General features: G+C 37.2%; 2 protein-coding genes across 2 annotated transcripts; both read left to right on the top strand.

Annotated features, from left to right (window-relative positions):
- Positions 1 to 9,366: 9,366 nt before the first annotated feature.
- LOC140141436 (cytochrome P450 2J5-like) lies at positions 9,367 to 12,656 on the top strand. Its single transcript, XM_072163292.1, has 2 exons — positions 9,367 to 9,811; positions 12,195 to 12,656. The coding sequence occupies exons 1-2, from the start codon at positions 9,448 to 9,450 to the stop codon at positions 12,644 to 12,646; spliced, it is 816 nt and encodes a 271-aa protein (XP_072019393.1). The 5' UTR covers positions 9,367 to 9,447; the 3' UTR covers positions 12,647 to 12,656.
- A 4,148-nt stretch (positions 12,657 to 16,804) lies between these two features.
- LOC140140632 (cytochrome P450 2U1-like) lies at positions 16,805 to 49,050 on the top strand. The gene is made up of 4 exons (XM_072162388.1): positions 16,805 to 17,228; positions 24,251 to 24,439; positions 46,729 to 47,673; positions 48,372 to 49,050. Exons 1-4 carry the CDS (start codon positions 16,805 to 16,807, stop codon positions 48,551 to 48,553), a joined length of 1,740 nt encoding a protein of 579 aa, XP_072018489.1. The 3' UTR covers positions 48,554 to 49,050.
- The last annotated feature ends 3,057 nt before the right edge of the window (positions 49,051 to 52,107 follow it).

Genomic DNA, 52,107 nt, shown 5'->3' on the forward strand with positions numbered 1-52,107 from the left:
AGAAGATGTTCCGCGATATTTATCACACAAAATTAAAGAACTGTTCTTAGTTTAATACATTAAAGATTACATATCAAACTGATCATCTGGACATACTGTTTTGAGTTGGCTACAGTATCACGTCTCATCCGATACGCATCGTCAGGCCTGTTAAGGACATTTACCTAATTTGCATATAAACAAAAGAAGATGTGCCAAAAAGTTATTGTTATTAACAAGATGTCCTGTAAGATTAATAAAACATGCAATCTTATCTAGACTCGCTTGCCAGTCCTATATACGCCGTACCTATGTATATTAAGGACTGGCTTACGCCATTTTGGATGTCAATGGGAAATACACACTTAGAAACTTGAAAAAAAACTTTATAATTTCATCAATGTATATAAAAGTGGTACCAACCTTATTGTGCTTGCTAATTTAAGACTCGGTTGAAACAAAATTAAGGATCGAATGCATTTTAGTGTCCACAAAGACAAAATTATCGTAAAGTTCTGTCGAAATCTGCACCCTTGCGAAGGGTTCAGAATTCGAATCGGGAATAAAAATATCCGATCTTTGCGATCAAAAACACAAAATTACAATTTTAAACATACTATTGGCAAAAGACATTATTACGAAACAATATAGAATAGAAAAATTCGACGTCAATTTCTCAAAATATTGAAGAAATATGCTCACTAGACATTGAAAAACGCGTGGGAAACTGTAAGTGCATAATCCCCACTAATCTTATCTTGTTTTACGTTTGTTTTGGACACTATGATGTCAAAATGATGTCATCGTCAAGTGTCCGATATTATCTACATGTGCAGGTAATACCGACCTATGTGTAATCTCTATGGTGAAAATCAAAAAGTTCAGAAAATAATTCTTTTGTGCTAAAAATATTTCTGTTTTTTAAAGATCTCGGATGATCCCGAAATGAGCCGAAAAATTTGGCTCTATAAATTGATTGTACCCACCAAGTTTCACGCCCAAATGACAGCTTTTAGTGATTACCCCTGGTTGACCTCGGAATGACTTTCCAAAAATTCGGCTCTGTATGCTACAAAGATGGTGAGAAGCACGGCTCGGCCGAAAATATGTAGGGTTGAAGGTTATTAGTAACTTGAAATCAGGTGACCCCTGGATGACATCGGGTGACCCTGAAATGACTTTCCAAAAATTTGGCTCTAAAATGAGTGTACCTGCCAAGTTTCATGCTCATACGAAAGTTTGGAGTAATTTGACATCAGATGACCTCCGGATGACCCTGAGATGACCTTCCAAAAATTGGCTCTAAATGTTAACTGTACCAAGTTTCATGCCCATGCAACAGTTTTTATTATTTTGACCTCGGATAACCCCTGGTTGACTTCGGATGACCCTGAAATGACATTACAAAAATTTGGCTCTAAATGTTGACTGTACCACCAAGTTTCATGCCCATACGACAGTTTTTAATAATTTAACCTCAGATGACCCCTGGGTGACCTCGGCTGACCTCGAATTGACCTTCCAAAACCAAAACATTTGGCTTTAAATGTTGACTGTATCCACCAAGTGTCATGCCAATGTGACAGTTGTTAGTAATTTGATCTCACATGACCCCTGGGTGACCTCGGATGGTCCCGAAATGACCTTTCAAAAATTTGACTCTAAATGTTGACTGTACCCACCAAGGTTCATGCCTATACGACAGTTTTGAGTAATTTGACCCCAGATGACCCCTGGTTGACCTCGGATGACTCCAACATGACCTTCCAAAATTTGACTCTAAGGGTTGACTGTACCCACCAAATTTCATGCCCATATACGAAAGTTAATAGTAACTTGATCTCAGATGACCCTTGGATGACATCGGATGACCCTGAAATGACCTTCCGAAATTTGGCTCTAAATGCTGACTGTACCCACCAAGTTTCATGCCCACACGACAGTTTTTAGTAATTTGACCTCAGATAAACCCTGGGTGAACTCGGATGACCCTGAAATGACCTTCCAAAAATTTGGCTCTAAATGTTGACTGTACCCATCATACGATAGTTTTTAATGATTAGACATCAGATGATCCCTGAGTGACCTCGGTTGACTCCGAAATGATATTCCAAAGCTAAAAATTTGACTCTAAATGTTGACTGTACCCACCTAGTTCCATGCCCATACTAATGTTTTAGTAACTTGACCTCAGATGACCCCTGGGTGACCCCGGATTACCCCCAAAATGACCTTCCAAGATTTAACTCTCAATGTTGACTGTACTTACCAAGTTTCATGCCCATACGACAGTGTATAGTTATTTGACCTCAGATGACCCATGGTTGACCGAAATGACCTTTCCAAATTTTGGCTCTAAATGTTGACTATAATTACCAAGTTTCATGCCCATACGACAGTTTTTAGTCATTTGACCTCTGATGACCCCTTGTTCACCTCGGATGACTCCAAAATGACTATCCAAAAATTTGGCTCTAAAAATGACTGCACCCACCAAGTTTCATGCCCATACGAAAGTTTTTAGTAAATTGACCTCTGATGACCTCCGGATGACCCTGAAATTACCTTCCAAAAATTGGCTGTAAATGTTAAATGTACCCATCAAGTTTCATGCCCATAAGACAGTTTTTAATAAGTTGACCTCAGATGACCCCTGGGTGACCTCGGATGACCTTGAAATGACCTTCCAAAACCCAAAAATTGGCTCTAAATGTTGACTGTACCCACCAAGTTTCATGCCAATGTGACAGTTTTTAGTAATTTGATCTCATTTGAACCTGGGTGACCTCGGATGGTCCGGAAATGACTGTACCCACCAAGGTTCATGCCTTTACGACAGTGTTTAGTAATTTGAACCCAGATGACCTTTGGGTGACCTCGGATGACTCCAAAATGACCTTCCAAAATTTGACTCTAAAATGTTGACTGTACACACCATGCCCATGCCCAAATTACAGCTTTTAGTGATTACCCATGGTTGACCTCGGAATGACTTTTCAAAAATTCGGCTCTGTATGCTACAAAGATCTAAATTGGTGAGAAGAACCGCTCGGCCGAAAATGTGTAGGTTGAAGGTTTTGTATTTCTTGAAAGAATCAGTGTGGGCAAAAAAAAAGGACTACATTGGAAATAAGTTATTATTTATTTATGACTTTCATGGGTAATTCTGCTTTAACAACATTTTGTTTGGAATTGTATTAAATCTTTTTATTTTTAAGGAATGTTTTATAATGTACTTTTTAAGATGTATAAAATGTTGCGCAATATAGTTATCTTTTTCATGTTGTTAATCAATCAATCAAATATCAAATATCAAATATTAATTATTAACTATTAATATTAAATAGAGAAGGAAAAGCTCTATTATTGAATTGATTTGCACGTGAATTACCGGTAATACAAAATGACTGATGCAGTTTCCAAAACAATGCATAAGTTTGCGAGATGCTTGTTGATTGCACAATTCAAATGATGTTGATTTTTTTTTTCAATTTCGTATTGGAGAGAATTCTATTAATTGCACTATTGCAATGTGAAAGCAGCAATACCGTTGATTTTTGGAACCCTTAAATTATACCTCAGAAACCCTTTTAAATTGTTCTTGCAAATACCTGGCATAAACGGAGCCGGAGAATTTCAAAATTAATTTCAAAATTTAACGACATGTAATGAAAACAATAAGATACAAAAGCTATCGTACCCTTCTTTTGCCCAAATCTCATCATCATTATCATTACCATGGCTAATGCATTTTAGTTTTCATAAAGAAGATGAGAATAATTTATCGATTAAGCAAGTTAATTTGTTTTTTTCATCGTTAATATCAGCAAAACCAGTATAAAATTGTTTTTAAATAAAAATAAAAATAAAAATTATAGTTTTTGAGAACCATATGTCCACAATAATTTCAGCATAATCGTGAATACAGTATAACCATGATAACTAGTAGGCCTAACTTTATTTGCTTGATAATATCACAAAATATAATCACAGCTGGCAAGATAGAAAACACTTCAGGAATCTAAAAGTATCCTCTATAACATTTTCGATATTTTATAATTGCGTATATAAGTACTCGACGTGTTGCTTTTATGCAAAGGTGTAGATCCCGGAAGATGGGGTGGGGGTAAATCCCCCCAATATTTTGCCAGGGGGGGTGGCCCATACAATCACACCACCCTACTTCCCCCCATGTTGACGCCTGTATGTGGGTTTCTGACCAAATTAACCTCATATTTGGCCAATTGGCCATTTTAACCCCAAAAAATGCAAATCTTGCGCTTTTATTCCACTTTCACACCACATTTCGCCAGTTTAGCTTTAATATGACAAACTTTTTGGCTCACTTCACGCCTCACGCGCATTAACACCATAAACTAATTCTCTCGCCAAAAGGTGCTGGATTCACTCTACTTCTAGAATTCTTTTTCCAACCCCATTCCCCAATGTCAAAAAGACAAAAATATAACTTAAAGCGATTCTGATGAAAATCGCACAACATTTACACTTTTAACCAGCAACACATATAATTATAGAAATGCGAAGAAAAATGTTGTTAAATAGAAATGAGTATCACAGCATTTCTATGCGTTGACGAAGGTCTATGCATTTTCAAACTCTATGATTTTTTTTATTACAGCCCTAATAATGACAGTTGAATTTTGGGTATTTTTCTCGTCTCCCTGGTTTGTGAAAGTATAGGCACCAGGACCGGATTTACCATAGGGCCAGATGGGCACGGGCCCAGGGCTCCCAAATTTTTAGAGCCCCCAAAATTGCCCTGTGTAGTGTGCATCTTCCATTTTAGCCGAAAAACACCACGATTTGGGCCAAAATAGGGTACAAAAATTACAAAATCTGTCTTGTTATATCTATAGCAATATTGAGCTTCAATTTGGGCTAAAATAGTCTTATATTGAAATTTTTTCGCGCGATCCGCGCGCAAATGTCCTTGTAGAATCTAAAAGGTTGACCCACTTGAGTGCCCATGACACATGAATCCCCCGCGGTGCTTTTGGGGGCCTCCAAATTTTGGCCTGGCCCAGGGCCCACAAAAAGGTGAACCCGGTCCTGATAGGCACATTAGAATTAGGTGTCCATGTATGAGTGACCATCTTATCAAGACCTTCTTTTGTATGAATAATTAAATGTAACCCAACTCTCGTTTTCTTCAAATATGGATAGATGTAACGTCCCCGTACAGGATTTTATTGGGTGCTGACATTTGAAAAAATAGAACACAAATTAACACAAACTAGTACAAAACAGAAATGTTTTGTAGATTCCTAACCAGAGCGATCTTAGGGACCGTTTACAAACACTTTTTAGTGGGGTGGGGGTGGGGCTGGGGGTCGTTGGGGGGGCTTAAAGTTTCGACCCTCCCAGCAAGGGGGGCTGAAAAATTGACCACAAATTTTCCGGGGAAAATTGAGTTTATATACTTTTCTATGGATTTGACCAATAATTTTCATGTCAAAAATAAAAAAAGGGGGGGGGCTGGAATTGTTGAGATGAGGGGGGGGGCGAATTTTAAAAAAAATATATATTAGATGTTTCTCAGTTGATGTCATTTAGGGTATGGTTTTTGCATGTGCTACGCCATTTAGGGTAGGATTTTGCATGTGTTTCGCCATAAAGGGTTGCAATTTGGTTATGTGAAAATTTTCCATTAAGGGTGCATTTCAGAGATGGTCGGACACGGCACCTTTGTTCCATAACCATTAAGGTATAGGATATTTTTTGTTTTTGCTATAGCCCCCCGAATGAAATGTATTTAATTATGTTTGTACTCACTCAGGTAGCATTGTGTGTGAATTTTACTACTAAATTCATGCAATTTAACTTTATCTCTTAGGCTAAGTTTCGCCGGCCTAGTGGTTAGCATGCGAGGGGTCTCGGGTTCGAATCCCACCCAGAGCAAACAACTTCTTCCTTTGTTTTCTCTCTTTATTCCTTCCTTCTTTCCCTTCAAGTCGCCAAAAAGACCTTGGGGATTTAGGGTTTAAGTAAGACCCTCCCCTAAGCTTTTTGAAACATCACAGGCTGTTTAGCCTATAATTATGACTATGAATATCAACTTGTTTATGTACATGCATCCGATGGATTGTTCGAGCAAGGTACTGTTTACGACATGTTCTGGAGTGAATATTGTAATTTAAGAGACTAGCAATTACCATTTCTTTAGTACACTTTGATTTACAGACTTGTACGTCTGAACGTTATAGTGTCGAAACGAGATACAATTGTACAAAATATAGGCCTACATTTTGATATTAGGCATAGGCTAAACAGGCTGAAAAAAGGGGTGCTGTTTCAGAAAGCTTATGGGAGGGTCTTATGTTAAGCGGCTCATCCTCCTGAACATTTTGACACCTTTTAAATAAAAAAGTGGTTGAAAATGAGATGGTGGGGCCAAAAAATGACGTAGAAGGTGATTTGTTTTGACCCCCTCTCTATTTTAAATATTATCGCAATTTGTTTATATTGTTTGATGGTTTTTAATGATATTTACATAGTTTGGGGACCAGTGGACCAATTTATGCAATTTTTATCAAAATTGTATCTTTAATTTTGAGTTGAAGCTCCAATTTAGGATATGAGGGCGCTGTTCAGCCTAAAAGCTGTTTCGCATACACCCCTATTAAAATTGTGTTCTTTTTTAGGAAATTATGCATCGCTAAAGCCATCACTACGTCGCCAACGGCCTCCTAGCTATGGGACATAGATAGATGGATAGATAGATTGATTTTACGTCATCAAACATTCGTTAGAAGTTAAATATTACTGCAAAAATAGATACGATTAGAATAAATAACGACGACATGTTACATCGAATATTCTATTTCGAATATTCGGAGTCGGCGTGGCCTTTAACTCTCTTCACGCGGGTGTCGACATGTTTCAAAAATTTCTTAAAAATTACAAAATTTCAGAAATGTAAATTTTCCTGACAATATTTGGAATCAACATGAAAATTGCATTAAAATGAGTAAAAACAAGCCTAGTATTTTGATTCAGTAGTTTTTAAGATAGTTCTTCTTGATATTTTGAGAAAATATTTCAAAACTTGAACTTTTTCCGTTGAAACATAAGGATAGCAAGCAGAGCATCAAGGGATATATAATTAATATAGGGGATTAGCAATGATTAGTGAAGTCATTTTTATTTGTTGCATATTTTAAAGTGTGTCAACACCATCAAAGCTTTATTTATGTAGTTAATTTACCAATTCTGAGTATAAAAACAGAAGATTTGTAAGGATTTCATCAAGTTTCATGTTTGTACCGCGTTCTCTGTCGTTGCTATGGAAGACAGAGACAAACAATGCAAAAGGGGCATTCATGGTACGGTATTGCTACATCTTGTCTAATACGGACCTACCACAGCTTAAAACTGAAACTACAATTAATTGTACTATATTTCTTTTCTAAAACAGACATTCGCGACATTTGTATTTTGCATACAGGTTTTTGTATAAAGTGTTAAATGGCTACTTATAGATTTATTACTGAATATCATAGACCTTTTCAGTCCAACCAGGCCCCCATTTCAAATTACAAATTTAGGTTTCTCTTAATCAAGGGATTAAAAAGTGGAACAGATCTGGTCTGCAATCATAACACTCTTGTGCTGGGAGGACACAGTAGGGTATATAACCATAAGTATATAATGCCCTATTGTGTTAACATAGTTATTATCGGATATCTGTCACCGCGGGCGGTAGTTGACGCCTGTCGTAGAGAAGACTGTCGTAGGTGGCATACTTTCATTTCACCTTATAATGACACCCCGAGTTCTACGGCCACGAGGCCTAGGCCAACAAATCATTCGCGTATATTTGGGGGGGGGGGCTTTGTTTGTTTGATTGAAACATAAACGATGCATGATGATTGAGATGATTTGATTATGAATTAGAAACAGATCATGAAAATCTATTTTTTAGCTTACTAACAATTGTACTAATTTATGCATTTATGGTAGACGATATGAATCACCTCAAGATTCTACTGTACATACTATAACGATTCCTTTGTTTGGAGACAAGCTCCATTGCTTAATACTTGTTGCATTATACGCTTTCTTTGAGTACATTTGGGCATAACTTTGAGTATTGAAAAAATGAATTGGAATATCATCGAAATGATTTTGAGAAACAGAGAATGAATAAAATTAAAGTTTCGGTTACATGAGAAAGAATAATTAAATTGTAATCAATATTTTGGTACATTTCTATTCCAATTCATTTCAGTACTGCAAAGCGCCTAAAGAAACTTATCACAGTATTTACATGGTCACTCATTACAAATCGCCATGACTGAAATTAACAATAATGATTTTGTACACAAGTAAACTTGAATACAGGCGGCAAGTGGCATAATGGTCGGAGAGAGCTGGCAAAACCGTTCGGCCGTATGGCATTTTCCATACACTCGGTTAGTTTTGTGGGGTTCATTATCGAACCCCAACGGTTTTAGCTTGTATTTATGTTATTTATTAACATAGACCTATTTGTTTGTGATATTTCAAGCGTTTTAAAATTTCAAAATAATCCCATTCAATTACATGGTTGACGATGTAAATTTACTGAATTTATGCTTGAATAATACTCTGCATATAGGTAGTAGGAATTGCCTCAATCACAAAAAAAAAGTGCGTTGATCCCAATGGTTGATTAATTGTCTCTTAGTTATTGACATGGGCTGGGTAAAAGGTATTGAAGTTAACAATGACATGTTTAAAAATATTGTTCATACATTTTTCGTCAGAATTTTAATGAATATCATTGTAAATATGCTGTAAGACATTATAGTATGATAGACCTTTGTCCATGCTGATAAAGAAGCCTTGAAGTTGAAATGTTGTTTTAATTTTTTTTCCAAGGGTTGAACGTCCCGCTGAAAATTCTAATAGAAAATAAAAATAAAGCAATATTATTGCCCTGTGCACTTCTCATCAAAATAGCAAAATTCGCCTTTTATCAAGTTATTGTCCCATTCAATAGGATTTTGACTATGCTAGCGGAATTAATACTACATCGCTGAGAGATAGCAATAAGTCGACTAATGAGATAGAATTCCTTTTGTTGCGTTGTGAAAAGCGAGCTACCTTATTGATCAAATACCAAAACATCAGCGACGGAGTTTAAATTCAGCTTATTTTGTATTTTAAAAACTCAGCAGCGTCTGACGGTGTATCTTGAAATCGGCGTGATTAGCTGCAGGGTTCGTTTACAGCCTGAAAAAAAAAAGATAACCAATTTCATATTATAAAATCGTACATTATGGCTTTAATATTTACATACCTTTAATGTTTAATGTTGTATACACTGCACAGGTCGCGAAAGTACATGTACTTTTGCGTAGGTGTAATAATAGTAGGTCATGTATATCATAGCACCACGTAGCACTCATAGTTAACACATACCAATTTGTATGAAACTTGATCAAGTTTCGGTCAAAAGTGTTCAAAATGGCACTTAATAGTACTTTAATCGATTGGTTGAATGTTAAGTCAATAGTATTGCTTGTGTTGGTGATTCTTATGGTTGCGTGGTGGTTGCAAAGACCACGCAATTTGCCACCAGGACCATGGCGTTTCCCAATTGTGGGTTTCTTTCCACAATTGATGTGGTATATGTACAAAGGAGAAGAATTGCATATGATAGTGACACGACTTGGACACAAATATGGAAAGATTTACAGCTTTGATTTATTCGGACTGGTTGTTGTGGTTATCAACGACTTCTCTATTATGCAAGAAGGCTTGAATGACCCTGCGTTGAACAACAAGGGATACAACAACACTCTAGAATCCGAAATCTTCGGTAGTTACTGTAAGTTTATAGAGCATGTTAGTGTTACTATTCGCTGTAGAAGTGATGATGTAACAGGAAAATACCATAGCATTAGGTGAAAACAATTTTTGAATATATCGCCCCGCACAAGTACATTCACGCGGTACCTGCATTGAACCACAGATGTCAAAGAACACGGATAAAAACCGGGATCGTAATTCTATAGAATATCATTTCATGCTGATCACCCGCAATGTAATATTAGCATAATTGAAAAGAGCTGTATTGCATTCAATCTATGATTGCAGACATACACAGGTGATGAGTGTAACAGGTTTGTAGTGCAGGGCGATATATTCAAAAATTATTTTCACCTATTACTACGGCGGTTTGTACCTCATAAATATTTATCAGGTGATTTCAACTACTAACATGCGTGCGAGCAGGGATATGGTGCGAGTAATCGCGTAAAACCACACGGTTCCCTATGGTATCGCGATACTTTTAGCGGAAACTATTCCACACCGACAATTCGGTGGATACGGCTATATACCCTGTCGAAGTTACGCAAAAATCCAATTAACTACCATAGCAATAGAGGAATACCATTTTTGAATATACCGCCCTGCACTACAATCAGATTGCACTAATCACCTGTGTATGTCTGCAAACATAGATTGAAAATAATACCGCTCTTTTCAAAAATATATACTATTTACAGGTGCGAGTGATCTGCTTTTCTTTGACATCTATGGTTCAATGCATAGGTATTGCGTGAACGTCGCAGTGCTGGGCGATCTGTTAAAAAATGGTATTCCTCTATTGCTATGGTAATCAATCCTGTTACATCATCACTTCCACATCGTTATTTTGTCAAAATCAAATAATACACAAATTTGACATAGTATGAAACAATTACGGCCATGGTGGTAGGTTTAAATAGTACAAAATGTGGCATGCATGTACATTGTACATTGTGAATAGAATTGTGCTCCGAACAGCATCTAGTGCACTGTACGAAGTAAGGTTGGAACTATTTTTAAATGATTAAAAAACATGTTTAGCCTAAGTTTCCACATCCCACCAGGTGTCATATCTCAAAAATTAGACTTTTTTTGTTGAAGCCTATGGCTAGCAAACAAAGCATTAAACAATGGGCTGGGCAATACTCGCGTACCAAATCCCAATGTACATGTAGCTTAACTCCGGCAAATTCATAATGCAAAAACAAACATAACTAGACTTAGCTGTGGTCTAAGACCACGAACACAGCCGTGTTGTGGTGACCCCTTAATGACCTTTGACCCCAGAATATATGAAAACGCCCATAGACATTGGCTAATGTCAATGCATGGGTGCACGTGGCACCACTTTGCTATGTTATTTGTGGCAGAAAGGGCATTTTGAAGGTTTTTCGTCTCAGACCGGAAGTGACCCCTTAATGACCTTTGACCCCAAATGAAAAAATACCACATGTACAATAAGTAAACACAATTCACGTGTGAATATACCATCACTTTCCAATGTTTTTCTTAGCAAATAACAAATTTTGAAGGTTTTTCGTTTTATACCGGAAGTGACCCCTTAATGACCTTTGATTCCAAATTTGTGAGGACCCCATAGACACTGGGTAATAACAATGCATGTGTGCAAGTAGCGTCACTGTCATACGTAATTTGTGGGAGAAGAAGCATTTTAAAGGAATTTCGTTTTATACCGGAAGTAGCCCCTTAATGACCTTTGCCCCTAAATAAAAAATACCACATATGCACAGAGTAACTACAATTTATTTGTAAATATACCGTTACTGTCCTATGTTTTTCTTAGCAAATAAAAATTTTTGAAGGTTTTTCGTTTTATACCGGAAGTGACCCCTTATTGACCTTTGACCCCAAATCTGTGAGGACCCCATAGACACTGGATAATAACAATGCATGTGTGCAAGTGGTGTCACTCTCCTACGTAATCTGTGAGAGAAGAAGCATTTTGAGTTGAAATCACGTTTTTGACCCCTATGACCCCTGCTTGACCTTTGACCCCACGAGTTTCATAGGACATATAGGGGCATGGTCAATGATGGTTGTGACCAAGTTAGGTCAAAATCGGTACAAGCATGTAAGTGCTAGAGCAAATGTAGTGGTCGGCAGAAGAAAAAGAAAGAAGAAAGAAAGAAGAAAGAACCTGTAAGAAAAAAGACACAGCCGTGACGTTAGTCACGGCTGTGTAAAAACGTCAATAACAACATCAATATTTCCGTTTTATGTCAGTGAGCTTCAGTACCTATTACATGATATGTTATCTTACCAACTTGCCAACGCCCAATAAATAGGTAAGTTGTCTCCACATTAAATGACATAATAGCAAGTCGAATTGTCTAGAATAACTATCAAATGTTTGTCTTTTGTTTTTGTCTTTTTAACAGGGCATTCTTACAAACACAACGCCGAACTAAGGAAATTTCTTCTCGCCGCTTTTCGAGGTTTTGGTATCGGGAGACGTAGCTTTGAAGCCGATATTGTACAAGAATGTAAGGCTCTGGTGGATGAGTTAAACGCCAAAGAGGGAAAACCGTGTAATCCACATCATTATGTTACAAACACAGTCTCCAATGTTCTTTTAAAGATCTTGTTTGGGAAGCGTCATAAGTACGACGATGATGAATTTTGCCATCTGCTCGATCTTAATCACAGATCTATAGAACTTCTTGGAGCTGGAGGTTGGTCTCTTCTGCTTCCGTATTATTTTCCAAGCAAAGACAGCAAGGAATTGTTAAAGGTTCAAAAGATATACACGCCTTTCTCGACAAACTTATTGATGAACACCGCGAACACTTCGAAGCCGAAAACCCTGTTGATTTCATTGATCTATGTTTGAAGGAAATGGATGAAAAGCCAACACCAAATGACCCTTACTCGTACCTGCACAAACGCAATATCAAAGGTGTATTGAATATCTTGTTTATGACAGGAGGTGATCTAGTGTCTACTAACTTAGAATGGTGTTGCTTATACATGATGGCACATCCAGAAATCCAGCAGAAGATTCATGAAGAAATAGATTCAGTTGTTGGCCGCAATCGGCTTCCGCTGCTTTCTGATCGAAACAACCTGCCATACACCAGAGCTACTCTGTTGGAGATTCAACGCCATGTAACACTTTTGCCAATCAGTGATTTGCACGCGGCTGGTAACGAGACATCACTCTCTGGGTACCGTATTCCTAAAGGTGCTTTGATCGTTGCAAACCTTTACGCCGTGATGAGAGACCCGATTGCGTTTCCAGAACCAGACCAGTTCAAACCTGAAAGGTTCATTGATGAAAATGGAGAGTATGTTGAAAAAAGGGAAGTCATTCCTTTCGCAGTTGGTAAGTAAAGTATTGTCGAATATAAATTTACGAATGCAAGTAACTCGAACATATTGACTCTTCGTATACCCATCATAGATACACCCGTGTCAGCTTTCTTAATTATAACAATGAGCCTCAACTCCACTGTCATGCATATATTTGCTTTAAGGTGAGACGGAACGGTGCCTGTTGTGCTCAAATGTTGAGAAGAAATTGACAAAGACAAACACTTCGGCTTCAGCCAGTATGACACTTCTCGCACGATAATTTCCCGTACCATACCTCCGCTTCACCTAATAACTTAAAATATTTTCCGCCATATCCGATGTGCATGGTTTTTCCTTGGAGTGGGAAATAGCGTAAACTGTGGCGTATTATTTAGCATCACGTGATAACTGCAATATATATTTAAATACAATTTATATAAGATCATTAACCTGCAGAATCATATTAACCTGCAGAAACAAATTAATTATTGTATAATCTGGTCAACCAGAAAAACTCACTTTTTGTCTTGATGGAATCACCGACGTTGCGGCCAAAACCTTTGGCCTTCAGCTGGGTTGATGATTTAGGGTAATCCAAAGTTAATCGATGAGGAAGTTGCTTGAAGACCATGTGACAGATCAACTCTAACGCCCCCGCTCCTGCTGAGGGAAGATATTTCGGCTTATACCCATACTGCTTCCTTAACTCCCCGTTCAAACCAACGGGGTCCAAAATAACAACGTCGTCAATGTCAAAACTTTGACCACTGCCCTCAAGATGTTTATAGACAGCTGAATCGTTGCCAGTTGAACTTCCGGGTTGATGTTGGGACATGCGACTCTGTAAGGGTTGGCCGGTTTTTCCAATGTAATGTTCGTGGCACACCTGCTCTTCTGTGCACTTGACACCGTACACTACACCACTTATGCGGCCCTCGGATGACACTAAATCATTCACCCATCTGAAGGCCAAAGGATTTGGCCGCAACGTCGGTGATTCCATCTAGCCAAAAAGTGAGTTTTTCTGGTTGACCAGATTTAATTATACAACAATTCGTCAAATCCCAGATGACTGAAAGTATACACAGTGTTCTGCAGAAACAAACTCTCAATCAAAACTACCAAAACTTGCCAACTATGGCCTGAAGGCTCCGACTCACCTTTAAATGTTTTTATAGTGTTTTTATATATTTTTTTGTAATGTCTTTGATTTTTATGGAAATAAAATATGAATATGAATATGAATATGAATATGAATATGAATATGAATATGAATAAATGACACCTTTTCGTTCGATAGTTTGATTATCGCAAATATCAATGATTATTTTTCGCAGGTCGTCGCATATGTCCAGGGAGAATATTGCCAAAATGGAGCTGTTTGTCTTTTTACTCATCTCCTTCATCGATTTTCTCTTGTCAAACCAGACAATGTGCCACGTGTAAACTTTGAAGGAACATACGGGGTTACTTTCACACCAAAGCCATTCACGACTATATTTCTTCCCAGAAACTGAGTTACCGAGCAACAATAAAAACAAACTGCAAAATGACTTTTGTTTAATTCAAAATCAACGTGATGAAGATGCTGATCATGCCTAAACCAAAATGGTACTAAGAGACCGGTCAATATTCACGCAAGGTGGGAGTGGGAGTTATAATGGGAATCCGAATATCGATGGGGTCTTGATGGGGAATCTGAATTTTTACTTGCACCATGAGGGAGAATGTTGGTTTCAAATGGTAAAAAGGGGGAGTGGGGATAAGGGGGACCCACAAAAAGTTTAAACTCGGATGCGAGGAGGGAAAGCAAAATTTTTTGTAGATTAAAAAAAAACCAAAAAAAAACCGCGTTCTACGGGCGGACGGACCTTTTAAGTAGGGGCATTTTTTGTTAGCAGGTGACTCTTTAAATAAAATGCATATTTTCCCATTGGTTTTCTCGCATTTTTTAAAGTCAAAATCATGAAATCTACTTTTGTCCAAAACAGCCGATTTTACATGCGCTATGCATACAACAATTTCCATCAAACTTAATCCACTTTTAGCAAATAAAACTGCTGAATTGGCATATATACAGCGGAAAATCTGGGTTGGTTTGGCCCGAAGAACGGGATTTTAGAGGCAAAATTTTTGATTGAGTAAACCATTATCAATATTTACCATATTATAAATTTTAAACATGTTTGTCTTGTAGAATGGACCGGTCTTAAACCCTTGTCATAATTAACATCACATCAAAGGGTACTCAAGGGAAACACCACCTGTTTCCTCTCTTCAATTGGTGCTTCGCGTCTCTGCTATATATTGATTCCACGCGTATGTCGTTCCAGAAAGACTTAACTCACTTTTTGACCATTTTGAGATTTTGGTACCAAGATCACCAGCACCCACTGATTCTTAATCATAAAGCTTTAACCCAATCAAACCTCATATTGCAGATATACCACATCTCAATATTGCAGTTAGCCAGAAAGCATCAACTCTGAGTTAAGGCTTTCTGGCCCGAACTCAATTTGGTCAAACACTGAGATAAGTCTTTCTGGCCTGTACATTTATATATTGCTAGACATACACAATGAATAAAGGGGACGGCCCAAAACGACATGAGGACGCGTCACGTACCATGCACCGTGCTGAAAAAGCGCTATCACATTTGTAGGCCTATTTAGTAATAGACATGATATCCCATATAATACCCATATGTGACCCGATACAGCAAAAGGTACCTTAAGTCGGGAGCTACATATGCCTTATTTTGCTAGTAACAAATGCATTCTAAACCAATCATTAATCCTATTGTTGTAGAAAGAAGTAAGGTGAAGCAGGAAAGACTCAAAGACAACTAAAAAAAGCCAAGGTACAACTTTCTCAACAGAGAAATAAAACGGAAGTGTAAAGAGTGCAACGAAGTATGGCTTCAAAATCTGTGCAAAGATGTGGAGCATGCAAATGATGCAAAGAAAACCAAAGAGGTTTACACTACCATCAAGACCATCATTGGATCAAAATCTACTCGTATGAGAGGTGTAAAGGACAAAGGTGGCGAGGTGCTCACCGATGACAAGAAAATAAAGGACAGATGGAAAGAAAACTATGAAGAGCTGTATAATCAACCCATCCCATCCGATACAAGTATCTTACAGTCTCTACCAAGTACTTCAACAGAAGACATAGAGCCCCACATTCTCAAATCTGAAGTGGAACTGGCCATCAAACGCCTCAAGGGAAATAAAGCAGCAGGAGAAGATGGTATATCAGCGGAAGAAATCAAGGCAGCAGGAGAAGCTGGATGTAATGCTCTTCTAAAACTCTGTAACAAGATATGGGAGTCTGAAGTAATTCCTGAGGACTGGGGAAGGCAATCATTGTCCCCATATTTAAGAAAAAGGATAAAATGGACTGTGGAAATTACAGAGGTATCAGCCTCCTGAGCTTGGCAGGGAAAGTATTTTGCTCGATCATCCAATCTAGAATCCAGAAGAAAACTGAAGAGATCCTCTCAGAATCTCAAGCAGGATTTAGAGCAGGCAGGAGTACAGTAGACCAATTGTTTTCGCTACGACAACTGGCTGAAAAATGCACGGAGATAGGGAAACCACTATACTGCTGCTACATCGACTATCAAAAAGCTTTTGATACTGTTTGGCAAGAAGGTCTTTGGAAGGCTATGGACCACCTAGGCTACTCTAGAAAAATGGTTAGACTTCTCCAAGCCTTATATAACACCTCTAAAAGTGCAGTAAGAGTGAATGAAGAGCTGACAAACTGGTTCACCACTCAAACAGGAGTCAGACAGGGATGCATTCTCTCCCCCCAGCTGTTTAACATCTTGCTGGAACTGGTCCTACGCCTAGCTATTGAAGATGTCGGCATTGGAATTACAATTCAAGGACAGCTCATCAACAACCTGAGATTTGCCGATGATATTGTTTTACTGGCCGACTCTGAAATTAACCTCCAAACTCTAGTCGACAAAGTACACAATGAAAGCATGAGGTTTGGTCTGACCATAAACATCGCTAAAACCGAAGTCCAGGTGATTGGTAGAGAAACAGCAAAAGCCACCATATCCATTGGAAATTCCACCCTTGAGCAGGTGGAATCATTCATCTATCTAGGTGGAGTGATCACTGAAAAGGCAAGCAGCGAGAAGGACATCAAAAGGAGAATTGGCTTGGCCATGGGCATCATGCAAAAACTCAACCCCATCTGGAAATCCAAAGAAATATCCACCATAACAAAATTGGAATTGTACAAAGTACTGGTGCTTTCTATAGCAACCTATGCCTCTGAAGCCTGGACAATCAAAAAACGTGATGAGCAGCGACTTCTGGTATTTGAAATGGCTTGTCTCAGAAAAATCCTGGGTGTTACTAGAAGGGACAGGATTAGGAACACCTCAATCAGAGACACCCTTGATTACCAGTGCACTGTAATGAACAAGATCCGTGCAAAACAGCTGTCCTGAACCTCGTTGACTTGTAGATGATTTGAAATGACCGCCACTTCAGATTGTCATTATTGTTTGATATTTTCTGCCAACATTGGGGAAAAAGAAACACTTGTAGCAGCCGACATAAGGTACCTTTCGCTGTAACGGGTCACATATTAGCAATACATGCTTTATGGTATATGTCAGAGTATAAACGAGGTTGTTATATAATTCAGACCAGTTCATGGCGCTGTTACGGATATTAGATGATACAAGACCTCGTGATAGTAGGCCCCTATAGTAAAACATCCCAAGAACCTTTTTTAATCTGAATCAGTAGGACCGGTTTCGTTCCACAGATATATGGGATCTCGTCAGCTGCAGGGGAAACGGAAAATGCGGAGTAAACAGTATATAACGTTATGCTAAAAAAGTTGTTAATTCTGTGATAAATGTACAGTCTGGTATATAAGTGATACAATGTAACTTTATAGCGGACACACAATTTTCTACAGAATCGGTGACAAATATTAGCATGTGCTATTCTCATCATGGTATGATGAGTGCAACCTGCTTGTAGTGCAGGGGTGATATATACAAAAAATATTTAAACCTATTGCTATTGTAGTTAATCATGTTACAACATCACTTCTACATTCCTAAAGTGAGTTTAAAGGGAGTAATATTCCAAACCACAATAGCTCTAAGCCATTGTGTGTATCCAAGGCCACACCATTTTTGTATACGCGATATAGTGGAGTGGCTGTTCCTTTTACCGTTTGTCTTCCCATGTTAATCCAGATAACAAAATGTTAATTTAAAGTCTCATTGCAAATGAATTTTTATTTTTACTTTTCGGATTTGGCTTTGAGCAATGGTGACACACACCATATTTACAGAAAAAATGAAAATTCTATCCCAGACACCGTCAAAATGTCAAAGTTTGTATTTTTTGTATTATATTAAGGGGGTACTACACCCCTCGATAAATTTGTGTCTATTTTTGCATTTTTCTCAAAAACTAATAACACAGTGGTAACAAAAGTTATGTATATTATAGGGGCAAGGAATCCAATTACTACACTGGAATTTCAGTGACCCAAGACAAGAGGTTTGTTATTTATGATCAGAAATATGGTACCGCTAGGATGTACCTCGTTTCCTATCATATATACTGAACCGCTAGTCTTGAGTCACTGAAATTTCAGTGCAGTAATTGGATTCCTTGCCCCAATAATATACATAACTTTTGTTACCAGTGTGTAATTATTTTTGAGAAAAATGCAAAAATAGTCACAAATTTACCACATGGGTGTAGTAGCCCCTTAAAGTAATTCATTGCAGATTCTTTCATTAAATATTGAAAAAAAAAACCCAAAATTACTCATGCCTAATTTACATAATAATATCATGAATACATAATTAGCTGTAATTAGCTAATTTGCATAATTAATTACTTTTTTGTGTATTTTTTGTTATCAATTGAAAGAACTTTGTATACATATGTGTGTGAAAAAAACCGCACCCTGATATCATGTACGGTTTTCTATTGGCATCAATTTTGCATATTAATTAGCTGAACTTTTTTCAGCTTTAATTTGTCTGCAGATTGGCCGCAATTGCTAAAATAGTATATTTGGTTAATTTATTATAATTATTCAATGATAGGAGAAAAAGAGGGCGCAATGAGGGGCCTCTTTTTTGGGACACCCTGTATATCACCTCAAAAATAAGATTAAAATATATTTAATCAACTGTTCAGAAATAGTTTATCTATGAATATTCTCAATCATCCAGGTAGTTGAATAAAGTTAGATTAGGTTATAAATCTTTGCAACTGGACTTACTGTTAGAAATAGGAGAAAAAGAGGGACACCCTGTACCTACTATAAGAAAATGAAAAGTTGATATTTCCGAGTTCCGACTGATTTTGCTTGATCCCATCACATATATTGAAATATTGAAAGTTAGTAGTGGTAACATTGAATATGGATAAATTAATGATTAATTATCGATAAATGATAATTGATTATCGATAATCAATAATCAATTATCGATTATCAATTTCCCCCTCACCCCCAGAAGGAAATCATCCTTAGCGATTCCTTGATTATCATTTGCGTGTTTGGGTTTAACTGAACGTTGGTAACCATGATAACTGATTGATCATTGATTATCGGTTATCGACGATCTCCAATTATATCTCCTCCCCCACCGCACCAACTCAAACACTACTTAACAATGGCATCTACTAGCGTGGTGGGAAAAGCTTCTCCATTATGAAGTTGAGATGGGGTGGGCAGGCCGTGGGCTATTACAGAAATTAACGGCACCTACCCTAAAGAAGACATGGGATTCCCAAAAAGTTTGAGTTTTCCCATGTCTTCTTTAGGGGTAAAAAGCCGTCCTCAGCAATTGCGAGCACCAACATGCGAGGGGGGTATACACCGCCCCCCACACACACACTTTTGAACATGAGAGTCCGTGATCATTATTTTAAAAATCCAATTAAATATTCATAGCTGATTGATCATTGATTATCGGTTATCGACTATCGATTAACACCATCTCAAACGCTGCTTACCAGCGTGCTAAGGTAAGACTGTGATGAAATCCGTAGCCATGATACTCTATGTACTACTGCTGGCTATGATCTTTCCCTTGTTTTTTCTTATTTCATTTGTCTTATGATTTACGAGGTCAGATCTGTCAAAAAGATTCAGATTTTCCCATGTCTTCTTTAGGAGGAGAACTAAAAATATCTGGATGCGCCCATTGCAGTTCACGAATCTGCGTACTGAAAAGGCCATAGCGTGGAGACCGCGGTGCTGAGTGTCTTGGACGGCCTTCTTAACAACACTGGTGTGGAAAAAGTTTTTCTCGTGGCCCTCCTTGACCTCAGCGCCGCGTTCGATACGCTCGACCATTCTATTCTCATTGAGCGGCTGGCGACCACTTTCGGTGTCCAAGGAGTTGTACTTTTAAGTACTTAAAAGTGGTTCACTTCATACGTGACTGAGAGGTTTCAATCTGTTAATATTAATGGAGTGGTTTCGGACACATTTCCATTACAGTACGGAGTCCCTCAAGGTTCCGTACTTGGGCCGGTTTTATTCACTCTTTATTCTCAGCCTTTATCAGTAATTATTACCATGCACAAATGTAATTTCCACAAGTACGCCGACGACACGGAAGTCTCGTAATCTGACTCTCCCATGAATTTTGAGCTCACCATAATCTTCTATTCAAAAAATATGTATTAGTTCCATCTTGAGTTGGATGAATAGTAACAAACATATGTTAAACACTGACAAGACTGAGATCTTAACCGTTGGTACATCCTCTCGCATAAAACAAGTTGACAGAGAAGAAGATGATACCTTCCAGGTTTTGAATTCTGACATATCTTTCCAACAATCTGTTAAATACCTCGGTGTTCGGCTGGACCAAACGCTGTCCATGTCTTACCATATAAGAGATGTATGTCACTCTCTATTTTTATCCTTGAGACAACTTGGCACAATCCGTCCATATTTGTCTGAGAGAGCGACGTCGTGTCTTGTTAACTCTCTTATCACGTCTCGCCTTGATTTCTGTAATTCCGCTTTGGCTGGTCCTTCTGATCAAATTCTCCGCCTCCAGAGGATCCAAAACTCTGCCGCCCGACTCATTGTTAAAAAACGTAAAAATGATCATATCACCCCAGTATAACCTCCTCTTCCCTGTCCCAAGTGTCTCCTCTATCCCCCTCCTCGCCTCTCCCTACATTCGAACATTATTCTACTCCACTCTTGACCTTCCCTTTCCACTTCCAATGCTCTCTCCCATCTGTTTCTCTTTCTCCCTCCCCTTAACTTCTCCACACACTCTTTCCCCTCTCTCTTCTCTCTCTATTCTCAATTTTTTTCGAGTAAAAATTACTTCAATTAAGGGCTGGGGTATGAACGTTTGGACAGTATTTATTTTGGGACATTAGAGCACATCAGACATATCAAATTGCATTCTGAATACGAAGAATGTCATTCTGATATCAAATAATTTTGATTTTTTGAAATTCACAATTTAATGCACATTTTATGGCAAATCATTAAAATTGATATTTTGATATTTAACAGTACTTGAAGTAAACTTTATAAATCTGATGATTTATACTTAAAGTGTATGTAGGTGGGATGAAAAGCCGACGATCAATTGAACATTTTGACCTTTCGCATTGAAGATATGGATTTTTTCCCCCAAAACACCAGAATAAATTAGGTCTTTTTGGGAAAAAATCCATATCTTCAATATAAAAGGTCAACATTTTCAATCAATTGATCGTCGGCTTTTCCTCCCTGCTACATACACTTCAAGAATATATCATTAGATTTATATAATTTACTTCGAGGACTTTATATATCAAAAATTTGAAAAATATCAAATTTTTATAATTTGTCATAAAATTTGTATTATATTGTGATTTTCAAAAATGAAAATTATTTGATATCAGAAAGACATGCTTCGTATTCAGAATGCAATTCGATAGGTCTGAGGTGCTCTCATGTCCCACAAAAATACTGTCGAAACGCAATAAACGCTCATTTTAGATCCCTTAAAGTAACTAGCTTATATTAAAAGTTATATAGGCCTAGCATTGTATCGATCCTCCTACATGCGATAAGGACATGAATCGATGTTGTTTATATCACTTGATAGTCGCCCCTTATGTAATGTCGAATGTAAATATTTCGATGGTATATATTGTTTCACAGCAAAAATAGCCAAGCCACGTCTTTGTAGATTGGCATGCTCGATTTCTCTGCTCGTAAATATTGCACTGCGAAATTTAAACATTTCTTTTGTACACTTTTCATAACTTCAAACACAGTGATTATCTTCTTCACACAATAGTATATAAGAAACTGAAATGAAAATCGAATCGATAATCAACAATGAAAAAAAAAGAAGAAAAAAAACCCCCCAAAAAAACAAACAAACAAACAAACAAACAAACAGATAATGATCTATTTTTAGCTTACTAACAATTGTACTAATTTATGCCTTTCTACTGATTCTACTGTACAGACTATAACAAAGTATGGCACACTAGATCGAATCCTTTGTTTGGAGACATGCTCCATTGCTTAATACTTGTTGAATTATACGCTTTCTTTCAGTACATTTGGGCATAACCTTGAGTGTTGAAAAAATGAATTGGAATTTCGTCTAAATGATTTTGCGAAACAGTTAATCGAACTGGAAATGAATTAAATTAAACTTTCTGCTACATGGGAAAGAAAAATTGAATTGGAATCAATATTTTTGGTGCTCTTCTATTCCAATTCAATTCAGTACTGTTAAGCGCCAAAAGAAACTTGTCACATTTTTTTACATGGTCACTCATTAAAATTCGCAATGACTGAAATTAACAATATTTGATTTTGTTACCAAGTAAACTTGAATAATACTCTGGACATAGGTAGTAGCAATTGCCTCAATCACAAAAAAAATATGCATCAACATCCCAATGGTTGATTAATTGTCTCTTAGTTATAAACATGGGCTGAGTAAAAGGTATTGAAGTTAACAATGACATGTGTAAAAATTTTGTTCATACATTTTTCTTCAGAATTTAATGAATATCATTGTAAATATGCAGGAAGACATTATAGTACAATAAAGCTGATAAAGAAGCCATGAAGTTGAAATTTCGATTTTATTTATTGACTGGATCAACAGTACTTCTAAGATGCAACCCTCCAGTTTTGCATTAGATTTCTCATCGATTAACATAAATGTAGACGGAGAAAGATGGGCACATCCCTCCTAATTTTTTGTCCAAGGGTTTAACGTCCCCTCTGAAAATCCTAATAGAAAAGAAAAATAAAGCAATAATTGCCCTGTGTATTTACCTTTTTTGTCTAAAAAACGCAGTGTTTTAGGCTAATTTTTGGTAAAATTGCCAAATTTTGCCCGCTTGGCGCGCGCGCTTTTCATCAAAATAGCAAAATTAGCTTTTTATCAAGTTATTGTCCCAATCAATAGGATTTTGACTATGCTAGCTGAATTAATACTACATCGCTGAGAGCTAGCGATTGGTCGACCAATACAATCAGATAGAATTCCTTTTGTTGCATTGTGAAAAGCGAGCTACCAGTGGTTAAATACCAAAACGTCAGCGACGGAGTATAAATTCAGCTTATTTTGGAAGTGGAGCTAACTGCGGCTAGCGTTGTAATTGCAGTGAATAAGTATAAATTCAGCTTCTTTTGTATTAAACTCAGCAGCGTCTGACGGTGCATCTTGAAATCCACGTGGTTAGCGACAGGGTTCGTTTACAGCCTGAAAAAAAAACCAATTTCATATAATAAAACCGTACATTATGGCTTTAATATTAACGTAATTTTAATGTTGGTAATATTGTATACGCTGTACAGGTCGCGAAAGTACATGTACTTTTGCGCAGGTGTCATTAATGATATCACCACGTAGCATAGTTGACACATACAGTTTTGAATGAAACTTGATCAAGATTTCGGGCAAAAGTGTTCAAAATGGTACTTAATAGTAGCTTAATCGATTGGTTGAATGTTAAGTCAATCATATTGCTTGTGTTGGTGGTTGTTATGGTTACGTGGTGGATACAAAAACCACGCAATTTGCCACCGGGACCATGGCGTTTCCCAATCGTAGGTTTCCTCCCTCAATTGTTGTGGTATATGTACAAAGGAGAAGAATTGCATATGATAGTGACACGACTTGGACACAAATATGGAAAGATTTACAGCTTTGATTTATTCGGACTGGTTGTTGTGGTTATTAACGACTTCTCTATTATGCAAGAAGGCTTGAATGACCCTGCGCTGAGCAATAAGGGATACAACAACGCCTTAGAAGCCGAAATCTTCGGTAGTCACGGTAAGTGCGTAGAGCATGTTACTATTCGCCGTAAAAGTGATGATGTAACAGGATTAGGTTAGCAACTGTTTTAAACTGTTGTGATTTGGAACATTTCAAACTTATTCATTGCATTTCCCAGTACACAGCCAACTCCACGGCCCAGTGCACAGAGAAATCATGGTTGGGCGCGCTATGGTTTTCCTATGGAACATCTGGCATGACACTTTCATATTCGTCCAAATAACAACTTAACATAAATAAAATTAAAGGCAACAGTGTATTTGTGAATTTAGAATATCTCTTCTTCCTGATTCTGCAAAAAAAAAAAAAATATTTAAAACACACGTCATTCTTTCAAATGCTACTTTGCTCAATAAGCCCAAGTCCAACACCTGAAAATCCCGACCAATTATAGATCATAACTAGAGACAATGAGAAAATGTCAATCAAGCGAGGTTACAGGCAAAAATAATAACTATGAACTGTCAGTCAAATGTACGTCTTTGAATTTTTCATAAAAAGTAATTTAAAACACCGTCATCAGTCGATTTTGTATCACATGCTTCTCAGCATCTGGGAAGCTGATCGGGGCGCCAAATGGGCGAGTGTGTAAACACCCAAAGCCAGAGGCTCGTGCAGTAGTTTACCCAGGATTTTTGTGTGAGAGGGCAAAGCCAAATTTTCGATCCTCATTTTTGTCCAACTTTTAGTCATTTTAAAGACACTTTACTCTCTCAAAAAAGAGAGAGGAAAACAGCAGTATTGAGTAAGTTGAAGCCCCATTCAACTAACTACTCTCTACATGTAAAAGAGTGAAAAACTCACTCCCGAAAAGAGTGATTCACTTATAAGACCACTCAAAAAAGAGTGAAATGTGTTTTTTTAACTTTAAAACCACTCAAAAAAGAGTGAAAACCACTCTTTAAGAGTAAATTTTAACTCTTTTAAGGAGTTGAATGAAAGACAATTCTAAAAATGTGTTGTCCTTCATTTAACTCCTTGAACGAGTTGAAATTTACTCTTTTAGAGTAGTTTTAACTCTTGTTTGAGTGGTTTTAAAGTTTAAAAAACACATTTCACTCAATTTTGAGTGGTTTTATAAGTGAATCACTCTTTGGGGAGTGAGTTTTTCACTCTTTTTACATTTAGAGAGTAGACCTACTTAAGTTCTCTATTTAATTACAGATATCACAATTTCGTGTTAAATGTCCTATATTTTGTCTCAAATTATACAGCTTTCGGCTTAAACCACCAACAGGCTATATAATAGCACATCTATGCTCACTAACATAAAAAACTGAATTGTGATGACTATGAGCAAATCGCTGAATAGGCCTTTAAGAGGGAATATTATGAAACTATCATTATAACTCATGTAACAAATACAAAAAAGTAAAATAAAATACATGCTGTATATCAAAATATTTTACATTGGCTTTTTTTTTAAAGTAAGGTGTCCATTTTAAAAGCTATAGGAAAGATGTTGGTGGCTTTAACTCAAAACGTTTGAAAATGGCGTATAGCATGTTTTGTAGCTGAATTCAGTCTTCAAATGAAAACATAACTTGTATGCCATCATTTGAAAATATTTAAATATGCCGAAGTCGAAATGTCCAATATCATATTTTCCAATTTGAACATGTTGAAATAAATACCAAACCCACAATTACACAACAAAATCCTGCATTGTTATAGGCCTGAAGTTGTAGTTTTTCTTAAATCTGATTTTCTTGAAATGTTTTGAACAGCATAGCTAAAAACTAGCTTCAGTAATATTTTTATTAATTTTCAAAAACTAGATATAAATGTTTAGCCAATGTTCATCAACTTTGAGAAAATTCACCAAAATTAAAAAAAAAAACACCATTTAATATCTAAAAACCATTAGGCCCTATCTATTTTTTGAAAATTAATTTAAAAAAGATACTGACGAATTGATTTTTGTTATGTTATCCAAAAATATACACTACATAGTTTCAAGAGTAACCGAAAAACTCATCTGTACTGATTACCGCTGTAAGCCTCTTTGTTTTGTTCTTTCATGATTCAGGTGTTCTGTTTTGTATATATTTAATATTTTTGTAAAGTGCTTGATCATGTTAATCAGCTTCTGGAAATGCTGCTTTTAATTAAAGACCCATTCAGTGATCCCAGCGGAAGTATAAAAAAAATTAAATTGTTTATGCATTGCTTAAAAGTGAAGAATAAGTCATTCAAATTTTCATTTGGTATTTTTGAAATAACAAATTTAGCAAAAAACGAAGAAAACAGCAATACTGACGAAATTGAAGCCCCATTCAAATACATGTAGCTAATTTAGATACTGTCAGTATTTAAATTAAAGATTCGTGTAAAATGTCTTAAATACGCGGCTTTCGGCTGAACCACTAGCACATCTATGACAATGACAAAGGTGCCAAAATCTGAATTTTGACGATTTTTACGATCGTCCGGATGAGCAAATCACTGATTGGTCCTTTAATATTATTAATATTCGAGTGCAGCATGCCCGAATTAACTAAAATAAGTTGGTTGCCAGCTTTTACGCATGGGGTGTAAAGTCGATATGGTGATGTGATTTTATGCTAATCGCGCTAGCTCACTTATGCGTTGTGATTGGCTAGTCGAGTTCATCCTCTGAAGCGGTAGACCGTAAAACTGTGCAATGTGGACAATTGAATAAGTTTCTTATGAGTTCACAGCATCTTACGAATGGTAGTGAGCTTTGGCAAAAATTGCATTGATCATTTCATAGCGAATGTGTAGAAGAATCCAAATATCACAGATATACGTTTGTAGGTCCTGTGGTTCTTGAGTTATGTTGTAAAGAGGGCTGAAACAACAACACTTTTGTAAAACGTACATAACTCATTAACAACAAATAAATCAAGCAAGTTTTTAAAGTATATGATTTGTAGAATGAAGTTTTAAGGTGTATTTGGGACGAAAATAATTCCCCGTTTCATCTCTACATAATCATATGACCGATTTTTGCGCGATTGCACGAACAAGTATACGTAATTTTTGGCAACACTGATTACTAGTGATTAATGTATATTTGTACGCTGGGCTATTTTCACGAGCTACTCCCGCCTAGGCTGAAGTGCCTATACACGCAAGTCAATTGAAGCCGTACAATTTATCGCGAATTTTAGACACTTCTTTTGTCTAGATTAGCATCAACCCTCTCATCTCACGTTTTTCATGTCAGAAAAAAACTCCCGAAACCGAAACAGAAGTTATCTTCGTTCAACTTTTCTGTAGTCAACAAAAGACTAAAATAAAAGGATTGTTCACACTTATTATGCTAACACTTCAAAATAACAATGAGATCCGCAACCAAAACCTGAAACCAAAACCGAAACCGAAAAGATAAAACGACGGTATGTCTCACTGAGAAAGTTGTCATTTCAAGTTTATATAATTTCTTTGCCGGGTATGTGTTAAATTTGTTTATTTTAGAGACATTTCGACTCCGTAACTACATTTCAACCGTAATGAACTATGTAACAAATACGCATAGGCTTACACAGCCTTTGTCATTTTAAAAATGCTACGTAAATTTTACAATGTTTTTGGTATGATATAGGCTTTGAAATTGCTCAATGATGACAAACGAGTCAATATTCAGAATTTCATTAGACAGTGTCAGAGAGTCAGGACTAACAACGCTATTAATTGTCCATGCCAGAGAGATGCAGGCAATATGACAAAATCTGGGAACATTAAGGTTGGCCAAATCGGTTCATACTTTGTAAGATTGATGTACTGGATGACATATTTTCACATGCCTGACTAGACCCATCTGACCACCCTGGGTAGGGAGATATGGGTACCCCCTAATATGGGGCTTTTGACACAGGAACATTGCTGTGAAAAGTTTATGAAGTTATTTTTCTATCAGCAACTTCTCAATTGGATTTTATTTTGAAATATTTGTCAAGACCATAGTTTATTTGTAATATTGAACTTAAAATTGTAATGATTGGGGTCTTGGGTTTTCAGGAGGGGGTCATCAATGTTACCCCTCTTTAGCATTTTTAAAAAATGTAAAAAAAAGGTAATTTTTAAAGCCCTTTTATGAAAATATACATCTGAAATATTGATTTTTTTTTAATGTCAACATTTTGAGGATATATTGGTCTACTCCAAACAATAAATGGTAGATTCGGGCGGTGTAACGAATTTGCATAAAATTGGTGTTTCTAGACAGTATTTTCCCCTAATAAATTTCCTGAAAATGATATTGTAAGTCTAAAAATTGGAGGAAACTGAATGTAACAATTCTATTTTTAGTCTTAAAATGCTTAAAATGTTTTCATATGGTGACATTGTTTTAGATTTTTCTAAACAGAATCATGTCAAGTCTGCAGAAAAGTGTTTCTAAATACAAAACAATTCATATTTAGCTATCTGAGTAAAATACAAAACAGAAATACTGAATACAAGACTACCTTGTGATAAACTATGATGAACAAAATTGCAATATAAATGTAGGTCCATTAAATATAATGTAGGCCTATTGTGTATGCATTTTTTAATTATATCATTATATTGTTTTTATATACTAATAAAAAGTATGCCTAAAAGCCCTCAATGTTGTGAGTAAGAAACTAGGATATTAGTTGGCTACTGTGATACTAGCTGATAACTAACATAGATCACAAGAGTTTATAAAGGAGTAAGTAAATCATTTCAAATAAATTGGATCACAGTTTACATTCACAAATAATTATTCTAGAAACACTATACTGCAAGTGCCCAATAATCTTAGCCATGGGATGTAGTTCTAGTAGGCCTAGCTAGTAGCTGGGGCAGATATGGCCTTTTATGATCTTCAATTTCATGCTATACTGCTTGAACTGCAACTGCCTTATAAATACTGAAATATTCAAGTTTTTGGACAGTTCTTTCTCTCTTCTGTCAAACTTGTAATGAGCCATCGTAGCCATAGGGCCTATGCTTTAGGCCAATGTAACCATATTTGGTCACAAGGACCAATGGGTGGGACACAAATGTTACATGACCAACTCGGGGTCAAAGACCATCCAAAGGTCATTATGACCAAAATGTGATTTTCAATAAAAATGCTTCTTCTTCCACAAATTTCATAACACAATGACGTCACGTGCATACCTGCATCAGCTTTAGCTAATGTCTAAAAGTTGAACAAAGAATTGAGGTCAAATGTCATTAAGGGGGTAAAATCTTACAATTGCATTATCTCGACATCCGTAAGGGGTATGGGGCTCAAACTCGGTGACAACAAATCTCATGACCAGGGGAACATTTTACAGGGGTCAGGTCAAAGGTAATGCAGAGGTCAAAATTTAGAAATGTATTTTTGGACATCTGTCTGGAATGTAATTCATAGGCCTACATTTACATGCGAGATATACAGGTTGTATTAAAACGATTGGTACGAATCCATATTTTGTTTATTAAAGAGCAAACTTCATGGAACATCATGATATCAGACATGTTATGTTATTTGTTCCTGAGAATAGAATAACCTAGATAACTTGCACAGTCATAAAGTGACCTTTGAATGCTTTTGCATGCATCTTTGAACTGGAAATAATATTACAGCAAGACATCATAAATACTTGAGAAGTAAAACATGTTTGATGTATATGATTTAATCAAAGTATCTATTCTGGCTGGAATACTTAGATTGTGCTTGAAATATTTGAGGTATAAAATTGTATACTTTTCAATAAAATATTGGGTAAGTTGGGATGAGTTGTTCTATATTATTATCAGGATCAGAAATATCAATGGACGATTGAGAGTAAAATCCAAGAATCTTGTCTTTTTTGCAATGTTCAACAAAAAGTAACAGATTTCCATTTGAGATACCCAAAATTAATATTGCGAGTATCCTGCTTTGTTTTTTTCTTTAGTGGTTACTTTGTAACTTGTTAATAGACATTTGTAACGACGCATAACGTAACAAAATCGCATAACATAACAAATTGCTACGTTATGCGTTCAAACCCGTTTGGCACTAAGGAAAAGGGACAACTTTTTTGCTGCTCGTCGCATAACGTAACAAAAAAATTAAAATGATCAAAAGTAACAAATACTTGAAAGATTTTATGTTTAATGTCCTCCCTCCCTCTGTTCAAGCCAAAACTCGGCCCATGCTATCTCGTCCACACCAAATTTGTCCCCGAAATAAAAAAATTCAAAAGTAACAAATACTTGAAAGATTTATGTTGGAAGTCCTCCTCCCTCTGTTCAAGTCAAAACTCGGCCCATGCTATCTCGTCCACACCAAATTTGTCCCCCGAAAAAAAAATCAAAAGTAACAAATACTTGAAAGATTTTATGTTGGAAGCCCTCCCTCCCTCTGTTCAAGTCAAAACTCGGCCCATGCTATCTCGTCCACACCAAATTTGTCCACCGAAATAAAAAAAATTCAAAAATAACAAATACTTAAAAGATTTTATGTTGGAAGTCCTCCTCCCTCTGTTCAAGTCAAAACTCGGCCCATGCTATCTCGTCCACACCAAATTTGTCCCCCGAAATAAAAATTTCAAAAATAACAAATTCTTCAAAATTCAAAATGTTGGAAGTCGTCCCTCCTTCTGTTCAAGTCAAAACTCGGCCCATGCCATATTTGTCCTCTATATACAAATTTAAAAAATAACGAATACTTCAGAGATCTTATGTTTAAAGTAGACCAACTATAAATTTCTTTTATCCGGATTACTTTGCACGAATCGACTTGACTTGACCTCCGGTTTATATTTGTCCCTTTTTGTATGTGTTTTTAGTACTGCAACGCATAAAGTAACAAAGTTGTTTTTTAGAGTTTTGAGCTCTATAAATTTCTTTTATCCGGATTTTTTTGCACGAAGCGACTTGAATTGACCTCCGGTTTATATTTATCGAAGAAAGAAAAAGATTCGAGGGGGTATAACTTTTTGTTACGTTATGCGTTTTAGAGGTTTCACTGTCTGAAAAGCTCTTTTATCCGGATTTTTCGCATATATGGACATGATTTGACCTCCAGTTAATATTTATCGAAGAAAGAAAAAGATTCGAGTGGGTCTAACTTTTTGTTACGTTATGCGTTTTGGAGGTTACACTGTCGGAAAAGCTCTTTTATCCGGATTTTTTCGCCTATATGGACATGACTTGACCTCCAGTTAATATTTATAGAAGGAAGAAAAAGATTCGAGTGGGTCTAACTTTTTGTTACGTTATGCGTTTTCGAGGTTACACTGGCGGAAAAACTCTTTTATCCGGATTTTTTTCGCATATATGGACATGACTTGACCTCCAGTTAATATTTATCGAAGAAAGAAAAAGATTCGAGTGGGTCTAACTTTTTGTTACGTTATGCGTTTTCGAGGTTACACTGGCGGAAAAGCTCTTTTATCCGGATTTTTTCGCATATATGGACATGACTTGACCTCCAGTTAATATTTATCGAAGAAAGAAAAAGATTCGAGTGGGTCTAACGTTTTGTTACGTTATGCGTTTTGACGATTTTACATGTCTAAAAGTTTGCTTTATCCGGATTTTTTTGCATGAATCGACTTGATTTGACCTACGCTGATTATTAATGGAAGAAAAAAGCAAATTCCTGGTGTTTTGGACCGCTTTGGAACAAAAATAAAATTTTGTTACGTTATGCGTCAGCCATGCTAAAATTTGTCCCTTTTGTATGTGTTTTTAGTACTCCGACGCATAACGTAACAAACTTGTTTTTTCGAGTTTTGAGCTCTATAAATTTCTTTTATCCGGATTTTTTGCACGAAGCGACTTGAATTGACCTCCGGTTTATATTTATCGAAGAAAGAAAAAGATTCGAGGGGGTATACCTTTTTGTTACGTTATGCGTTTTGGAGGTTATACTGTCTGAAAAGCTATTTTATCCGGATTTTTTCGCATATATGGACATGATTTGACCTCCAGTTAATATTTATCGAAGAAAGAAAAAGGTTTCAGTGGGTCTAACTTTTTGATACGTTATGCTTTTTCGAAGTTACACTGTCGGAACAGCTCTTTTATCCGGATTTTTTCGCATATATGGACATGACTTGACCTCCAGTTAATATTTATCGAAGAAAGAAAAAGATTCGCGTGGGTCTAACTTTTTGTTACGTTATGCGTTTTGGAGGTTACACTGTCGGAAAACCTCTTTTATCCGGATTTTTTTCGCAAATATAGACATGGCTTGCCCTCCAGTTAATATTTATCGAAGAAATAAAAAAGATTCGAGTGGGTCTAACTTTTTGTTACGTTATGCGTTTTGGAGGTTACACTGTCGGAAAACCTCTTTTATCCGGATTTTTTCGCATATATGGACATGACTTGACCTCCGGTTGATATTTATCGAAGAAAGAAAAAGATTCGAGTGGGTCTAACTTTTTGTGACGTTATGCGTTTTGGAGGTTACAGTGTCGGAAAAGCTCTTTTATCCGGAATTTTTCGCATATATGGACATGACTTGACCTCCGGGTAATATTTATCGAAGTAAGAAAAAGATTCGAGTTGGTCTAACTTTTTGTTACTTTATTCGTTTTGGAGTTTACACTGTCGGAAAAGCTCTTTTATCCGGATTTCTTCGCATATATGGACATGACTTGACCTCCAGTTAATATCGAAATAACAAACAGATTCGAGTGGGTCTAACTTTTTGTACGTAATGCGTTTTGGAGGTTACACTGTCGGAAAAATCGAGTGGGTCTAATTTTTGTTACGTTATGCGTTTTGATGGTTTACATGTCAAAAAATAGTTTTATCCGGATCTTTTTGCATGAATCGACTTGATTTGACCTCCGATGATTATTAATGGGAAAATTTTTTAGTTACGTTATGCGTCAGCCATGCTATGGGGCCCATGGGGCCCGAAGCAAAGAAAAGAGGTCTACCTATTACGATAATAAGTCAATTATCATTTGTTCTTGTTCAAAGATTGATGAATAAATAAAATGCATGCTTGAACCATATTTTGTACTTTTTTTTTAAAATTACAAAAAATGACTAATAAGGCAATTATTGTAGCACAGTAGGCTGTTTAGTATATGCATTAAAGATAGCTGTCACATCAACTTTTGTACTTTCTGAAGTATATCACTTGAATTTTGTTAAAGGTCCATGACGCAATCGACAGCCTCACCCTCACCAACGATTTTTCTCATTGCTGATATCACATACTAGATAGTAAATTTCTCATTACCATCCTGAAATGTGATGCTCCAAATCGATATATTTCCGACGAAATCGTGAAAAAATGTTCACACGGCCCTGGGAATTGTCGGCAGTAGCTATAGAATGGAATTGGAATAAATTCAAGACGTTTCACTTCAATACCGCTTCGCCCCAAAAAATACTATAATATAAAAGACACTATAATGATATAAACATGAAAACACAAACTTTTAAAAAGGGACGGAATAAATCAAAAGCATGAACACAAAAGTCTTCCAAAAATGATAAGAGGAACATGAAAATATAAGAGAGCATTCCATCCCCTGACCGGTAGTAGGGCGAATATGTGATGGGGTGTAGCGTCGCGAAATATATATGCTCGATCATACTAATTGACATTTACGGTGGCTGATATGTGACATATTTAATATTTTTTCGATATATCAAAAATTTAAAAAAAATGATATTAGCTATAAGTGACGAATAGAGGTTATCCACTTCACTCATGTGTGACATCTAACAAAAGGCACTGGTTCCCGTAGTATTCCTCATTCAAACTAATTCAATGCACGACCTCGGCGTTACCTGCATGACTTTGGCGGGCTATTTTGAAACAGTCATGGTTGCACATGCAGGTACTTCTTTAAAATGTCCTAAACAAGGTATAGCAGTCGTTGATAGGACATACAGCTTATAGAACATGTATAACATCTATTAAAATGTTTAATGGCTCTCATCAATACTTGCATTGATGGGGTTTTTATAATGAAAGACGGAGATAAAAAACCCAGACTAATTCGCGAGTTACATATGAATATGTGTATTAGACTGCTCCATAGACAATGTGTTGTAATTTCGTTCTGGTACACAAATTCACCATATCTTTGCTTAACGAATTAATCTGTAAGAAAATTTAATAATTCAATTCGCGAATTTAATCATTCAATTCGCGACTGAATCTAATATTTAATTCAGGAATTTAATATTTTATTCGCGAATAAAATCATTCTAATTCACGAATAAAACATTTAATTCATGAATAAAACATTTAATTCGCGAATAAAATATTTAATTCATGAATAAAACATTTAATTCACAAATAAAACGGTTAATTCGCGAATAAAACGTTTGATTCGCGAATGAAACGTTTAATTCCCGAATAATTATGACTTTATTTGCATTAATTATTTATTTTTTATGAGTCTGAAAAAAAGTCACATATCAGTCACCGACTCACCGTAGACATTAGATATTTTAAAAAATACTACCAGTCAGGGAATGGCGTGCTCTCCTATATTTTTGAATTCGAGACGTTTTACCCCGAAACTCATTCGCCCCAGATAGGTTCGTCCAACACAAATTTCGCATCACGACCAGTTCGCCCCAATTCACTCACTGTGTGTAACGTTGCCGTAGTGCTTACATGTAACCAATGCCATTCAATATACGATCAATCATGGCATTATTTTAACTTGGATGTTATACTGTTGGGGGTAGGCCTATTCTGGATTTTATTATATTCCCGAAAAAGATGTACCGTGGTGTTTAAATCCGTCATATTAAGAAAAAGCAAATGAATCAGGATCAAGTAATTACTGTAAATCATTTGCCAATTGTACTTGTTATTGGCTTCTATAAATAATATTCATTGCAATTAATACGCACCAGAATAATATTTTATACAGCAGACCTATAGTTGATTTTCTGTTGCTGTTGCTTTTTTTTGTTTTTTTTGTTTTTTGTTTTGTTTTTGGAATTGAGTCAGTTGTAAAGAATAATAATGACTTTTTTTTTTTTTTTGGAGCTTAAAATGAAGTCGAAACCTCTATCATATTAATTATTGTTGATTATTTTCGTGCACTTTTTGTAATGAGGAATCTAAAGACTAAAGAAGCACATTTTTTCGCGATATACCTGTTAGGCTAACAAAATGTTTCCAATAAGGGACCGCTCATTATTAATGTGGGAGGGGCGGGAAAATGTAGGGGGTTACGTGATTTTCACTTTAACAAACAGGGGGTTATGTGATTTTATTTTTCCTGATAGGGGGGTCATGTGAAATTTAATAGTCATTCACTATTTTTAATACCAAGAATCCTGGAAGGTCTTGCATAAAGTAACAATATCAATCATGCCATACATAATTGTCTAACTTGACTTGAACAACATTGTTCCCATTTTGCACCATATGTCACCATTTTAGCTTCAAAAAAAAAAAAAATTTGCGCGCTTCACGCGCATTTGTAGTTATAAACATTGTCAACAGCCAAAATGTGCTGGATTCACTATACCAAGCTCAAGAAATATTTTCTTTTTCCTACCCCGGGCTTCGCGCGCATTTGTACAATACACTTATTTTGTCGCCAAAAAGACCTGGATTCCCTATGACTTCAAGAAATTGTTTCCCACCCCATCACCCCAATGTCAAAATTCCAATCTCTGTAACTGAATTAATTAATATTTAAGTTTGCTTGAAGCGCGGAGGGGGGGGGTTAAGTGATTTTGTTTGATTCAATAGGGGGGGTTACATGAAATTGATTCATCGCAATAGTTAGGTATTTTTCACCCATAAAGCTCAACATTTTTGCCCCCCCGCATTAATAATGAGCGGTCCCAAAGTAACGCGAAAGTCTCAATGCGAACTGTGTTTTTATTTTCAGTTTCATGGTGTAGGCCTATGGAAACATATGCCTGAAAGTATTACCAAATCAATGCTGAGTATTTTTAGCGAAGCCTGTGCTTATAAGCCTGTACCCACGGCTAACTAAGACTCGAGGCTATGGTAGCCGTGCTTCGGGAAACGTGTTTGCAGTTAAGCCTGGTCTTACCCCAGGGGTGGGGGGCACTTCAATATGAAATGGATATAAATTAGGTGTAGGGCTGACACTTTCGCACTAAGGGGCATTCGGTGAGAGCAAAATTTAAAAAATATGGGATCATTGGGTGAGAACATGACTTTTTTTAAATGGAATCTTTGAGTGAGAGCTGAAACAGCGCCGCAAAAACCTCGAAAATCGAATTTCTAGTCCTAAATGGCTTCAAATTTCATTGTTTTTTCAAAATAAGTAACAAAATCAATGATAAATGAAAGTTGCTGTTCAAATTCAACTTGTAAGGGTATTTGGGTGACAGATCAAATTGAAAAATAGGGGTTCTTCGGGTGACAGAGCATGTGTTCGTAAAAAAATATTGGGTCTTTGGGTGACAGCGATGCTGAAAAAAGGGTCTTAACAGCCCTACATACGCGTCACCTCCAAAGTTGGAGTGCCCCCCGGGGGTCTTACGACCTTGTTAGCCTTGAGGCTAGACTAGCCAACTGCTTAGCAAATACTCGAGAAACTCGCCCCAGGAGACTATCGGTATAGGAATTTTTTCCGAAAAAGGGGGAGGGAGCATTTAGCGTGGACTCCAAAGAAAATGGGAGTGAAAATTAGATGTCATTGAGGAGGGAATTATAACTTTCTGGGCAAAAGTCTGCAAACACATTAAATTTGCCGGTAAATTTGTTGATGTAAAATTGGGAGATTGGGTGTAAGTTACGTCCGGTCCAAAAAAGGGGTCATTGGGTGTAAGCTGCTTAACAAATGGAATTCATTCATTTATTTTGTGTAGGCCTATAGTTTGCCTAAAAAAAAAGGACTATTGACACATGATGCATATGAAGCGTGCATATATAATTGAACTCAGTTGCCGTTTTTATTCGTTGTCTTTACCGTTTATGTACGAGTATGTAGGCCTTACTGATAGGGGATGTCACGCATCGATAGGGGATGTCATTTTTTGGAAAGGAAGTCATGAATATATCGGTGACAAGAGTCAATTTGTATGACCCCCTATCACTGGCTTAATTTTTTTTTATGACCCCCTAAATCTGGATGAAAATTTTTAGACTCCCCCCTTCCGCGATCCGCCAGACAGACTCAATCAATTATCGTTCAGGCAGTGCCGCCGAGAGCCATTACGGGCCCGGGGGTAAAATCAACGCACGGGCCCCTTTGATCCGAGTGATGATGGTGAGGGTGTATGACTTCATAGGTGGGGGTGGGGGTGTATGTGTGGTGGGGGGGGGGCAAAAGGGCGTAAATTTCTTGGTGACATGGGGACGGGGATTGGTGTAAAATGCTTGAACATTATGTTCAAAGTTGAAGCGCGCACAAATTTGAAATTTGAAAGTGACATATTAAGATTAAGTTTCTCTGAACATAGACTCTGAACAACTTCCGCGCAAAGTGCAGAAAATGTGCCAATTTAATATCAAGTTGAAGCTAAAATGATTAAGTTTGAACCGTTGAATTGGACAAATGCGCGCGAATCGCGCCAAAATTTGCAATTCGAAAATACCGGCTTTTGCTACCAGATTGAAGTTATTGGAAAAATTGTCAATTTTAAGTTGAATAATCAAAATTAATAATAATGAACGTTGGAGGGCAAAATGCGCGCGAAGCGCGGAAATCTTCAATTTGTGTTCCCACGATTAAGCTGCATTCCCTGATTTCTCGAAGTCTTCATTATATCGAGGATGATCATCATTGTGGCAGTAACATAATAATCATGTGAAATAGTTTTAGAAATTGTATGTCAAAGGCTAGCTTGTATTGTTAATTCACGTTTCTTTTACTTGTTTTTACAGGCCCGCTACTTTTGTTTGCTTTTTATGGGCCGTAAAAGAGCAAAGAAAACATACCCTGTAATGAACCAGTAAAAGCAAAGAAAACCGTAACCGAAAGAGACCGTAGTGGGCCCGTAAAAAGTAAAGAAAAGATACCGTGGCCCGGGGGTAACACACCCCCTTAACCCCCCTTGTCGCCGGCACTGACATTCGTTGAACTAGCGCGAAGCGTGGACAAACTTTGATTGTAAGTGCAAAGAAAGGGTGCGGTGCATGCGAACATTTTCATTGTATGTGTACAAATGTTGCAGTATACGAGTATAACTCTACATTTTTATTCTAAGTTAAAAGAATGCTCGCATAACGCGCTAAAATTTTGTGTCACAAGCCCTTAATAATTTTATACACCCCCCAATTTTGGATTTATAATACTGAATATTTTTGGTATAGGCCTACAAACGCTATGATCCCCAGTAAATTCATGACCACCCCTACTTGTAATGTGTGCCGACTGGGGACCTTTTTTTAACAACTGGGGACTTTTTTTATGAGTTGTGTGTCGACCGGGGACTTTTATGTGCCAAACTCCTACTAATCGGGGAGCTGTGTGTTCTCAAGTTTAGTACAACCGGGAACCTCACCCTACACCTAAAAAGTACCCAGTTGGAGTAATGCTATTTAGGGGGAGCCCTAGCCCAAGTTTTACAACTGGGGACGTCCCCGCTTTGCGCATGGTCCCCAATTAGTGGAACACACAAAAAAGTCCTCATTCGTAGGGTTTTACAAGCCCCCCCACGCCCAATTTCAAAGAAAATGATATCCCTCTTAAGAACTCACACCACCAAGTTGCAAATCTTGTTAAGCCCTAGGCCTATTAGTTTAGTGGAAGAAGGGGGCCTTCGTACTCGTGCAGAATCATTATGATCAGAAGAATAGGCTTCTTTGGCGTGTTTTTTGACGAAACCTGAGAAATTTTGGAATTTAAGCCCTGTTGTATCAAATTTGACCCCTGTTGACCCTATAGACATTTTTTAAAAAAATTTTCAAGTAGCATATCGTTTTCTACGCATTTTTTTCTGATCTACAGACGTCGATTAGAAGTTGATTTCTGCGTGTGCACCGCACGGTAGTCACTTCTTCCAACTAAACTATATATGGCCAGGTGGTGGCGGATGCGATATCGCCATTTTTGACGTCACCATTGGATAAACACGTAAACATAAAACCTTCACAAACAATTCTAAATGTGTTATGTGGTGTCAAAGTAAAATTTAATATATTATTCTCAAACCCCCTGAGGTTCGACAAAGTACCCCACTGTAAGTATGTTGTTTTTCAATTTGTAACCGTCTATTTTGAATGGGGCTGTCGGCCTTGTATTTTCGCCATCCTCGTACGTCACGTGTCGCGTGAACTATACCGCCTGATAAGGCGACGACATGTGCCATTAGAGCCGGCACACTACTATTTTCTTCCGCATTTGGTGTAACCCCTGATAGTTCCGGTAAAACATAGGTCCATAGGCCTACTGCAAACAAGTGGGTGTCGCTTTGGAGCAAGATGAATAGCCACGACTGTTAATTATAATTTGGGCCTAAATTAAAAGATATGTAACTGATAAATGTTCAGAATATCACCAAATGGTGCATGATCTGGAACGAAGTATGGGCGCTCGAAACAAATCCGCGTGCAGATTTGGTATTAAGGAAGCAAACGTGCAAGCTCATAAATTATGGTGGCGCTCTTCAGGTGGGCATCAAAGTGGTCCAAAACCTCTAGAAATTGTTTTTTTCTTTCATAAATAATGATCGGAGATCAAATCCAAGTCGATGTTTGCAAAAAATCCGACTGAAAGAGATTTTTTGAGAGTGTAACCTCCAGAACGCATAACGTAACAAAAACTTAGACCCGTTCCAAACTTTTTTTTTCTTCGATAGTTAGGAACGGGAGGTCAAGTCAAGTCGATTCATGCAAAAAATCCGGATAAAAGAGCTTTTCCGACAGTGTAACCTCCAGAACGCATAACGTAACAAAAACTTAGACCCGTTCCAAACTTTTTTTTTCTTCGATAATTAGGAACGGGAGGTCAAGTCAAGTCGATTCATGCAAAAAATCCGGATAAAAGAGCTTTTCCGACAGTGTAACCTCCAGAACGCATAACGTAACAAAAACTTAGACCCGTTCCAAACTTTTTTTTTTTCTTCGATAATTAGGAACGGGAGGTCGAGTCAAGTCGATTCATGCAAAAAAATCCGGATAAAAGAGCTTTTCCGACAGTGTAACCTCCAGAACGCATAACGTAACAAAAACTTAGACCCGTTCCAAACTTTTTTTTCTTCGATAATTAGGAACGGGAGGTCAAGTCAAGTCGATTCATGCAAAAAAATCCGGATAAAAGAGCTTTTCCGACAGTGTAACCTCCAGAACGCATAACGTAACAAAAACTTAGACCCGTTCCAAACTTTTTTTTTCTTCGATAATTAGGAACGGGAGGTCAAGTCAAGTCGATTCATGCAAAAAAATCCGGATAAAAGAGCTTTTCCGACAGTGTAACCTCCAGAACGCATAACGTAACAAAAACTTAGACCCACTCGAATCTTTTTCTTTCTTCAATAAATATTAACCGGAGGTCAAGTCATGTCCATATATGCGAAAAAATCCGGATAAAAGAGGTTTTCCGACAGTGTACCCTCCAAAACGCATAACGTAACAAAAAGTTAGACCCACTCGAATCTTTTTCTTTCTTCGATAAATATTAACCGGAGGTCAAGTCATGTCCATATATGCGAAAAAATCCGGATAAAAGAGGTTTTCCGACAGTGTAACCTCCAAAACGCATAACGTAACAAAAAGTTAGACCCACTCGAATCTTTTTCTTTCTTCAATAAATATTAAGCGGAGGTCAAGTCATGTCCATATATGCGAAAAATCCGGATAAAAGAGCTTTTCCGACAGTGTAACCTCCAAAACGCATAACGTAACAAAAAGTTAGACCCACTCGAATCTTTTTCTTTCTTCGATAAATATTAACTGGAGGTCAAGTCATGTCCATATATGCGAAAAAATCCGGATAAAAGAGCTTTTCAGCCAGTTTAACCTCAAAACGCATAATGTAACAAAAAGTTAGACCCACTCGAATCTTTTTCTTTCTTCGATAAATATAAACCGGAGGTCAATTCAAGTTGATTCGTGCAAAAAATCCGGATAAAAGAAATTTATAGAGCTTAAAACTCGAAAAAACAAGTTTGTTACGTTATGCGTTGGAGTACTAAAAACACATACAAAAAGGGACAAATATAAACCGGAGGTCAAGTCAAGTCGATTCGTGCAAAGTAATCCGGATAAAAGAAATTTATAGTTGGTCTACTTTAAACATAAGATCTCTGAAGTATTCGTTATTTTTTAAATTTGTACATAGAGGACAAATATGGCATGGGCCGAGTTTTGACTTGAACAGAAGGAGGCACGACTTCCAACATATTGAATTTTTGAAGAATTTTTTATTTTTTATTTCGGGGGACAAATTTGGTGTGGACGAGATAGCATGGGCCGAGTTTTGACTTGAACAGAGGGAGGGAGGACTTCCAACATAAAATCTTTTAAGTATTTGTTACTTTTGAATTTTTTTTTTATTTCGAGGGACAAATTTGGTGTGGACGAGATAGCATGGGCCGAGTTTTGACTTGAACAGAAGGAGGGAGGACATTAAACATAAAATCTTTTAAGTATTTGTTACTTTTGAATTTTTTTATTTCTTGGGACAAATTTGGTGTGGACGAGATAGCATGGGCCGAGTTTTGACTTGAACAGAGGGAGGAGGACATTAAACATAAAATCTTTCAAGTATTTGTTACTTTTGAATTTTTTTATTTCGGGGGACAAATTTGGTGTGGACGAGATAGCATGGGCCGAGTTTTGACTTGAACAGAGGGAGGGAGGACATTAAACATAAAATCTTTCAAGTATTTGTTACTTTTGAATTTTTTTTATTTCGGGGGACAAATTTGGTGTGGACGACATAGCATGGGCCGAGTTTTGACTTGAACAGAGGGAGGGAGTACATTAAAATCTTTCAAGTATTTGGAGACCTTGAAGCCATTTTGGGGGGATCATTGGGTGTAAGCTGATGCAAAAGGGGGTCAGTGGGTGACAGATTTGCAAAAAAGTCCACTTTTCAGAGGGAATGTTACAATGTACCCAACAGGGACCGAATTAGTCGTTAACTGTGCAAAGGTTAAATGTTAGGGGGTGGGTGAAAGTCCACATTTTGGGAGTTCTGCGGCCCCAAATCCTGGCTAAGATATAGGTTTAGCTATCAACAATACGGAATCGCTTAAAATGTTTTGCAGCAACTTTTAAACATGTTTCTTGCATGTTTTATACCATTATACCCGGAATTGAAACGTTTTCTAACAACCTCTACTAACCTTATGTTTTATGTTTGTTGGGATAAAGTTAAAATCAATCATTCTGTCACGAGCTGTTTCAAAAGTAATCTGAGGGATTGTGTGAGTAGGCCTACCAACATTATCACAGGTCTGGATAATTATGTTTATCAAGCTAACATGATCATTACTATACTGGATGAATAATCTACGCCAAGACACCATGATTATCATCACCGTTTACCATGTTTACTAAACACTCCCGTTTACTAACCGCTCCCGTTTACTCAACTAGCGGGGACCCGCGCGAAGCGCGGGTCTCCCGCTAGTTAAACATAAAATCTTTCAAGTATTTGTTACTTTTGAATTTTTTTTTATTTCGGGGGACAAATTTGGTGTGGACGAGATAGCATGGGCCGAGTTTTGACTTGAACAGAGGAGGAGGACATTAAACATAAAATCTTTCAAGTATTTGTCATTTCTGATCATTTTAATTTTTTGTTACGTTATGCGTCGAGCAGCCAAAAAGTTGTCCCTTTTTCTTAGTGCCAAACGGTTTTGAACGCATAACATAACAATTTGTTACGTTATGCGTTTTTGTTACGTTATGCGTCGTTACAGACGTTTTCAACAATGCCACGATAATTGTATTTCAAACACCAGTATGAGGTAACATTTTGTTTTCTTACATTATATTATTTACAGGCTGATTGTGATATTTTGAAACAAAGCAAATAAGAACACAGCCAATCTACATTGGGACAATTTTTAGATGGCTTAGAGGAATGTAAATTTGCACTTTCAGCTCCAAACAAGATCTTTAGATGTCAAGTCAACTCGAAAATAATGTTGACACGTGTTGCTGAAACAAATGAACCTCAAGATCTACATAAGAATATTTATTCTTATGATACTATTCTTGCATAGATAAGATTCTGGCATACATCATGTTCATTCGATTTTAGTATACGTGCAACATGGCATAATGCATGAAAGACATACGATATCTTTCAGCTTTATGATTGTAAATGAGTTATAGAAACATCTATATTTTAAAGGTTAAGTAATGTTTATTTTTCCATTTATTATCAGCTTGGTAACTTTAGTCAACTTTATAATGAAGAAATACCTTAAAAGACATGTGCTTCCTTAACGGAGATTTTCAGTTTTGTGATCTTGCTAAAATACCATATAGAAACACTGAATTTTCTATTAAACCAAGCAACACCATCCAAAGATAATCTGATTTGTTTCCCACAGTCTAGGCCTACAGCGTATGGTTGGTTCAATTGGTGGAAGATGAAAACAAAACAAAATTTGGATGTATATTCTATAGAATGCTTGTGAATTCATTTAATAAAAATGAAAATTTTAAAGAAGTTCTGAGGGAGGCGAAATGATAGGGGTTGCTTGAATTATTATTTGTTAACTATAATGTTCACTAGAATGAATGAAGTATAATGAGGTAATAATTTTTGTATTACAATTATATTGTATTTTACCAATCGTTAAAAACAAAGCAAATAAGGGCATGGTCTACGTTGTGACAATTTATCAATATTTCCAAAAACAGCGTGAAAAAAAACAATACATGGATCTTAATGTAGTGATTCCTCAAAGCAATGTAAACATTGCACTTTCAGTTCCATACAACTTCTTATGTGTAAGCTAGAATATCATTTTGACACTTGCCTGTCCTCAGCAACATGTAGTACAATTAGGCGTCGAAACTTACATGCAAAGTGTCATCATGATTATGCACTAATAAAAAACTGAATTGCCAGGTCTATAATAACTCATATTTATATGTTGATGCTAAGTAATGTTGTATGATCATGAATTAAATCCTAAGGGAGTGCTGCGTACCAAATAATTGTTTATTTCTTACTTTTGTTTGAGTGTTTGACCACGTATTTTAGGTTTTTCTCATTTTAGATCGAATAAAATCTAGAAACACTTAAATTTTAGTAACATTTTGCTTTTGTTATCCATGATATTAAAGTTTAAAACCTTACTCAACTTAATAACCAGTTCTAAATAAAGCATGTAGTTGAAATAATCACATATTTCATTAATATTACAATATTTTCAGTTTGTAATATTGCTAAAAATACCATATAGAAACACTGTATTTTCTTAAAAAAGCAACACCGCCCCAAGATATTCTAATTTGTTTCCCACAGCCACATGTTGGGTCACTCTAATGACACCAACAAATATTCAAAATTTGGATGTATATTTTTTATATTTGCATTTGAATTCTTCAACTAAAAATTCAATTTTTTAAGTCATTTTGAGGGGGTGTGTTTAGACACCCCTAGAGCCAAATGATAGGGGTTGGTTGAATGTCAATTGTTCCCTGTAATGCCCGGGGTAGATGTATCCTACAAATACTTAATTTTAAAAATTGGCTTAAATTCAGGAAAAAATTAATCCATTTTTAAGGGGGTAGATTGTACCAAAACAAATAAGGGCTATAAACCCTTAACAAGGGGGGTCAGAATCCTGGAAAAGTTTTAAAGAGAATGTTTCATCAAACACCCCTACTACACCAAATATGGGTAAATTCGGACAACCTTGATGTTCCTGCCACTGACCGGTTTTCTCCGGCATGATCAATTAAGGGTAGAGACAATATAAATTTTTACCAAAGGAACATATTCTGGTTTATACCATGATATTGTTGTATCTCATAATTGAATCCACTAGTTCCTCAACAGCTACGCATGGCTATTGTGTTCCGACCTGTTTAACGAGGGACCTTCGACTAAGGCTATTGACAATATCCTGGTCACTGACCTCTGTAGATGTCAGTAAGCCTGGTTCGTGTCTTCTCCACCACGCATACGCGGCAGCCCCTCAACTGCTTGGACCCATTTGTTTGTTCTGCACAAGCCTTACATTATTGGTTTTTATAGAAACCAAAAATAACGGGAGATATTCATCATTTTCTACCCGGTTGTCAAAGATTCATCGTCTGAACAGCAGATAAACCACCCTATGCCATGTACAACTCGGTTTATGTACTTGTCACGGGGTTATAGTGCATTCGAAAGCAATATAAAGGGCGTAAACCACCAAATAACTTCTCCATTGAAAAGCACGTAAAAATCACCTTTTTTAAACGGCGTTTTCTACCAGGCGTGACAATATTTTTCACTTTTAACGTCATCCCTGTATTAATTAAGGACTGAAATTTTATTTAAGCTTCAATTTTGGGGAACTTTATAGAATCAGTTTTTATTAAAAATGTTGAAAAGCGACGCCGCTATTTCAACGCCAAAACTAGCATTAAAACTTGTTCCGTTAGCAGTAATTCGGACAGGGCCTACTTTTCTTGTGAAATCGATTTGTATAATTTCATATCTATTTTAGTCATTAATAGGTTAGCATCTTTCATTTAAATCAGAACATGCCAACCTCACGAAGAACATGGTCCCTAAGGACACCACATTGTCTCATGTAGGCATATACGTTTAACCGGAACTCATCACCATTGCACCTTTCGCGCAGTGATTTAGTGTAATACGCCCTAAACTGCTTTAAAACTGCCCTCCTCTGTCATCACTCTATTTATTATGTCATGCTAGTCCCAATGTCTTATTTTAAATCTAAATTCTCTACACGCGGATTTGCCGACCGTAGACGACAAGTTTAATTTTTTTAATTAAAAAATTGATGAGTTAGTTGCAAAACAGTTGTAAATTCGCAAGACCATATTTGGAATCGGCATGAAAAATGCATCAAAATGAGTACAAACAAACCTAGTATTGGTTCAGCAGATATTTTTGGTAATATCTCAAAAACTTGACTTTTTATGTTATGCTTATGGCTGGCAAACAGAGCATTAAGCAAGGGGCTGGGCAATACTCGCGTACAAAAACCCAATGTACACGTACCGTAACTCAACTCAAGGTAACCGTAACTACCATAATTTAAACAAACAAACATAAAAACGTCAACAACAATATCAACATTTCCGTTTTATGTCAGTGAGCTTTAGAACCTGTTACCTGATATGTTATCTTACCAACTTTCTAACGCCCAATAATTGTGTAAGTTGTCTCCACATTAAATGACATAATAGTAACTCGAATTGTCTAGAATAACTGTCAAATGTTTGTATTTTGTTTTTGTCCTTTTAACAGTGCATTCTTACAAACACAACGCCGAATTCAGGAAATTTCTTCTCACTGCTTTTCGAGGTTTGGGAATCGGGAAACGTAGCTATGAAGCCGATATTGTAGAAGAATCTAAGGCTCTGGTGGATGAGTTAAACACCCAAGTGGGAAAACCGTGTAATCCACATCGTTATGTTACAAACACCGCCGCCAACGTTCTCTTTAAGATCTTGTATGGGAAGCGTCATCAGTACGATGATGATAAATTTCGTCATCTGCTCGATCTTAATCACAGACTTAGAGAACTCTTTGGATCAGGATTTTGGTCCGTCCTGCTTCCGTACTATTTTCCAAACAAAGACAGCAGGGAATTGTTAAAGCTTTATAAAGATATTATCGCCTTTCTCGACAAACTTATTGATGAACACCGCGAACACTTCGATGCCGAAAACCCAGCTGATTTAATTGACTTATATTTGAAAGAAATGGATGAAAAGCCAACACCACATGACCCTTACTCGCACCTGCACGAACACAATATGAAAGGTGTATTGTATCTCTTGTTTTTGGCAGGAGGTCATACGGTGTCTACTACCTTAGAATGGTGTTGCTTATACATGATGGCACATCCAGAAATCCAGCAGAAGATTCATGAAGAAATAGATTCAGTTGTTGGCCACAATCGGGTTCCGCTGCTTGCCGACCAAAACAACCTGCCATACACCAGAGCTACATTGTTGGAGATTCAACGCCATGTAACTCTGCTGCCACTCAATGATTTCCATGCGGCTGGTAACGAGACATCACTCTCTGGGTACCGTATTCCTAAAGGTGCCCTGATCATTTCAAACCTTTACGCCGTGATGAGAGACCCGATTGCGTTTCCAGAACCAGACCAGTTCAAACCTGAAAGATTCATTGATGAAAATGGGGAGTATGTTGAAAGAAAGGAGGTTATTCCTTTCGCAGTTGGTAAGTAAAGTATTGTCGAATATAAATTTACAAATACAAGTAACTTGAACATTAGAGTGGCTACATTATGGTATAGGCATGAAAGTGGATGACCATCGGTTGACTCTTCTTTTGTCACATCATCAGAAGATACACCCGTGCATTTAAAGCTTTCTTAAAACTACAATGCGCCTCAACTCTACTATTATATACGAGGAGGGCAAGAGAAAATGATGTATTTGCTTTAAGGCGAGATGGAACGGCGTCTGTTTTGCTCAAATAATGAGAAATAATTGACAAACGAAATCCAGGGAGAGGTATTTTTTCAATACGTGAGATCACAAGGCACATTGTAACGGGTTTCTGCCATATCCGATGAGCATGGTTTTTCCTGGGAGTAGGAAAATATCGAAAACTTTTAAACGCGTTTTATTATTTGTCGTAACTGCAATACATATGGAAATACAAGTGTGACTAGTGGCATCCTTGACTTATTTCCATAAGGTCAAAGTATAACCCTGAAGACACAAACTGTTAAGCCAAATTACCAAAACTTGCCAATAATGTACTGAAAGCCATGACTCGCCTTAAAATAACACCTTGTTGTTCGATACTTTGGATTATCACAAAATATTGATGATTATTTTTACCTATCCACATGTTTAACATTTAATTAATGGATGTTGTGTGTTTTGTGCGTTTTTACTTCCCTTTATCAGGTCGTCGCAGTTGTGCAGGGCAGAATATTGCCAAAATGGAGCTATTTGTCTTTTTCACTCATCTCCTTCATCGATTTTCACTTGTCAAACCAGACGATGTGCCACGTGTAAGCTTTGAAGGAATATACGGGAGTTCTTTTGTACCAAAGCCATTCATGACTATATTTCTTCCCAGAAATTGAGTTGCCGAGTAACTATATAAACAGGCTGCAAAATGATTTAATATAAATCAACATGATCAAGATGCTAATCATGCCAGAACAAAAGTTATAATGGGAAGTCTAATTTTGGTTGTCTAGAGGGGTAATATTAATTTTTACTTGAAACCATAAGGGGGATATTAGTTTTAAATGATAATAAAGGCAAGACAAGGGGAATTCAAATTTGAACGCGGTCGCGAGCGGGGAAAGCAAATGTTTTTGTCGATGTTATTGTCAAACTCTCGCCCCTGACGTAAATATTGAACGGTCCATGAAACAAAAACAAAAAAATAACCACCGTGTTCTGCGGACAGACGGACCTTTCAATTAGGGTCAGTCGGGAGGGCATTTGTTGTAAATAATTAACTCTAAAAATCACCCAAATCTGTAAATAAATTACATATTTTCCTGGGTTTCACGGGTTGTTGCCAAACTGTTTGCTTAGTGACGGAGGAGCACAAATCGGCTGGGAACCGATTGATAGGAGAACGTGTGGGTGTGCGTACGTGTTGGCCGACAAACGAGGACACACACAAGATTTTTCACCCTAAACTGTGGACCTACTTCCAACCGAGGACTGTCCTCGGTCTCAAACTGCTGCAAAAGACCTCAAATGCATGCTAAATGCTTTAAACGCTATTTGCCTGAAACCGAGGACCACACGTGTAAAAACTAACGTCCACAGGGTGATGGCTAAAATTCCGTTTCGTATTATACACAAAAAAAATCCGCCATTTTAGTCCACGGTTAGGCGATGAAAACATCATACACACGTCCTCGGTTAGATAGCAAAACACAATGTCCACGTTTGGAGGCGAACACAGACAGGTGTGGGGGTGTGTGTGTGTGTGTGTGTGGGGGGTTTGTGGGAAGGTGTTTTGTTTTGTTGGTGACGCGACGATATTGGAACGTGTTTGGCGGGAATGTTTTACTTTGTTTTGTAAATTTTTGGAACGCCTATTTTGCTGGCCCCAATTACATGTATATATTGAAACTGCAGAAAACTTGTATTTCAGATTATTTTAGCTCGAAATTTCGAGTGCCTAACGCTAAGTTCAATTTCACGCCAGGTGGAAAGTGGGAGTTATAATGGGGAATCCGAATTTTGGTGGGACTTGAGAGGTTGAACCATGGTGGGGTCTTTAGGGGAATCTGATTTTTACTTGAACCATGAGGGGAGTGTTAGTTTTAAATGGTAAAAAAGGGGGGGGAGGAAACAAGGGGAATTTAGAAAGTTTAAGCGCGGACGAGAAGGGAAAATCAAAGACCCATTTTGTCGATTATTTGTCAAAACTCTCGGCCCCTGGCGTCAATTTGAACGGTAAAAAAAAAAAAAAAAATGTTCTACGGGCAGATGGACCTTTCAAGTAGGGTCAGTCGACCGGGCATTTTTTGTTAGCAATTAACTCTAACAAAAATGCATATTTTCCTGGGTTGCACGGGTTGTTGCCAAACAACGAAGGAACATAAATCGGCTGGGACCGAGACTAGGTTGATAAGAGAACACGTGGGTGTGTGTGTGGCAAGGTGTTTTGTTTTGCTGGTGACACGATGATATTAAAACGTGTATGGGGCCGGGGATTTGTTTTGTAAATTTTATTGGAACGCCTATTCTGCTAGCCGTAAAAATATAAAAACCTTGTTTTTTAGTTTATTTTAGCTCGAAAGTTCGAGTGCCTAACGCTAACTACCTAAATAAAGCAATAGTTAAAAACCATGGGTTAAAACTGAAAAGTTTCATCTGTAGGATTGTTCGTGAAATTATTCAACTTTTGATAGGTAAATCCAGAGATTAAAACTTACGTTTCTTAGCTTTTGATAGCAGGATATGCCATCTTGATCACAGGTGCTTTCCAGGCTCACTGCATCTCCCGCGGGAACTGGTAGTCTCGTGCCTACGATGTGATGTGTGCTTAATCAGTGAGTCATATACGTGGTCAAGAGAATACATTCAATGTCTCTGTTCATGTTAGTTATCAAACTTCAAAAGCCTTGGCAGAGATCCTTGCAGCGATTGCGGGAAATACCGAAACCACGTAACCAACTCAAAATCTCTTGCTGAAGAGCTAACAGGCTAAGGAGATATGAAGTTGTGTCTCTTTTCACAAACACTCCCGTAGAAAAAGCATTGGATGTCATAAAGACGAAGCTGGAGCAAGATAGTTCTCTTCCAACACGCACAAATCTTTGTGTGGAAGACGTCATGGAGTTACTTGAATTTACTGTGACAACTACTTACTTCTCCTTTCGCGGCAACGCTTTGGGACAGCTACAAATCCATTGAAAAGTTTTCACCATTATTGTATAATGTAAACAATTGTTTTAAACATAACACGTGGATGTCCAAAGCAAAAGCAAAAAGGAATACTTGACCATTTTTCAAAATGAAGGTCCAATTGAAGCCATTTGCATGGGGACTGTATTTACAGTATATATTTCAGAATCTCAGGCAGGATTTAGAGCAGGCAGGAGTACAGTAGACCAATTGTTTTCCCTACGACAACTGGCTGAAAAATGCACGGAGATAGGGAAACCACTATACTGCTGCTACATCGACTATCAAAAAGCTTTTGATACTGTTTGGCAAGAAGGTCTTTGGAAGGCTATGGACCACCTAGGCTACTCTAGAAAAAAGGTTAGACTTCTCCAAGCCTTATATAACACCTCTAAAAGTACAGTAAGAGTGAATGAAGAGCTGACAAACTGGTTCACCACTCAAACAGGAGTCAGACAGGGATGTATTCTCTCCCCCAGCTGTTTAACATCTTGCTGGTCCTACGCCTAGCTATTGAAGACGTCAGCATTGGAATTACAATTCAAGGACAGCTCATCAACAACCTGAGATTTGCCGATGATATTGTTTTACTGGCCGACTCTGAAATTAACCTCCAAACTCTAGTCGACAAAGTATACAATGAAAGCAAGAAGTTTGGTCTGACCATAAACATCGCTAAAACCGAAGTCCAGGTGATTGGTAGAGAAACAGCAAAAGCCACCATATCCATTGGAAATTCCACCCTTGAGCAAGTGGAATCATTCATCTATCTAGGTGGAGTGATCACTGAAAAGGCAAGCAGCGAGAAGGACATCAAAAGGAGAATTGGCTTGGCCATGGGCATCATGCAAAAACTCGACCCCATCTGGAAATCCAAAGAAATATCCACCCTAACAAAATTGGAATTGTACAAAGTACTGGTGCTTTCTATAGCAACCTATGCCTCTGAAGCTTGGACAATCAAAAAACGTGATGAGCAGCGACTTCTGGTATTTGAAATGGCTTGTCTCAGAAAAATCCTGGGTGTTACTAGAAGAGACATGATTAGGAACACCTCAATCAGAGACACCCTTGATTACCAGTGCACTGTAATGAACAAGATCCGTGCAAAACAGCTGTCCTACTATGGCCATGTGAAAAGAATGCCTCCATCCAGATACCCAAAAATCGTACTAGAAGGAAGGATCCCAGGGAAACGACCTAAAGGAAGACCCCAATGCGCTGGATGGACAACATCAAAGCAAACTGCAGTGCAGTGGGA

The sequence above is a fragment of the Amphiura filiformis genome, chromosome 19 (assembly GCF_039555335.1).
Source record: "Amphiura filiformis chromosome 19, Afil_fr2py, whole genome shotgun sequence".
Lineage (NCBI taxonomy): Eukaryota > Metazoa > Echinodermata > Ophiuroidea > Amphilepidida > Amphiuridae > Amphiura > Amphiura filiformis.

Excerpts from the sequence above, each read along its gene's own strand:
- LOC140140632 (XM_072162388.1), top strand. The coding sequence starts at position 16,805 with ATGGTTAGACTTCTCCAAGCCTTATATAACACCTCTAAAAGTGCAGTA. Across the intron at positions 17,229-24,250 it reads GGAATCATTCATCTATCTAG|GAGAAGAATTGCATATGATA; the intron begins GTGGAGTGATCA and ends ATATGTACAAAG. Across the intron at positions 24,440-46,728 it reads CGAAATCTTCGGTAGTCACG|TGCATTCTTACAAACACAAC; the intron begins GTAAGTGCGTAG and ends TCCTTTTAACAG.
- LOC140141436 (XM_072163292.1), top strand. The coding sequence starts at position 9,448 with ATGGCACTTAATAGTACTTTAATCGATTGGTTGAATGTTAAGTCAATA. Across the intron at positions 9,812-12,194 it reads CGAAATCTTCGGTAGTTACT|GGCATTCTTACAAACACAAC; the intron begins GTAAGTTTATAG and ends TCTTTTTAACAG.